Below are 68,236 nucleotides of genomic sequence, written 5' to 3'. Positions count from 1 at the left end.
CACATGTCCGTCTGTCTCCGTTACTGTTTGGATATTTGCTCAAGATGTTTTCAATAGTGAAAGGAAACTTTTGTCTCTCCATCCTGATCAGTCCGTCCATGTCCAAAGAAATTCCAATGAAGCACAAACAATGCTGATCACAGGATATTGACACAGAGCACTTTTCAAGCGCTCGTGGCTCAGCTCCTCTTCTCCTTCTCCTCTCTACAACAGTGTGTCAGACCCTTATAGTGAAATTGGGAGGTGAAAAAAATAGTAAAACTATAATCCCCCCTATGGACCAGACACATAAAACGGTTGAAACTTAATTCCTAGCTAATCTGGCCAGTTTTGTGAAGAGGTTAGGGAGGACGGCAGATTCAGTTAATCTTGCCTCATTCCTTTCTCCAAAAGAAATCAGATTTCACTGCATAAAATGAGAAGTGGAGAGCTCCTAAGATCCTTATTGTTGAGGTTTTAGAGAAAAGGGGATTGCTTGGTATTAGAAACCTGGATTTAAAGATGAACGTTTCTGGTGTGGCCAGAGACTTGTGTATACTGAACTTGGGGATTAGCTCTTAAATTTATTTCATAATGTCACTTTCCTATTTAGCTTTATCGACACATGATCTTGTGCAAGTTTGCAGACATGTTCAGTAAATCACACAAGTTGTGGCTGCACGGACGACAACAACACATACTAATTACACCCAGTAATTAGCGAATTGCAGATGAATGAATGACTCATTTTGCCACTAATAGATTTGTATGTACTACTCCAAACAGATAAGCACACACATCCAGAAAAGGGAATTTAGCCCCGTCCGTGTGGTTTGTATTCACAATCATGCGTCATGTGTATTATCTGTGTGGTGCAGTCTTTTCAGTCTGACTCCTCTGACAATGTGCACATCTGAGGTAAAGCCATTACAGGTTAAATTCATCCCCCCTCAACAAATCCTGTGATTTCATACACGAATTAATGGATTCCCACAATCTGTCTTAAGCTCCTCTTATAAGGGCTTTTGAAAACAGATAACAATAAACACCATCCCATCCTTTTCACCTGGGTTTAATAGCGTCCAGATTGTTGACATGTAGTTTGAGGAGCATGTGAGATCATTATCTGTGGTTATTGTGGCTCTCAAAAGAAGGAATTGTACCACATCCACACTGGTTCAAGCAGTTCAAAATTCATTACTGGGGATTAGAATGATAAAAGTTCATTTTGCTGTTGTAAAAGCAATATTTGGTGCAAGAAGTAAAGTCGAAGAAAGCACCGCTGCCCTGTGGTTGTTATAGTTTCCTCGATTTTTGAGGAGCTGCATGCGCTGCTCTCTTTAATTTAAAGTAGTTTTCACTGAACAATAGTGGTGCACCCGAAATGGTTGTATTGAACAACATCTGGTTTTATGATGCCTAAAAAACAAAAGCTTTGCTGTGATAAAGTCAGGCAAACACCAGCTCAGAGACAAAAGCCTGATCCATGTCAGGCTGAAAAAGAAATTACAGTTGCTTCTGTCTAATTGTGCTGTGTCTCTCTTAGCTCCAGAAAATACAATCTGGTTATCATGCAGAAATGTCCTCTTTCCAGTGTAATTATCATCGACTGCGATGCCTTCTCTAGGTCATGTGTTGATATCAGAAATATTAAACTCAATTAGCAGGTCAGAGAAAGGGTACAATTCAAATCACTGCAATTCAAATGCAGGAATAGAAAATACACAGATGATTTGATTAATGAGCAGAGCACCCTGCACAGCAAAAGCTTGGTGTCTCTGCCTACTGCTGGACCAGAGCCCAAAACCTCCTGGGAAATTGGAAATTGCAGTTGTGTGACCGGGAAATGGAGGAAATCAACCTTCCTCTCTGGGTCTCTCCACACTTAATGCAGGAAAACACAGGAACTATTGAAGCTTCAGAAAACACTTTTCAGATAGCAATACCCTGAGGAGTGGAAATAAATTGAGAAAACAACTTTGTGGTTGCAGAAAGCTGCGTAAACACAAACATTATGTTTTTGTTTTTTTCTCCATGAAAAGGGTGTGACGGATCTTTTGGATCTATCACATTGCAGCCTGAGATGGACTCACTGTGACCATATGTTTTGATATTTGAATAGATTTATGTTACTGAAATCAAGCTGTACTTGGTATCAACACCATATTTACTCAGCCCACTTCCCTGCAAGCTTCTTCAACCTGTTTTTAGTTAAATATAATTAAAGCCATTTAAATCACACCCAAAAAATGCTGGACTGTTTCCATAAGCACATTGTTGTGTTGCTCATGCTGAGTTAAAGGGTTGATTCAGCTGGTTTGGTTTTTTTATTTTTATGTTAATGACAATATCACCATTAATAATGGTAATAAATAACTTTGACATTTATATTACATTTACATAACTGTCATAACTGGGATTTCATAATGACAAGTTCCTATTTGTTTCCAACCACAGTAGAGCAGGACGGTCCTGCGCCCCCTGGTGCCGGCAGGCCGCCACGGCCGCCGCTGCACGGCGGAGCGGCGCAGCGCGGCAGACAGACAACCCGCCACTCGCCACTCGCGATAACTGGCTGCAGCGGAGCAGCAGCTGAGCAGCTGGGCGGAAAAGGCGGGAGAAGACTCTGCCGCTTCCGCGTCCGCGCAGCAGACACAACGGTAGGGCAAAATGGACGATAAGTTAATATTGGCCGTATTTAATTACCCAGAGCTGTACAATGTCACTTTGCCGAATTACCGCTGCACGGAAAGTCGGTCAAACGCCTGGAGAAACATCAGCATCGTACTTGGTCTGCCCTGTGAGTATTTGGTTGTTTATTATTTATTTATTTTTGTTAATCACAACTTTACAGTCAGTTAATATTTGCTGAGCTGAAATCAGCGTGGACGGACAAACAGACATAAATCAGAAAACACACTCGTGTGCAGCAGTAAGCGCGTCTCACTCGTCTCTTGTGAGCAGTTTGTGGTTTGTTTTAAACTGTTTTTAAAGCGCGAGTGTAGCGGCGTGGGGGCTGCAGCCAGCCGCGCGCACCGTGCTAGCGGTAACGTTAGCTGCCGCCGCCGCTGCTCTCGCGCCTAGGCCGCGCTGCACATCACCGCCACAGACAACCACACGGTCCGGCTCCGAGTCCGACCGCTGCTCCTGCTGCTGCGCCGCCGCCAACACGGCACGACGGCAGCGGCGGAGAAGGAGGAAGAGGAGGAAATGTGCTCGTAGCGTCGCGGAATCGCTCGGTTGACCGTCCGAGCCGCGTGCTCTTCGCTCGTTAACGCGGCGAAGAAACGGAAGCTTCTCGAAGTCTCGTGGAAGCGGCGGCGGCGGTGCTGCCCCGGTGCTGCCCCGGTGGGCTGAGTGGGGACAACCATGGGGACAACGTGTCGGCGTGGGGACACGGAGGCCCTCCGCCTGAAATGTGATCAGGTGCACAGACTCAGGTCACTGATGGAGCGACATTAAACACGGACAAACCAAACGTGACCTTCAGCACCGATGCACCGAAAACAACAAAAACACTGAATTAGCTTCAGTCCGTCTTTGTCTTATAATTGAGGCCATTTTTACCTAATTTGCATTCTCCTTTAATACTGAAAATCTGTTTAACAGTTCACTCCCTGGCCATATATACTGTTTGATGCAATCCACCATAACAGATCTGGCACAAATACTGCATTTACAAAGAATTTACTGAATGTAGTGGTCATAGCCTAAAAGTAGATACATAGTAACAGTGACAGGAGAATTTGGTTAATTTGTGGACCTAAATTAATTTGCAGTTTTGTAGAGCAGCAATTCATAATTTTAGTCATCTTCCAGACAAATCCTAAAGCATCGATCTGTTTCAGTGTCTTAGTTGTGTGACATTTTTATGCTTATGTGTGTCTTAATGTAAAGTAAATATAATATATTTGGATGCTGGACCATCAAAAGAAGCTGAAGATGTGAATTTTATGATATTTTATAAAGCAATGCATTAGTCAAGTAATTGAGTAAATAATTTAGTCAGAAAGTAAACTGCATCCATAATAAATACCTCTTTTTCCAGGTCGCTTTGTGTTTTTCCTCATTGCTCTGCAATGCTTATATGATCTGTGTGATTTCTTGCTCCTTAAACTCTGATATTTTACTTTCTAGCTGAGGAGTGCAAACGGAAATGGAAGAACATGAGGGACCGGTACTTGAAGGAAATCCGAATGGAGCTCAAAAGCAAGAAGCAAGGCGAGATTGTACAGAGCAGGTGGAAATACAGACAACTAATGAATTTTATTGCACCCTTCACCGGATCAAGAAGTGGGCTTGCTGACCTCTGCGGGGCCAACGACGAAGACCACGACAACCCTGACAACGAATCTGGCAGTGCAGAGGGAGACACTGCGTCGTCCGAGGCGGTCAAAGCACCGCAGTCCATCATGAAAGGCCCCATCAGTCAGCCGGACCTCAAGTCGCAAGTAACATTTGTAACACAGCTTCCTTCACTGTCTCAAGACACACAGATGGCGCAGCTGGCTGTAATGGCCAAGTTGCCTTCGAGCTCACAGATCACCCCCGCCAGCAAAACTGGCCGGAAACGGCGCCAGATGCAAGAGTCGCTTTCGCCCTCTTCTTCTCAAAGTACAACATCGCCCACAAAATGGCTGGTCAAAGACAATGGCACCTCGTTTCCCACCCGGTCGCGGGATGAGGACGAACTGTTTCTGCTGAGCTTCGTCCCAGCTCTGAAGCGACTCGCTCCACAGAAAAGGTGCGAGACGAAAATAAAGATCCAGCAAATCATGTATGAAGCAGAATTCAACGTTACGCAGTCGGAATCCCAAGACAAACAGACAGAGTCAGAAACACAGGACTAAGCCAAACAGACTGTTTTTTTGTACTTTATTCTCTTTTCTATAAACCTCTTCCATGAAATGGCCAAAATATCTATTTTTCTTTTGTTTTTGTTTTTTTTTACAGCACAAAGTGGTTGAATTTGAAGTACATCCTTTTTTCATGTGAAACAATAATTCAGAATTAAAAACAAAACAGACCTCAGTATTGTGCAAGTCATTTAAAATATTCACCACTTTGATCTGGTGTCTTTATTTGCATATTAATTGGATGGGTAAGGCTTATGCGAGAATCAAGCCCTAATAGATTTACACCTTTTTATAGGGAAAAAAAAACAGATGATCTGTAAGATCTTTATTTACATAGCTTTACTGTCAATAGAATAATTCACATATAGAGAAATGGTTTCATATTAACTAACCAATCCTCATTTTAACTCTGTAATACAGTATTTTACATTTAAGTACAGTGACTTATGGTAAACTAAACAAAATAAAATGTTGAAACTTTGAGAGGAACACTTTTTAATAAATTATTCCTTCAGCTGCTTGGACAGTACGCACCAATACAGTTGATTTAAATCTCATCTAAAGTTAAGAGACAATGACTGACATTGTTTTGATTCCACAAAGCATGTGAATGGTTTTGGTGAATTTTGGTGAGTTGTGAAATTTGTAAGCTCAGACAGAGCTCGATTAAAAACAAAGAAAACATTGTTTAGTACATTAGTGAACAGAGAGACAGCATGCAGGAAACACATGCTCACATTCAGTGTTTGTAACTCAGTAGGAATCTTTTGCAACAGTTTAATAAACCTGTATCATGGGAGACATTTTGACATGTCACCGAGGGAAAAGCACAGGTGTAGATCATAAAATGAACTGTTAATAGAACAGAATTATGATAAATATTTTTTATCCCTGTACTTTTGCTACTAAGATAAGTCAAAATATCTGATGTGGAAAAATGTGAGAATGAAAACCCAGGTTGTTATAAGCTGTTTTTCTTACATTAGCACATGTCTTTATTTCATATTAAACCTACTTCCTTCAAATCTCACATGGCTTGGTGGAAAAAAAAAGAAGAAGAAGAAACCAAAACATGTATTGAGGCATAATCACGTCTCAAACAGATGTGCCTTAGTGTCTCAAATCTTTTGGCTTTCAATACTTTTATGCAATCAGCAGCCAAAACATAATCACCAGAGCGACAAACAGGAAGAGTCGGGACAGAAACTGTTCATCCATGTGTTGTGGCGTCCCGGGGGCTGCTGTTTGGGAAAGAGTTTAACAGGTTATTTAGTACGATATTGATAAAAGATAAAGAGTGGTCGTGGTGAGATGTGTAAAACATCTGTTTAAAACATACCTGGAGGAGGTCTTCCATCGTTGATGTTAAAAGCTGTAGCAAAAATACCAAATGGAAAGGCACCGATTCCAAACGACATTTGGAAACCGCCATCTCCGAAGCCGAATCCCTGAAATCCCTGTGAAACATGAACATTTTTAAATGTTTAACTACGTCTTCACATTATCTGAGGTACAGCTAAATATACAGCAGAGACAGACAAGACGTGACGCAATGTGCGGTGCAATTTGAGGTCATTCTCAAGAGACGTTTCTGCAACTCAGCGCTTAGCATCTAATAGATCCCAGTGGGAAATGTCCTTTTGTTAATGAATAAAGCACAGGGTTGCACCACAGCATCTACATCATCAGGTGTAATGTTTCATCATGAGTGCGTGATGTTACCTAACAGCTGACAATGCAGTTAGAAACTACAGAAGAAACTAAAGCTACAGGATCAGGCAATCATATGCATTTGTTTATTATGGTGTAGGCTACTTACACCACGGTTTTCTGGCTCAGGCCTTTGCCCTTGAGGTCGAGGAGGAGTTCTTTCTCTGCAAAACAATCAGAAAAAGCCAGTTTAACCACAGTTTAAAAATGCAACCAGAAGTTTTGCTTTAAAAAAATGTTGCAATGTAAGATTTACCATAGTAATATTATTTCAAGATTGATACTGAAAACATAATATGTGAAGTTTGGAGTCAGGCCAACTACACACAAGTTACCAACCTGGGGTCCTGTTGACCTGTGCTTCCTCGTCCATATAAGGGAATAACTTTGTCTCGACTGATGCCGGCCTTACACACGGGACACACTTGTCTGTTTGGTCTGGTCTCCAACCACTGTGTCAAGACAAAGACATGTTAAGATGCTAACTAAAGACCTCTTAGAGATAACATGTTATTAGCATTTAAAATTATGTAAAGGGAACAAAAACAAAAAGTAGGTTCAACTTACCTGATGCAAACAAGGCCAGCTGATTGAAAGGAGATGCGAAGGTTGATGAGAGTTGACATGAAGGGACAAAGAGGACATTTGATTAGTGAAACACTAAATACAACATTTACTTTTAGCAATGGCATCAGGAGCAAACAACGAGCATGAATTAAGCTACTAGAGAGGGGAAACCACAAGAAAACTTTCCCTTTGAAAATGAGTAAATAAACTGACACAATGAAATCAGACCTGGAGCTTTTAAAGAAAAAACACATGACCTGAAAAGTTGGATATTTACTTTTGAAGAGCTGCAGGAACTGGAAAATTTCCATGAAACCAAGTTGATAAGATCAAAACATGTTTACTTAAACATGTACTGTGTCACACTTGGTTTTTTTTTACAGACTATTCTACATATATTAACTCTTAAATGCTTTCACATATTAACTATTAACATATTATTGATAACTGACTGGATATATTTATATTATGAATACCGGAGGCCATACTGTGTTATATATTTATTTTTAAATATATGTGTGAATGGAGAACTGCTACATAACAATTTCCCTCAGGGAATTTACAAAGTATTTCCGATTCTGATTAATCATAGCAAGTGTGACCAAGTAGTCCCTGTAATAAAAAGTGGGATTTTGACTCTAGATTACTGCTCATAGTTTATGTATTAGATGTCAATCACATTTTTTATTTTATTTTTCCACCTAGTATGTGATGCACGCATGCATCCCTGTAAAATGTCTCAGGTCAGGCCTTTGAACACAACTGACACGACTGATTAAACTTTACACTGTTACACTCTTACAGATAACACCAACCTCATATCAGCAGCTTGGTCGTGCTGCTGTTTGTGGTGGTCAGCATATAAATCTATACACTTCCTGTTTATTAAGATTATCTTGACTGAAACCAGTCTCATTGAAGCTGAGGATCTGGACTCCTTCTCTAATCGCCTGTGGCCTTGAAGCCCTGACCCAGGTGGGCTATTAATACAAATACAAAACTTAAAGAGAGTCACTGACAGACAGTAACCATAACAACGACATACCAGAAGAGGTGTCCACACAGGCTGATCACTGCATCCTTAGCGGTGTCCAAACATATGTTGCACTCAAAGGTGCTGTCCTGGTTGCCGCTGTCGGCCGCGTTGGAGCTGCTGGACCCGGGGCTGGTGGTGTCCGTGGCCGCGGTGGAGCTGGAGCCGCAGCCGGGGACCGGAGGGGGGGCAGCGGTGGCCATTTACAGATCGATCCGGGAACAAGAAGGCACAGGTGGGGGGAAACTCCGCCGGCACCCAGCGCCTCAAAACACGCTCATGGAGGAGGAGGGAGGCCCAGTGGTCGAGTTGGTGTCTTCACAAGTGTGAAAAGACGAAAAGAGAGAGACAGAGAGAGGGGAGTTGAAGTGAATAATCCTTCACAAGAAGAGAGGAGTCAAACAAACAAACCCCATCGGCCGAGGAGAGCTACGCTACGTTACCGAGCAGCTCACGTTAACCAGCGGAGACGAGTGAAACCGGAAACACAACAGCGAGCAGTAAAAACAAAAGTCGCGCTGTCGTCGTCCAACACTGGATTGACTTGGTGAAATCCTAAAGTTGTTGTGAACCGTCAGGAAAATAAATGTGTAGTAGGTACAGCTGGTTGCATCACACATCCGCAGCAGGGACCGGTAGTAGTTCCCGAGGAGGGGGCAGGGGGCGCGGCTACGGGCGTTGGACGGCTGCCCTCCGCTTGGTCTGTCAGGAGACGTGGGATTTATGCCCTCCGCTTGGTTTGTCAGGAGCAGGCGGAGGGTAGCACCGCCTGCCTCTTGTGTGACACCTTAGTCATGATGAGAAACCTTTATTTATAGGCGTCAGTTTGGACTAAACCAGCTGATAATACTTTGCACTGATAAGGGACAGGATTACTTTCTAAATACTGACAGACTCCAGCTGCTTTCTTGGCTTTCCATACCTTTTTGCGCCTCATTTTCTTCATGTGTTCATTTCACTTTATTACACATTGCTTAATTTATGGATTTCTTTGTATCTGTGCATTACTTGGGTTGTTGCCGACATCTGGTGAAAATTTCATGTCAATAGCTCTATTAGAAATATATTTTCAGAGAAAAATGTTGACACATTCAATAGGCCTACTTGCTGTATAAATATGACCATAGACATGATATGACAATGTGCCAGTTAAGGCTGAGGTAAAAACAAAACTCTGTCCAGAATATCATAATGAAAATTAAATTGATAGGACACATTTACAAAAGACACATAGCAGCACTTTCATTCTTTTGGGCTGGATTGCACCAGCCTATTTCATTTTTTGTCATCGTGGTTTGAGTTGAAATTCTGTTGCATCAAACTAGTGAGAGAGAATATATTTAAATCTCTCTTTAACCTAAGTTTAGTTTTTACTTTAAACTGAGACTGAGTTTGACTGTGACTTAACTTTAAACCACCGGTTAAGAAAGCTGACCTTTTGTAATGGCTGTGTTTTTGAAATGATGAAACATTTCAAATTCCCAGAGAAAACTGAAAGACAGACTCCACCCACTTGAGTTTAGCATTTTGCTATCTAGCAACAACTTGAAACTATTTAGCTGAGTTTTACTGTATGCAAAAACAGTTGCCTCCTGCAACTGAAACAGAGAGGATGATGCAGATCAACCAAATGCTTAAAACCAAAACAATAAACTTAAAACACACCGCACTGATATTGTTTATTAACATTACTGTATATAAAATAACATAAAATACAATGATATACAACAGTAGTTGGGTTACATTTGTAAGTAAAATGTCATTCATATAAATTGTATGCATAGAGCACTTAGTGACAAGATTTAAAATACATGCAGTTACATGAATATTTCACTTCAGGTACATTTGTCTTTAAATGATCACAGCCAAATTATGTGTTGCAAATTAAACCAATTAAACATGTCATTTAATTAAAATCACTTAATTTGTTTCATAGGGTAGGCTAATTAAAAACAAAACTATACATCATCATAAAAGCATTTCATTCACAAGCATAAAAACAATTTCAAAATACATTATGTCTGAATGGGAATTCTGTAAATATGAAAGTTAATGAGAAATGACATCAGTGCCAGTCTACAACTGAGAGAGGTTACGGAGCATTTTCCTGTTTGGGGGACACCATACATATCTCACCAATGTAGTCCAAATGGCCGGGTGTCATGAGTGTGTCATTTAGATTTGGTATGGTTTAAAACTGAGTGAATTTGTGATAAAGAAATACATCTTTAGGGCTACATATAGACTACACTATGTAGGATAAATATGGCAATACATATGATTTCTTGTTTTATCACCACTTTGAAATACTCCATGACGAAGGTTTACAATTGAATCCTAGATGATTTCCATTGACTTGGTCTTTGAGTGACTGAGACCACCTGTGCGAAGGTCCTCGGCCATCGCCGCCTCTATCCTTGATGTCAAAGACCTCTTTAGGGTTTGTTTGAAGTCGTTACCAATGAAGACATAGAGCATTGGGGAAATGAAACTGTTTGCTGCAGCCAGGGTGGCTCCCACCTTCAGCCCGGTGTTAAGTACGTCCAGACTGGAGCTCTCCAAGTCCAACTCTAGAAGAACAAAGGTGTGGTATGGGACCCAGCAGAAGAAAAATGATAAGATGAGTGCCGCCATGACCTTGTAAGGCTTTGTTGACTTCAGAGTCATATTTTGGAGCTTCACACCAAGCACAGAGCAGCACAAAACAATGATGAGGAAAGGAATTAGGAACCCGCAGATGAATCGAGTCAGCGCCACCGCCTTGTGTTGAGACCTGGCCTCATAATCTGTGTAACACTGAGTGACGGAGCCATGAACAGTGGTTTGTCTGAAGATCAGCGAAGGAACCGTCAGCAGTGCGGACAGGAGCCACATCAGAACAACAATCCCAGATGCTTTTCGCACTGTCCTGTGGTTATGTGACCAAACAGGAAATGAAATCATGATGCACCGATCGGCGCTGATCAAGACCAACAGAAACACACTGCTGTACATGTTGAGAAACAGGGCGGAGGAGGTGAGCTTGCACAAGACCAGTCCAAAAGGCCAGTGTGAGGTTATTTTGTAGAATATCTCCAAGGGCAGAAACACACAGAACAAAAAGTCTGAAATGGCCAGACTGACGTACCAGGTGTTGACAACAGTTCTCTTCATTTTCCAGCCACAGATCCAGATCACTAATGAGTTTCCTCCAAGGCCAAGGACAGTTATCAGGATATTGACTGCCACCAGGCTGTTAGTCACAACAGGCTGAGGACTGCTGAAGATCAGTCCTCCAGCTGTGGTGCTGTTGCTCTCAGTGTCGTTGCCCGGAGTGTAATCCTCATCAATATAATCCATGTCGTCCATGCTTGTTACTTTTCCTGAAATATTGTGATAACATATATAAACATAGATGATGGTAACAGTTTACAGTTTTCTCAGGAAATTTTGTTTTAGTTTATGATGTAAAAAACACTAATTTAAGTACTCACGTTTGTCTTGATGTGGAAGTAACTGTTGTCAAGTCCCCGCTTACTGAATGCCAGCTACTGGATGTCACTTCTCACTTTTGTTTCCTTCATGCTGATACTGACGAAAATGACGAAAACAGTCAGAGGATGTCCTTAATGGGACAAGTGAAAGTCTGCGGCCTGTTTTCCACTAAATAAAATGATAAAAAACATATTTTGTGTTTGTTCTGAGACAGCAGTTTATGGGGTTTGGTTTCATTGCAAATGGTAAAATAACATTTTTAATGGGTCTTTTAAAGCAGAAGTAAGCGATCCGGTCGTTTTGGCTAATGCTGCGTTCGAGGCCGGCTTTTGAAACCGTAAATTACAGCTTCAAGTCACAACTTACGACTTTGTAGCGTTCCAGGCAACCCACTCGTGTTTTTCCGACCTGTTTTACCTGTGAAAGTCACTATAACGGCCACTCGTAACTTCTGACCCGTGAACTCGTACCAGATCGAACTGGTACGACTTCACAGGTCGGAAAAACACGAGTTACGAGTTTCCTTGAACGCACCATAACAGTCCTCGTCCCTACGTCGCCACATTCACGACGTCCCTTGGCTGCACACACAGCCCTGCATGCCGTTCTCTCTCCTCATTGGATAAAAACTGTAGGATACGATAAATGTTTTCTCCTCGGCTCAGAGCAGGAACCGGAGCACCGGAGTGAAACCACGCAGGGACTGACAGACCCGTGTTTCGGTCCAAACACTCTATAGAAGTGATTGCTGTCGGAAGATATAACTATTTAAGACTTATATTAACACAAATATATCACTTACTTCTGCTTTAAGTCTTAGAACAGCCCTCTGTTGCAATCCTACACGTGAGATCCTCATGACACAACCACAGAAATAGTCAAAACAGCTCACATGAGCTGGTGGTTCACATTAACCAAAGGTGTAGCTACTGACTATTTTATATAAAAACAAAAGAAAAAAAACATTTCAAAGATGAAAAACGAACAAACGAACAAACAAACACCATAGACTGTTAAAAGACAAACACACACACACAAAAAAAACTCACTGATATCGTAAAACAAGCACACACAAAGAAATCACAGACAAGCCAGCGTTTGTGGTACCTGTATGACCTGACCTGCTTGTTCATTTGTGAAGTAAAATAGTTCTTATCTGTTTATCAGAATTACCCTCGAAAGGATGTTAAAAACGACTAGTCATATATTTACCAGAAGCAGAACTATCTGGCTTGCATAATTTGTGTTGTGACCATTTCCACATTTGAAGAAAATGCCGATGACATTTTTCAAAGAGACTTGTCCTCCCCACAACCACAGGCCCCAACCCATGGAAAGGTTTTTGAGGTTTCCTCAGAAAGGAATATTGCACTCTAGCCTACATGTATCTGTGACCTTACAGAATACATTAACACCAGTACTTTGCAGGTCTGTAGGTATTTAAAAGACATAACGACTTGAACTGAAACAAAAACATGTCTATTATTCAAATTTCATTTGAAACTTCATATATGTTGACTGTAGCCACATCTTTACATTTCTTACATTGTGTAATTCAGATGATGTTGTGTTTTTAACACCGTAGTTGTAGCTTACTGCTTGATTTTTTAAAAAACATATATTTATTGTTTTTTGTTAAAGACATACAAACAGACAGCAGAAGAGAAAAGTACTGCCTTGATGTTTACCCTTTTATTTCCAACCAGCTTCCCTGCCTGATGATCTCCAACTAATCCAGAGCTTTATAACTAATTAATAAGCACAAATTAATTCTGATTCACACCGGGACTCAGTGTAAAGACACTAAAACAGGAGTAAACTGCTCTCCATCCTCAGTTTAGGTTACTGATAGATTTTTGGCAACTGCCCTACAAAAAGATGTTTACATTTCGTTTGTTTATATAAACCGCGCATGCGCAGATGTTGGCCCCGCCCCCGCAGCGGTGACGTAGCGCCCAGCCGGGACAGAGCTAAAAGGCTCGAGCCTCTTCCTCCGCTTTCAAAACTGCGTCATTCCTGCAGTCGCTCAACATGGCCGGCACCGTGGCGAACAAGTGTCTCAGTCCTCTGGCTTTCATCACCAGGAGGGTCTCAGCTCCGGAGTTCATCACCCAGTGCTGCTACCACAAGAAGGTAAAAAAAAACATCCAGTCTGATAATAACTACTGCTCTGACAGACGCTGAGTAGCTGCCGTTATGTTTACAGGTGTCACAGATACCGTTACATAGTGACATCCTGGTGCAGGTGATTGGCTTCACTGTGTTTAACCAATTAACCAAAACTCATGTTTTAGTGACCTAAAATTATTAAATTCAGTCAGGCTTCATAATGGAGTATTAAATCTCATTGATTGTAAATGAATTAAACATTTATCATCTGTCTTTAGTTACTGTAATCCATTATTACTATGAGTATGGGACTTTTCTCTGTGTTTATTGAGTATTTTACTCAGAATTTCCATTTTGCTATTATTTAATTTATTATAAAACTGATATTGTTATTACATATTGCTGGTAAAGAGTGAAAAACCATGTGGAGTTACATCCAATCTGTATTAACCTATACTGGTTTCCCATAATATTTCATCCCTTTATAAACAGATATTTATGTAAGTGTTGTGAATCCTGTAGAAATCCTGTTCAGGCTGCCTCAGTAAAATGTCCCATGTAAGGTTACGTCAGCCTGCTTCCATGTGGGTTACATACCATGTACGTAGATAAAACAGATAAACTGGTCGTATGTTGGATACATCAGCGAGTTAAATACAATTGTTTAACATTATTTGGTTCATCTCATGGCTTGTTAGCAAGTGGAAGACTAGAATAACATCACTAATCTTCCGCCCCAGCTGGCACTGCCACAGCTTTGATACTTGAATCACATCCGATTAATAAGCCTTAAGGGCTGTCAGGAGCACAGCGTGCCACACAGCCTGTACAGTACATGTTCTGTAAACGCACCTGTGAAAGAGTTAGTTTGTATTTCTGGTCGGTCCAACATATTATAGCTATGTAACACAACAATGGCATCCAGACGTTTCGATTTCATTGTGCGACACGAGTGTGTGATGCAACAGGGAGACAGAGGATTCACAAAACCATTCAAGTTGAGTTGGTTTATGCTTGTAAATAGAGATGGTTTGTATTCTCTGGATGTTTAAACATAATATACTATAATATGCTATATAGTAACATAATATGTATGACATTGTACAATATACACAATTTAATATTTACCCAAACAAGTCTTTTATAAACCTAAGACTAAGCAACAATATCTAGTTTTATTAATGCCATAAAACATGTCATAAAAACCTGAAAGATCATAAATATCCAAAAAGCTATGACAGTTTTTAAAGAAATCGAACACACAGACTTGGTGTAATTTAAAAACACATGACATTTTGTGTATATAATGTAGTACTTGTTACTGCGACATGAGCTCAGGCAGTTTGTGTTGGTCTTGGTCAGAGTGACTCAGCAGAAACTAGGGGAAGAGGGGCAGGATGCAGGAGTATGGAGGACAATGAAATCCAGTCCTAATCTGTTTATTTCAGCGTCTCTTACGTAATGGAGGAAACATATAATTGTATAACAGTGATGTACAGAATTTTAGACATTTATTTTCTAATTGTATTGGACTGGAAAAAGCATTCTGGGACGTTGCTGTCATGTGAGCTATAATTCATTTTAGCTCGTCTGAAATACTGTTTCCTGTCTCTGCGGTCTGAAGGTGGTTGATCACTATGAGAACCCAAGAAATGTGGGATCACTGGACAAAAACAACAAGAACGTCGGGACTGGTCTGGTGGGAGCTCCAGCCTGCGGAGATGTGATGAAGCTCCAGGTACGTTTGTCACCAAATATGGATATTATTACAGCCTTTTGTATGCACAGAGAATTATCAGGGCTGAACTGTTACAACACAGTGAGTGTGGACAAACCAAACAAAGAGCACTGATACAGCACATTCCTGTTTCAACAAGTAGATGGCGCTAAATTATTTAGTTTAGCATTGCTCTAAGGCATTTCCTGTGGGTTTTTTTTTGGAAGGAGAGTCATATAAGTCCCTTTTTTTAAATGCGATTCAAAATTCTCCTTTTGACAGATTGAGGTGGACGACATGGGGAAGATTGTGGATGCCAGGTTCAAAACCTTCGGCTGTGGCTCTGCTATAGCCTCCAGCTCTCTGGTCACCGAGTGGGTGAAGGGCAAATCTGTAAGTGAACAGTTCTGTCCTCGCTTAATGGACTGGTAAAGAGATTTATGGGTTAGTGGAGCTACAATGTGTGTGTTTTCTTCTCAGGTGGATGAAGCTCTGACCATCAGAAATACTGACATTGCCAAAGAGCTCAGTCTTCCACCGGTTAAACTCCACTGCTCCAGTAAGTCTTCAGTGAATCCGTCCATTGATTTTCTCCATTTCTAAAGTGTCCTCCTACATATTAATGTATGATAGTGTAAAAAAAATCTAAGGCACTCTCTTTTAAAAGTTGAAAAGCCTTATATTTATGTATATTCAACCTTTTATTCCTTTGTGCTCCCCCCAGTGTTGGCAGAGGATGCCATCAAGGCTGCTCTGGCTGACTATCGCCTCAAGCAAGACGACGGCCAGCAGGAGGCAGCCCGGGCCAGCAATTAATCCGAGCCCACTGCTTGCTTCCCACTGCCCGGAGGAGAAGTAGCACTGCTCCACTTCTTCCTGCAGTATTGATAACGCACACCTAATCCGTTGATGACCAGTACAATCATCAACCCTCTGTAGCAGTGTTGCACCAGGCTTAGTCTGTGGTCCTCTAACCCTGCAAGTGTCGTCTTTTTAGCCTGTCACGTAAACGCACAATATGTGAGCACTGTTTGGGTTGTTGGTACAGAGCAGAGCCTTATTTTTGAGATTGTGATATATTTTCAGATTTGGAGCTTGACGAGTGCAAATTTGAAAAACGGTGTGATGGAGAAGTTGATTAAAGGCTAAAAGCTGTCGGAGTATCCTTCCTGCACCCTAAAGCACTGACCTTTTGATATGCAATGAAGCAAAACTGGCTTGAACCAATGAAAAAAGTCCACTGGTTTTAAGTGTAATTTGTAGCTATTTAGTACTGCTTCCTTCACAGTCTGCAATAAACGTATCCTAAATCAGCTTTGTGTTTGATTCATTTGGGATTGACTGCTTTGAATGTGTAGAATAAAGGATGACATCACCTCATGAATGGAAAAACATGTCAAGATGGTCTCTGATTTAAAAAGGTTTTATAATTCAGGAGGTGAATTAAGAATATATGAATTGTAGTGTGCTTACATAAAACCAAAACTGAGCTGTAACTGGGACCGTCCCACTAAATGTTTACTGGAACTGCCGCTATGCGGGAAAGTTGAGGGATTTTCAAACGACAACAAAAACATCAACCTCATTTAAAAGGAACTCCCATCAGACATGTTTATAAAATGTCATAATGTCCAGGCAGAGGAAAGCTCTTTTTTTACATTTTCCTCTGTGTTTGCAGAAAATGTTCGAGGTTTTTCTGCACAAATGACGGCCTGTGGGATGGAGGAGGAGAGTGAACTCAGGTCACAGTGTTCATAGTTGCTTAGAAGGCAGTTTTCTCCCCTGCGATCAGCTGAAGTGTAGCAGAGTCATTGTGAATATGCAGAGAGGAGGGCCGGAGACTCCGACCAATCAAAGGCTCCTGTGCGTCATCCGTGCCTGGATGAGGCTGCTGTGAATCATCGTCTTCCTGTGGATGAGGCTGCTCTGGAGGAGTGGAGGACGGCTCTGCAGCCGCTCCGCCGTCTGGGAGCTCGCTCGGCTCCTTCTCCTCGGGGAGGCTCGGTAGTGGCAGCTGCTGCTCCAGGACGCTGTCATCTGGTTGAGAGCTGTCCTGTTCACTTCCCTCCACAGCATCCGCAGATTTATTTGGCGTGCGCAGGCTCTTGGCAGCCCTCATGATGTCGGCCTGGAGCTGCTTGTGAGAGTCCACTGGCTGACTCTCCTGCTCGGGAGCTGGCTTTTCTGGCACTTCATTAAAGAGTTTAGCACCTCCGGTTTTGTCCCTGTGGTCCACATACATTTTTGAGGGGAAGGAGGAAGGGTAGTAGGCGTTGACCTTCTGCCTGCGGCTCATGAAGATTGCCCCACAGATGATAAGGCAGAGGAGAAGGAGGAAAGTGGCTGTAACAAGGATGAGGAGCATGTTCTCCTCCAGGAAGTTCACCACCTGACCCAAAAAGTCTGCTTCCACCCGGGCAGGGCTGACAGCAGGTGTGGTTTGGTATTTAGAGAAGGGGTAGCTGGTGGGCAGGGAGGAAGTAAAGCTCTCAATGTCTTCCTCATCTGCACTTCCCTCCAGAGAGTTGAGAAAAGGTATAGGAGTGGCCAGACTGCTGCTGATGCAAAACACCACACACAGGCCGATCTTGCGCAGGGCCATCGGGAGCATCGTTTCCCCTCAGGATCTGTAAATAACAGCAAAACGTCAGTGTCTGAAATGCCAGCCCCTTATGTGAAGATAGTTAAGAGCCGAACATCTGTTTTTCTGGAAAATAAATCAGCTTTGGAAAAAATTTGGTGAGTTGTTCAACAACTTAAACCACTGGTATGAATCCTCAAAGACACTTCTGAACATCTGGATTAAGAAATATTCAGTAAAAAAAAAAGAAAGAAAGGAAAAGAAAGAAGAAAAGTCGCCCATCTTTCAAATTGTGCCACTCTTTCAAGTTTCCAGAAGTAGATGGCGGCCGGAAATGATGAGCCTGTGCTCAATTTGTATGTGAAACATAACTATGAATAGATTTTATTAGATTTTATTGCCCAGAAGAGCCTGTGAGGAAGTAAGTAGTGTTGTTTAAATGCTCTGGCTTTGACAACCACATGTTAATATCTGGATTGACGTAATTCATAAACTACTTTGTACATGAAGATAACAAGACATGAAAATCTATTTGGTGAAAACAACCATGACACCATACACTGGGTTCACTTCCCGCAATAATCATATTACAATTTTGTATAAGGGTGTAATATAGAGGTTACACATATATAGATTCACTGCATTGTACCAAAGCAATAGATAAATTGGTCATTAGTCTTGTTGCTGTTTCACCTCAAAGTAAAACAAGCAGCCTTTACCCCAGTTTAGCCTTAACTTTTATACTTAATTCATGAAATCAGAAGAACCTCTTGAGCATACATACTGTAGCAGAATTCAAAAATGTTGAGTGCGTGGGCAGGCAAAATCAAAACACAATGAGTTGGTTTAGTTCCTCTGTCGTATCAGCTCTCTGCTCAGTCTGTGTCGCCTGGCCGCAGCTCTCACACTATCATCCCCACTCTGCAGCATCTGTGTGCAAGCTGGACCACATGAAGCTATCCGCTCTCATCTGGAGCAGGATTTCCTTTTCTTTTCTTTTTTTTTCAAATTGAATCACCTCCTCACCCCCAGACCAAATATACATGACCACACATGCCTATGCAATCGGATGCATGAACATCTGCACATATGGCAGTCATATGCACGCAGATACACACAAGGAATCACTCTTCAACTCAGCAGATTTTTTTTTTTGTGTCTATCCGAGTCGTCTAAGCATTCACAACTGACTGACTTTAACTTTAAAAAGACAAATCCTTTATCCCTGAGTCTGGACGTTGCTCTGAAGGCATAACACAGTGTCACACGAGCTAATATGAAACTTCAGTTGTTCAATGAAAAAGTTTAATTTACATGGAATCTGGATGAAATGAAAAAATACTTTAACTCACCATTCACTGCAGCAGAAGAAGTGTCTCTAATGGAGTCAACTCTGATGAAGTGAAACAAACCAGTCTGGGGAAAAAAAAGTGAACTGAGACACAGAGACCAGGCACAGCAGAGAGAGCACTGAATACTCGGGGAAGCCACGCCACTTCTGCAGTTTCAGATTTCAGACTGGAGGTTTGTCTGGATAGCACCAAAAAAAAAAAAAAGGAAAAAAAAAAGAAATGTTGTTAACCATGAGGACAAATCCCTCCTTCTGCCTCTCCTCTGTTCTCCTCCCCCTCCAGTCTCCCTCAGAGTGCCTGAGCTCTGCACACAGATTGTTCTTGTTAGGTAGGAGTTTATAATGTGCTGTGGGGGCAGGGTCCTCTCCTGTACTCTCCTGTGTGGCGAACTGGACGTGCCAGACCGAGACAACAAATAATAAATACTTAATGGCTGCGTAAACCAACCCCTCAAACATCATCATCCATCATCCTCAGCAGCTTCTCATCTAAAGTATATCTCCAGGAGTGACTGACTGACAGCTCGGCCTTCCCTTTAACCGTATAGCCTCTGACAGTGATGACTAGCAGCCGACCTCTGTCAGACAGCAGCTCCTATGAGTGACCGGCTAGTGCAGGAAGAGGTTAATGTTTCCTGTGTAACAGCCAGGAGAAGGGGGGAGACTGTCAGAAACAATGTGGTGTTTTTTTTTTTACCCCCTTACACAGGCAAGCAATTAAACTCACACGGCGTGTGTGACCACTTTAGGGAACGAGTGTGACTTTGCGTGAGCGGAGACTGAGAGTGACTGTGTATGCAATGTGAATGCATTTTTGGCAAGTCCTCCATGTTTGTGATCAGTCAGGGCAAGTCATAGCTTTATATGGTCAGCAGGAGCACGAGATGAGGTCCGGCATCCTCCTGGTTTACATTTGTCTCAGCTCTGTTGATAGTCACCGGCATCTGTTTCAGCAGCACATTGCTAGATGTTTTAAAAAAATAGGAAGAAGATGAAGAAGAAGAGAAAAAAACAACATGGCTTCATGTTCCTCAGAAGCATTCAGGGCTCTGTTTTCTTTTCACAGGAAGGGAAGTGAATATGAAATCAAGTCCTGGGTAGAAGAAAAGCCTTTTATAAAGGCCACAGAGCGCTCAGAGACACATCAGGAGTTGGGATAAAAAAGCATACTTCAGTTTATTTTGTATATTTTTGTTATTTAAACTCTGATTTCGGACAATTTTAGCACAAATTTAGAACGCTATTTTCAACAGGAGAACTGCCAAATAATCCCTTCATATTAAAAGTATAACCTCCACTGCTTTTGAATGAATCTTTTCTTGGGTTTAAATGGAGGAAAGAGCTCTAAAAAATAATCAACAACTGCCTTGAAACTCAACACAAGTACCTTTTCAGAAGAGCTGCAAGGAAGTAAAAGGCAGGAAGAAAAAAAAATTACATCACAAAAAGTGAAAAAGACTCTTGTTTAATAAATTATGCCAAGACAGAAACTGCATTTCTACACAAGCACCCGTGCAAGCACAGTCACATAAAGTTTATCATCGCTCAAAATACTCCAATTATACAATTAGGCCTCACAGCTGCTAGAATAGCACTTGTACACTGAACAGTGTCTGTGAGGAACAATAATCTCTTGACGAAACTGGCCTTCCTGTCTCCTGTCGCTAAGTGAAACACCATCAGGGCTCAGCTCAGGATGTTCAAAAAAAAAAAAAAAAATCTTTGATCGTTCTCCTCATCCTGGCTTAAAGAGTCCAGAGGAAGGCAAGTGTAAAATGATGGAAAACAAGTTCATTCTTGCCTAAAATACAGATTTGATGACCTCCACCGGCTCAAATGTCAGATTCGCTTCATGGTTCGTGGAGATGAAACAGTAACTTTGCATGTTTGTGGTTTCAGTGCCTCCCTCTGCACAGACACGAGGTTGTGCATCGAAGCTAAACCAACAACACCAAAGAGGAAGCACTGGTTTATTAAAAACAGCAAACGTTTCCACATCGGGGACATCAATGTGTCCTCAAGGCCCGATACAGAGATGTCACTTAAATATAAAATATACTGTATTATATCTAAAGATAGCGGTCGTTCTCAGGAAGAAAGCTGCTGAGGGTGAGGTTGTCCCCCACGTCCTCATCGCTGTCCCCACCGGTGGGGAACACCCGGACGCCGTTAGAGATGGGATTGCGTTGCCTCGTGTAGGAGGTGTAATCCCTCTCAGGGAGCAGAGCGGAGATGCACATCATCTCAGTCGCCGGCTGAGGTTTCTTGACCTTGTACTTCCTTGTCGACAGCTTGGCGCAAAGGATGACGGTGGTCACCATGAAGACGGCGGCCAGTCCACCCAAGGAGGCGATGGCGATGAGGCAGTGCTTCACCACCCCTCTGCTGGAGCAGGGTTGGACCTCGGTGCTCTGCGGCGGCGTCTGTGTGGCCTCGTGGGTCGTCGTTGGAGGCGCGGGGGTCGATCTGGTCGTTGGGATCGGCAACCTCTTGGGAACACGAGGGATGAGGATTCCCGTCGCGTTGGTAGAGGCGACGGAGGTGGAGGTAGAGGAGTCGTTTAAGGCTGTGGTGGTGGGAGGAGAGGCGACGGAGGTGGAGGTAGAGGAGACAGAGGTGGAGGTGGAGGTAGAGGAGTGGTTTAAGGCTGTGGTGGTGGGAGCCTCGGTGGTGGTCGACCTCGGCCCGGGTGTAGCAGGAAGTTGTGATGAGGAGGTGTGAGTTCCTGAGTGAGAAACGGGCTGAGACGTAGCTGGGAGCTCAGTTGTGACGGGCGAAGAAGACAAAGAGTGAACCGCAGAGGTTGCCTCGGTGCTGGGAGCGACCGTCTCTGCGGTTGTAGCATCTGAGGGGGTTTGATTGAAATGTGAAGCCCCATCGGTGACGTTACCAGCAGCGGTGGTAGTGAAGGGAGATGATGGTGAAGATGCAGACGTAAGGGGCGGTGAAGTCACGGCCGTTGTTGCTGAAGGAGCTGCAGAAGTTGTTGCGGGAGTTGTCATGACAGCAGAAGAGCTGGATGGTTGTTGTTGTGACCCTGTTGTTGTCGTCTGACCCTCCGTTTGTGTAGCTGTGTCTGACATTGTCGTATCAGGGATGGTTTGCGCATCACCTGCAGCTGGAGTCGCTGCTGCAGAGCTGTGACGCCATTGTGGGCCCAAGCTGCCTGTAGTTGCCGTTACCGTGGTGACAAACAGAACAGTTGTGTCGTCACCTTTGGTGTTATCAGCTACCTCCTCCGTTTCCCTTGTGGGTGACATGGCAGTAGCAACAGCAGCTTCTGCAGGCCTGTGAGTCGTTACCGTGGCCACAGACGTCTGCGTTTCTGTTTCACTGTGAGCTACGTCTTCTGCAGTGGCGAGTGAACTGTTCGCCTTGTTTGGTTCAGCTGTTGAGTTCCCGCTGCTGTTGTCAGCTTCTGGGATGGAGGCGCTGTCGGTCTCCATGGAAAACAAAACAGATATTCCCCACAGCAGCGTGACACACGCCTTCGCACCGAGGAGCATCATCGTTGAACCAAAGATCTGAAATGACAGGAGAGATTCAAGTGTATCAGGCTCTAGAGCAGGGGTTCCCAAACTTTTCTGGCTCGTGACCCCATTCTGACATCACTGCGTCAATCAAGATGCACCAGCTCAGCTTTTATATGTTGGATTTTATTTGAACTCGATTTATATTTGAGAAAATGAAAGTATAGAATACAGTTGTTTAAGATTGTCTGTGGTGTTTAATCAAAACTTTAAAAAGAATAATAATTACTTAAAGCAGAAGTAAGTGATATATTTAGTTATATTAGTTATATCTTCCGACAGCAATCACTTACATAGAGTGTTTGGTCTGAAACACGGGTCTGTCAGTCACTCTGCTCTGCTCTGAGCCGAGGAGAAAACATTTATCGTATCCTACAGTTTTTATCCAATGAGGAGAGAGAACGGCATGCAGGGCTGTGTGTGCAGCCAAGGGACGCCGTGAATGTGGCGACGTAGGGACGAGGACTGTTATGGTGCGTTCAAGGAAACTCGTAACTCCTGTTTTTCCGACCTATGAAGTCATACCAGTTCGAACTGGTGCGAGTTCACGGGTCAGAAGTTACGAGTGGCCGTTATAGTGACTTTCACCGGTAAAACAGGTCGGAAAAACACGAGTGGGTTGCCTGAAACGCTACAAAGTCGTAAGTTGTGACTTGAAGCTGTAATTTACGATTTCAAAAGCCGGCCTGGAATGCAGCATTAGCGAAAACTGCTTTAAAAGCAGTTAGTTAATTAGCAATCTTTTTTATTTTATTTTATCAATTACTAGACATTTCAGGCGACCCCATTTGAATTCCAGGCGACCCCACGTGGGGTCCCGACCCCAAGGTTGAAAAACACTGCTCTAGAGCATGGGGTTTGGATGGGAAAACTAGTAAAAAGACACACACACATTGGAAAAAAAATCAATGTGTCATATGCCTGCTAGTGACATCTTATGATGAAACAGTCATGAGTCTTTCCTCACACCCATTTTCACAGAAAGATACAGCGAACCTCCACGTTTATAGAGTTAGCTGCCTGAAAAGGAGTCTATACAAAATAATAATGATTAATAAATGAATTAATGATATAGATTTTTGATCTCAAAAACTGTACAAACAGGTCTTCTGTAACTTACAACCATTCAACTAGCATGTAAGGTGGAAGGTAAACGACACACGTTTCCTCTGGTAACAGAACAAAATATTGTTGGGCAACATTTTTTTAAAAAGTGACTTTATCCGATATTATTATACAAGGTAATCTTTGCCCTAAAGGCCTGAGCTTTTCAACCAGAGTTTTTAAATGGGTCAGGGTCTTACCTCAGTGCCGGAGAAGCAGATGATTGGATATGAGGATAAAAACCAACAATAATTCACTTCAGCTCATTTCAGCCTCTGTGGAGGAACATCCTTGGAGACGAGTCGTGTTGACTGTGACACTGCTTGACAGAAAAAAACAGGAAATGTACACACTCTTTTTAAAAAAAGAAGAAAAAAACCCCACAACGCTCTGTAACATTTTGCAGATAAGTCAGATACAGACACTTCCTTTGAAACACGCAGCTTTTACTATTACCAGTGAGGAAGTAAAATTTCATCAGAGGCTTTTTTTTGTTGCCAAAGACAAATGACGCTCTGAATTTGCTTAACAATCATATTTGAAAAACGTATATCTCTTGATTGGAAGATAAAGTCTTACCTTGCAGGTTTTTCAGAGTCTCTGGAGGTGTTCAGGTGTACAACATGTTTGCTCTGTGTACTAATGTTCTGTTACCACTATACTAAACAGCAGGAAGTACTCACTTCTGTAAACTGCACGTCGACATCTGATCAGGCTTCTGTTAAAGATTTAAAGCTGTTAGTCATGTGGGTGACAGACAATCAACTGCATGAGACTGACACTATAGAATAAGGTGACAAAATGTCTTGTTAACCTGGAAACAACGTGTGACACACTCAAGTTCGGACTCCCTCATTCGTCTTGTGACGAAACAGAAATGTTCTTTTAGTCTGAAACTGTCACTTCCTGTCCTGGTGACTCATTTCGAGCAAAATCTAAAAGGTTAGAAAAAAAAACTCTAAAGGGAAATGTTGTTTTCGATGTTTTGAATGTTGTCATGCTGTAAAATAAATAATACACCCAGACGCTGTTAAAATAACTTTGAAAAGGTGGTTATGCTCTGCCCCACTGAATTTAATATGACAGTTTATTTAATACACCTAATAGGGATGATGCAATGTCAGTGCAAAATGAGAACAGTGAGGTGTTACATTTAAATATAGTCTACTATCATTCAACACCTCATGGACTGCAGCCTTAGCACCACCACCAGGCAGGAAATCTCACAACTAACTCAGAGGTCGGACTCACCAGAGGCCCCATGATACAATATTATCACAACACCGAAGTCAGGATTTGATATTATTGAGATTTAAAAGTTTTGCAATATTCTGAGTATTGTAATAATATATCAGGACTGTGTCTGTGAATTATTACATTTCTGCAAATGTAAATTATGTTGTGATGAAAAAACTTTATCAAGATCTGATTTTATCAGTTCTCTGGTCTTTTCATCTCATGTGTCATTGTGCAACAAGCAGACTGACTGACAAAAAAAATGAATTTTAGTGTTCTAGTGCCAAAAACTTTTTCTATTTCAAGATCAATATTTGGAGTCTGTGTATCAAACATTATTGCCACACATAATATCACCATACTATGCTGTATCCCAACCTCGTTCCTGAAATGACTGGGTTTTTTGTTGGCTTCGGTGGAACTAAGGTTGAGTTTGAGCTTTAGTTGATCAACAGAAAATCAATCAACAATTTTGATTTTGAAAATTGATTCATCTTTTTTGGCATTTTGGAAGCAAAATATTCTGCATATGTCCAATGCTGGTTTTCTTTATCTCCTATCACAGTGAACGAGTGTGTTCTGGTCATGACAAACTATTTGAAGATGTCGTCTAACGCTCTGGCAAACTGGTGAGACTGTTCTCACTGTTTGTACTTCTTTAAATAGACTAAGATAGATTAACAACTTTCTTTTTTGCCCCAACTTCATCTCATTGAATCAAGTCTATAGATCAATCAATAAAAAGTAGGATTTCTACACTTTACCAGTCTGAAATCCAATTCCATATATAATGGCAGAAGATAAATTGAGACAATATTAGGCTCTCACTGATGTGCAGGGTTAAAGTATTGACAGAAGTCCAAGAGATAAAGAGAGAGGTTTTCATGTGTAAAATCTTTATTATGTGCACAGAACTGTTTGTCAGGGGTTCAGTGAAACACAAGCTGGGTGAGTGGTCCCTTCCCAACACCAAATATGCACTGGAGAGGGCGACTTTGAGTTTGACCCTTAACAGTGACGAGAGGCACCACTACATTTGCACAACATTTACACCAGAGAGATGCAACCCCACCCCCCTCCCTCCCTCCCTCCCTCCCTCCCGTTAAAACCCAATGGTAAATTTCAATCCCAGTAAAACAGGAACAAATGTTTCAGAAGGAATTCTCCAACATTCATAAATCAGATGGTTATCAATGAGCAAAGTGGTGGGAGGAGAAAAAAAAAGAGTTCAACAGCTATTGTTTGAAAAAAAAAGAAAAAAAAATCCAGCTTGACTAAGTTAATCTACCAGGTCGTGACTGGAATGTACAACAGGAGAGAAAATAAACGCAAAACAGTGCATGAAACGGCACACAAGTCATATTTGGCAAAACAAAATAGAACAATGGAAATACTGGATGCTACATACAGTTTTTGAGTAGTAAGTACAAACTTCACATGAGAATGTTTTTACCACAGTCAAAAAACAAAACAAAACAAAACAAAAAAAAAGTTAAGACTTTTTCCTTCAACAAAAATGTCTTTTCTTCAAATGTGTACAATGATCCGTAAGAGTTTTTCCTTTTCTCAGTGTGTGTCGGGGCGAAGTGTGAAACCGGAGGCTTGATGAGGAAAAAGAAAAGTTCATCTTGGAATGTGGGCCGGGACTCGTCGCGGGGACGAGGCCGAGCTGAATGGAGCCGAATCTTGATCCGTGGTTGACCCCCAACCCCCCCCTCTCCCACCCCCTCTCCCCACCGTCCATTCGATTCTCCCCAACGCGACCGGCGGTCCCGTGTCTTACATGGCGACCTTGGCGACCTGCTCTTCCAGTCTGGCGATCCGACGGTCTTGGAGGATGACGCGGTCCCTGAGCGACTTGAACTCTCGGAGCACCTCTTCCAGTTTATCCTCCATTTTCTGGTGAAAGATGGAAAGAGAGTTAGCTCCACTAAATACTTGACTTTATTCCCATTTGGCACACACAGAGAGAGCTGCTGGGAGAAGATGTTTGTCTGCGATGGCCCGTTTGTTTTACCTGCTTTAAAACAGGTTTTGTTATTAATCCCGGGAAAATAAACAGGGGCTTCGCAGGCAACGAAGCTCTGGAGCTGTTAACATTTTCCTTTGCTGCTCCACTGAATTGTGACCCAAATACCAAAGTATGTGCTGATCCATAACTTCTGTGAATTATTCCAACCATAATAATTACTCCGACTGGTGGAGTCCAAACCTCAGCAATAACACAGAGCAGTTTTTTTTCTCCCACAATCACAACAGTGTTTTAAGAACCTGGTTATAATGACAGTCACAAGTGACAATAAACAGGAGTTAAAGGAATAATTATCATGAGCAAAAAAACCACAGGAAGTGTGTCATGTTTATAAAGTGCTGGGGCAGGTGTTTTCCATTGTTCAAACACTCACCACTGAGGGCTGAGACGCATGCTGGGAGACATGCTTCTGGACGGTCGAGATGTTCTCGGCTTTTGTGGCCGGCTTGGTCTCCAGGACGTTCGCCTTGACCACCTTCAGGTCCCGGTTCTTCGTGGAGACGTAGCCATCTTTGAGGGAGATGAGGATGGGGCCTCCGTTCTTGCCGGCGAACCACTCCTCTGCCTCCAGGGCGGGGTCGGGGCCGGCCGTGTCGGGGTACAGGTCGTCCTGGAACAGATCCGACTGCGACGGGCGGAGAGAGCAGAGAGGAGGTAGGACATGTCAGAGGGACGATGCTGAAAACTGTGAATGGAGGAAAATGGCACGGTAAATAAGCATCTTCATTACATGATAGAAATGGACTCACCTTACGTGGGACGGTCATGATGATTGGTTCACATTTCCTCTCATGCAATTTGTAAAACCTACAGAAACAACAGGAGGAGTAGTTACATTCATGTTAACTTCATTTTTAATCATTTAGGAACAAAATAGCACCTGAGTCTATAACTTAAAGGACAATTCCAGGCGAATTCAACTCAGGGGTGTATTTTCATATCATTTTAGGTCTAAAAGAAGGAATCTGAAGATTTTCAGTTTAATCGCTCCTGTTTTGCGGTAGCTGCGTCTGTCCCCGCATCGCCACGGTAACAATGAATGGGAGTGGATGTAAGTTCCGCTGTTTAGGCTGTTTCCAGCCCTCAAAGCCGCAATTTTTTTCCACAGACAGTGTCAGATGGGTACTCAAACATGCACCGAGAAGTTTATTTACTTCAAGCAAGCCGACATGTTTGTTAAACTAGATCTAATTCAAAGTCTCCCGGAGTCTCGCGCGAGCCCGAAGTTGCAGTGCTGGTGTATTCAGGCGCAGTAGGAGTTAACGCTTGTGTCATAAACACAGGAATATCAACTCTTGACTTGCTTCTAGTGTACATTTGTTTCCACAGACAGCGTCAGATGGCTACTCAAAGATGCGCCGAGAAGTTTTTTTTACTTGAAGCAAGTAAAGAGCTGATATTCCTGTGTTTATGACACAAACGGTAGCTTTTCCCACTGCACCTGAACACACCGAGCACGGCAACTGGGTCTCGCGCGAGACTCCGGGAGACTTTGAATTAGATCTAGTTTTACAAACATGTCGGCTTGCTTGGAGTAAATAAACTTCTCGGTGCATGTTTGAGTAGCCATCTGACGCTGTCTGTGGAAAAAAATTGCGGCTTTGAGGGCTGGAAACAGCCTAAACAGCGGAACTTACATCCACTCCCATTCATTGCTGCCGTGGCGATGCGGGGACAGACGCAACTACCGCAAAACAGGAGCGATTAAACTGAAAATCTTCAGATTCCTTCTTTTAGACCTAAAAGGATAGGAAAATACACCCCCGAGTTGAATTCGCCTGGAATTGTCCTTTAAAGAGGAACTATGCAAGTACAGTCGCTTTTCTGCTGTTTTGCTAACCCTCCTCTCTGCCATGTGCATTTGTTTACAACGAAGCCGGTGAAAAATCAATACAGGGAGCGGTGGATAATGTTATATAACATATACGATGTTAGGACGTGTATGTTTGTGTAGTCTTAACTGTCATAAATAAAAGATTGCGGGTTGCGGAGTGCATTTGTATTGCAGTGCAGCAGAGACGAGAGCTGGCACACTGGGGCGGCGGCCAAGTACTAACTACACTGAACTACAACTCCAGAGCTTTTTAATTAGGGTAAAACTGTAGCACAGCCACTGGAAAAATCCCGCATAGTTTAATCTATATATTTAATGTACATATTATCAGCACATTATCATTATTCAAAAAGGAGAATTCATCTGTGCATTTAAATGGAAATAAATTGTGTGCAAGTCAGTGTGAAAACTTGACTGAAATTCACTGTGAAGAAAAAGGGAAGTTGTTTACAGTAAACTACAGTCATGTCTAAAGCTGAAACTATTAGGTCATTAATCACTTCCCTCCCTCCCTGATTTGCATAAGCTGTGTTGCCAGGCTGTACGTCTTTAGGTTTTGAACTGCTGGTTGAAAAAAAAAAAAAAAACCCACCGAAACACTACTACTGTAAATACAGTACCTTGCAATTTCACATTTGTTGACATCCAGGCCTCTTTTGGGCATGTATCCCATCCCCCGCTGGGGCTCCTTGGTGGAAAAGGTGTTGAGGTAGTGAACAAACGGTGCCTCATCTGTGATCTCAAAGTACCGGATGCTGCTGTCGCCCTGAGGACACACAGTCACGCCACACAGTCAGTCAGTGTGTGAATCAGACACTCAACTAGAAAAAGGAGGAACCCCATGTCTGTTGATCTGTATTTTGATTTTCTTCATGAGCACTTCATTGGATCAAAGTTTGCGGCTGAGGACGGTTCTCAAAAACTTGTTACTTGACATGAAGAAAAAGGTGGAGCGATACTATACGAACAGTGCAGAACTCAGATACTCTGTTCACACGCCAGGTCTTAAAGAAAAGGGAAATTCATCTGCAAGCTATATTCTGTCGGTCATTAGAGATCACAGCTTTTGATATATTTGCTGTGATTTCCACTTTGAAAACTAAGTTATGTGCATCACTGGATCCGAGAGCACTGTTAATAAATCAGAGGACATGAATTCAACCATGAATAAAGCACATTTCTAGAGCCTTCGTGTTTTCTTCTTTGTAAATTCTGTAACAGGTCATCTTGCATGCTAAGACTTAAATGACACGGGCCAAGCGGTCCGCCTCTGTCAAACAAACACTGAATATGAACTAGTTGGTAAAATTGGGAAACAAAACCCTGCGATGACGCATCTCACCTTTCCACACAGGTAGACGACGCTGGTGTCAGGGTCGTAGAAGGGCAGCAGAACCCCGTTACTGGTGTCCATCTCTTGAACACATATCTGCTCCATGTTGTCCTGGTGACACAAAATACAGCAGTTGAAGTCATGGCACAGGTACCTGTTATCTGTTTGATTTGCTTCTTTGTTCAATGCACGCTACACTCTCCCTTGTAAACATCAATGAATAGGAAGAAATCACCTTCTGACTAGTGTTTAAAATGTCTCTTTGTATTTGTCGCCCCCTGCTGGTGCCGAGGTGTCACAGACGCGACAGTTCAGAGACCGAGGTGAAAAGTGAGAGAGCATGTTTACCACACAGGAGCGACTGGTGATGAAGACAACATTTTCCGTCAGGCGGCCGTAGCTACAGCCTGAGGTTCAACGTGACTTTAACATTTTCCTGGTGTCAGATAAGTGATAGTGTTTCTGCGATGAGTCTGGACCGTTAAATTAGAATCCCTATGGTGACGTACACTTTTCCACAGGCCTAGCTGGCGCTCGCTCATGCGGCTGAATCCAGTGGTGAAAATGTTTCCGTCTGCTAAAAAGATCGCTCTCATTGGTCGAGCTCCCTCGTGGGCCTTGTCCTTCTCCTGAAAACAGACAAAAAAAAAAAAACACCTGTCAGATGGGCCAGTCTGTGGACTTGGGTCTGTGATTCTGGGAAACATTATTCCACACCCCAAGCATCCCATCTCCAAATCCCCCTCAGCGTTTCCACTTACCGCCACTATCTTTTTCTTACGGGGGTCGATGACGCGGACCTTCTTGTCCTTGCAGGCGGTGCAGAGTAGGCTGCCATTGCGGCTCCAGCTGACACTAAAGATAACATCAGGGTGCATGTCCTCCAGGTTGATCATGGCCTCTCCCGTGCCCACATTCCAGATGATGATCTGGTTGTCACACCCTAAAATGGACACACACACAGACACACACACACACCTCTGTGTCCAAGGCTATTTTCGGCACTTTTACAGCACACAAAGCGATGCAACAGAAGGCGGGCCCCCTGAGATAATTGCTCAGATTTGGAGTTCAGCTGTGGCGCATTGGACAAATGGCAGAGAGGTCACACGTTTCAGTCCGAGGGCAGAGGCTTTAGTCAAAGGTTACCTGCGCTGAGGAGAACGTTGCGAGCGGTGGGATGCCAAGACACGATGCCAACCCTCTTGGAGTGGCCCTCTAACACCACCACGGGCTCCGAGAGCGGAGACTCCAGCCCGTTCTCTGGGATCTGCCAGACCTACAAACACAACAACACACACAGAAAATAAGAAACTGCAGAGAAAATGAAATTATTCTTTCACAGTGAAACGGAGACGACGGAAAAACAGTAGATTGACACTAATGTTTGGATTCTGATCAGACCAAACAAGCTACAATTAATAATTTAGGTAATAAACACAGCAGCAATTTGAGATTATTACCACCTAAACTCATAATTTTAATGGCCTTGATGGTTTTGAAATTCAAATGGCACTTTAACATAGTATGGGCCTGGGTTTTGTTACTAAGTGTATGGAAATGTTCCTGACAGTTAATTTTGATGGTCTTGATGGTTTGTATTTGTCTGGGTTTAAAAATGATTTAAACAATATTAAACAGTTATATCTTAATTTAAATATACTTCATTTTTGTTGATGTTACATTAATTGTGATTTTATCTTGATAAAATAAAATGAAAGCAAATTGTGTGATTAGTTAGTTGTTGTTAATTGATCGGCAGCTCTGAATATAATATAATCTAATATAAAATAATAATTCTTATTTCACCTAATGCAGCATGTCATGCCCAAACAATTACAAGTTACAGGGTTAAATGTTCATGTGATGCTTCTGAGATGAACCGTGTCTTTACCATGACCGTGCAGTCCTCCGAGCCGCTGGCAATGACGAGGTCATTATGAGGACACCAGTCGATGTCCAGCACTGGGCCCGTGTGACCGCATACTGTCGGGTAGACCTTGTCTATGCGGCCACTCTGGAAGGAAGACAGAGGACAGCCGTGTTACAAAGAGGTTAAAGACTGTGAGCAGAAGCAGAGCAATAAAGTTTGGTAAGCTGATACCCGTCAGAGAGATATGAAAATGACCAACACACAGGGATGAGGCAGGTGTCCTTTTTATGTGAATTATGTTCAAGCCTGCACGACTACACAACAATTGTTCACTATTTTGGCAAAAACAGGCCCTAAGACGTCATTATTCTGCAAAAAAACTTAATTTTTAAGCTTAAACTTGAATCTACGGGGACAGGAAACATACGTATATTTGGTGCAGTGGCCTCATCCGTCCCCATCGGGTGTGTGGACATCTGTGAATCTACCTGAATGTCCTCAAGCTGTAGCAGCGTCTCCACAGGCAGGACGTGATGTAGTGATAATAAAAACAAATTAACCCAGTAGCCTAAAACAATAACAGAGCACCCGGTCGCTTCTGAAACTATCATGTGCTCAATTTAGCTCCTGTAACTGTATACATAATATCACATGCCTTTACTATCAGGGAGATTTAAACATTGATTATCCATGTTTTTAGTACAAATATGAGCCTGAGGGAACAGCAGGACGGGGCCACAGTCAGCCTATATAGAATTGATTCACCACATGCTCCGAGGGCCATAAAATGACACTGCTGTAACCTCTAGATAAGCTTTAAACCCTCTGTATCCAATTTTGGCCCTTGAGGGACTGTGTCACCCAGAGTCTTATCCATACCTGTTAGTTAAAGCTTCTGTGTGTGGGATTACACAATTTTTGATTTCAGTGTTGAGGTCAACAACATGGCCATCAGAATAATTACCACAAAAAAAAAAAGAAGCTTTAATCGCATAACAGAGTCCTCAGCCAGGTGGAGCATGGAAGACTTTTATGATAATCCCTGTAACATGCCTCTCAAAAACCACAAATGTGAACTTCATGGTGGCGCTGGAGGGAAGGTCAGGTGATCATTTAAGTAATTATGGTTCATCATCGATGTCTGAACCAAAATCTCATAACAAAAGACTCCCAGTCTAGACCAGACGGACCAGACTTCTCAATATGGAAACTGCCAGTGTTAAATTAATAACACAGTAATGTAATTTGCACCGTGACTTAGCACTTCTCTGGTGTTATCCTGTGTTAAGTTCTGTTTGTATTCAGAGGTACACTGATGCCGTACATTCGGCCAAGAACCACATTAAGCAGATCAACCCCGCTGGGCGACCAAACAGTCATTCACACTGCTGCTGTGGCTGGTACACTATGAATTATAGAGAACACATAAATGTCTATTCATGAAGTGAGTGTCTTCATGGAAATTGTTAGTCATCTTTTTCTCTTTTTTTTTTTACCTCTTGGTGTCAACAGGAAGTAGCAGAGATCTCACCTTTTGTAGAGGAAGGACGAGAAAAGCTCCTCCCCCGCTCGCCTCTATGATGATGGCAACAAACTTGGGGTTGACGGCACAGAAGGAGCTGTCCCACGTCACCCTGGAGACACGGATGTCATCGTAGCACTGGTCGTTCCTCACCGCCTGGCCAAAGACGTGGCGGAACTTGCTCTGTCGCACAACTCGCCGCAACATATCTGCAGAGAAAAAATAGGGAAAAAGTGGCCATTTTTACCAAAGAGACGAGACGAAACGAGCATCCTTCTGTCACCACCGAGCACGCCGAGGGTTAAATCTGGCTCAGTGTCAAAAACAGTCTGTCAGATCTGAGGTTTATCTTTATTAGCTCTGACTTAGTTTGTTCCTTCACATGCAAGGGAAATAAAATCAGACCGACCTACTGGAAAAGTGGAAAACATGAGCCTCATATTTCTGCAGTTTACATCATTATCTTGGTGTAATTTCTCACTAAGAAGTTTTGTAAATGGTTGTCGACCAGGCAGACTCAGGTGGGTTTTAGTGAGGTTCGACCTTTTTCCTGAGTGAATGTATGATACTAATCCTGCAATTTTGTGCTTTATCTCCCTGTCTGAACATGGGGCCAGGTTCTGTGGCTGTATATTCATTCAAAGACTCTGGTAAGACTTGGAACAGAAGTCGCTCATCAAGTGCAGACAAATGTTCCCAGAGCAGATTCCAGTTTGGCGTCCTGACATGGTTAGATGATCTGCAGGTGGAAAATGAAAACCAAACACAGTGGAAATTCTGTAGAAACTGCCCATTTTAATCCTAAAAAAAAACTCTTCTTTCTTTGATACCCGAGGGAGCTTTGTCACTATTTTAGTGACAGGCTTCGCAGTGTAATTATGTGGAAAATATAGCGCCTCAGGTCGGTAATTAAGCTGCCAGTCTGAGGCGACGTACTGAGCTTGTTGTACAGGATGCTGCAGGATTTTTTCTCCGGTTATCCACAGGTCTGTCGTCACACCAAACCACCTGCTTCTTCACATTCGATCATGGATTATAAAAATGGAAAAGCTGAATCACAGCCTTCTGTATCTTATATAGAAACATGGATTTTTCCAAAATAGCATTCACCAACAGAAGAACATATTTTAGAGTTTTGCAAAGTACTGAATAAAGCGTGCATCTTTAATTTAAAGCTACCCATTTTTTAAAATAGCCTTGTTGCTCAGACTAGAGTCTATTTTTAATATGGACACATAATTGTATTTTCATATTAAAAGGCAGGTTTTTGAATTGCATTACCAGTTCTCACGCAGCATAGTAGCATCATACATGTAGCTTCAAAACACCTCCATCTGTTACTATTATTATCAGCCGAGTCAGAGATAGGGGGGGAAAAAACTATTTCAAGGTGGATTACTGGGCATGACCCTTTTTATGAATCAAATACTCTTCCTGGAAAGGCTTTGCAGAGCAATGTCCAACAGAGCCATAAACATTGATCATGTTCTCGCAGGGCTGCATAATGCCTGGACAACAGTTTTACACTGACCAGAACAGCGTGTACCTTCAGCTGGTATTAGCGCTCCCTTCAGGAGCGGCTCCCCACACTTTAAATATGCATCTGACACGACGAGCTGCTTCTGCCCCTGCCAGCCAGCCAGCCTGTAGTTGATGCCATACATGACAACATGCAGCCTGCTCTGAGTACACCTCATCACCACCACCCAGCTGCACACAGCAGGGCAGCATTACTGAGCATCATGATGATGATGGTGGTGGCCTGACTCATAGTGCCCCCAATGAAAGGCCTTGTTACACACTAAGATGTTAAGTTGCTATACAATAAGCTGCATGGTGGCTTCTCCTCTCTGATATTAATAAAATGTACTCAGCAGCCCTGCAGGGGGGAGTGTGCCCCCCCCTCTCCTCCTCCTCCCTGTCTGTTATTGCACTGTCTGTCTGGACAATGCGACTAAATGGGTGTGCACAACACACCAACACAGCCACAGATCCAACCACTATCACATGAAGTCCACTCTGAGCTCATCACAATATCATCAGGTTACGTTTATTTTTTGAGTGCATGCATGTGCAGCTGCTGCAGCTGAACACACACACACCGACTGATCTCCAAACAGCTGCACGTAACGCGCGGTGCTGCCGTGAAACAATGGTCGCTGCCTGGCGGCTAGCGTTAGCCGATGTTACCACCACAAAGCTCGGTGTGTCTCCTCCTCCTTCTCCCCAGTGAAACAAGTAGCTACAAACTACAAAACCCAAGAGCTGGTTGGGTCGTGGCACATTTTTTAAACTGTCTTTTTTTTAAAAGTCACGTCACACCCCCAGTTTGTAACACTGAGTGGAGGTTTTGGTTTTAAAAGAAAGATTACTTAGCTATTCAATGCTAACGTAACATCACCGTTAAACCGACACAAGGGGGAGGACCGATATGCAGATTTATATTTTGGTGAGTACGCCCCACAGATGTGACTCTCTCACTTAAAAAAGGCCACAAAGCGTGATGATGTTCAGTGCAAATGTTTTATAATCACAAACACATTTTTTAATGAGTTAAAAGTATAACGTTATAGGAGGCGGGTGGTGGTCCTGGACCTAGACCGTGTTCCGCCGCACTGCCCCGGCCGGCAGCCGGCAGCTGTGCCGGGGCTGGTCCTGTCTCAGCAACCGCCGACACGTAGCAACAGCGCGAACGAGGAGGATGGCTATTTGCTGTTTTCTTTAAAATGAGCATTTTCTTTACAATAGCGCATCTCTGTGTTATCTTCCGTACAGATCTATGCACGCAGTGTTAAAACATTTAATATTTCCCCTCCTCTAGCACCGCCGCTGTGTTTTGCATCCATGCTTCAACCAGACCTAGCCTAGCCTAGCAGCTAACCGCTAGCTGCTAGCCGCGGTGGACCGCTGCCAGCTGACGCAAGTGCAGATATTTCCACCCAAGGTTTCAGAGGCTGCTCCCGTTCTCTAAACCCATCCAGCAGGCTAAATGGATGCTGCGCAGCCCCGACCAGACAGACAGACAGACCACATGGAAAAATGCACAGTGTTAAAGAGACTTTTGTAGGGTTTCTTACCTCCTAAATCTATGCAAGATTTTCGTAAGCACGGGGGTAATCAATCACAACACATGAATCTGGTAGTTTAGGCGCGCCCTTATCCTGCAGGACGTTGCTCTAGTATCCCTTGTCTTCAAACACACACACTCACACACACACACAAAAAGAAAGAAGAAGAAAAAAAAAAACAGAAAGCCCAGCCGCTTGGCTCTTATTCCCCCTCCTGTCTGCAAATGTGTGGCCCGGAGTCAGTCAGTGTTTTAAATCTACTGGTATTTCAGGATGCCGGTTGACGAATAGAGCATCCCCCAGTCCGCTCCTCACCTGCGGAAGACTAGCAATCGTCTATTCTCATCGTTATTAAATTCAATAGGACGACCGGCTACGGCACATGCGCAAACCAAAAAGCCAGATTTTTATTTCCCAAGGCTGTGGTTGGGGATGGGGCTGCAAGAAAACTGTGTTTCTCCCCCATGTCATCCTTGTGTCCTTTGCTGTTTAGACCAACTGGATCAGTTCATTTTGATGACCCAAAAAAATAAGAATTCATATTCTTAAGCAGCAGCATCTTTTGTTTTCAGGGTCCCAACCCCTCCCCCCTGTCCCATCCCATCTCACTCCAGCTTGTCCTGCCCAAACACAATAAAGACGACCCCCCCAGCCCCTCCTCCATACAAATTTTCACGAGAATCAGCCAGCCTGCCATTTCCTCTGTTGGCCTTTTCTGCTGTCTTAAAACACATTTCCACTCCTTGGCTGATTGTGACTACAGCTCTTCACACAAACTTAAGTCCAAGCTGGCCTGTCAGGTCAGAACGGGACAGTGTAAAATGTCATAACAACAGATGCCCAATTCATAGTTCACTCATTCTCTTAATTTCATTGTACATTCACATCCAATTAAATCTGAGCACATCTTCTCATACTCGGCATAAATACTGTATGTTTTTAAGAAATAAACTTAATTTCAATGCTAAGTACATTTCCCTGTCTCCAGCAACTGACACTGTGACTATAAATTAAACAAAGAAAACAATAAGGTTAGTCAGGAAGTTGGTGTTTCATGATGAATGTCTGCAAAATAAGATTTCTGACCTTAAGTGTGCAGCAAGACAAACTGAACTCAAAGTCTATTCCAACACTTTGAAGTTTGAGCCATATAGAGTCCTCATCAAGGTCAAGAATGAGCTTTATTATATATTTTTTTGTCAACCCTTGTAATAAGCTGTTTTCTATGTCTTTCTATGTTTATGTTTTTCCCCACTTGTCGTGTGACTGTAGCACCTAATTAAAAAAACAAAGAAAAAACAAGAATGAGCTTTCACATAAAACTCTCAAATTGTGACTGAGCTCAACAATCTGTATAGTGACAGCTGAGAAGAAATTTTGATGTGGTTATAGAAACACTTAACTTCAAATCCTTGTAAGTTGATTTGCACCTAGACGATGTTGAATTTTAACAGTTTCTGAGTATTAAGAATTGTAGTCTAATCTAATTTGATATAATCTTTAACCATTTGAGGAGAATATTGTTTGTTTGAATTGTAAATGTGTGGATTGGAGGTGTAGAAGAAAGTAAGAGTATTATTTTGCTTATCCATAACCTATTAGTTTTTTCTAAGGAGTTATTGAGGTAGGTGAACACTCAGTTTTACAGCTAGTGGTAGTCTATAGTTTACCCTGAACTGGAGTGTGGGAGAAATCTGATGTGGAAAGGGATTGAGATTAAAAAGAGACAGTCTTTGGTGACAGGATTAACTTGGTTGACTGATTGACTAAATGATGGGAAAATGAAACATGGATTTTTCTTATTGTCCTCAACTAAATGTTACAAAGTCCCAGTTCTCCAGCATGAAAAGTTGTCTGGGGAAACCCTGCTTTGTTTTATATTAAATCAGTCTCCCAGCCGGACATGAAAAAGAAGAAGACTCATAATAGAATTAGGTTTAAAAGTTTAAATGTCACACATTACATAACTGTTTTACCATTACTGGTAGAGTTGTTGATGTTTTTTTCGCTGAGCACAAAAGAATCAGCTGCTTTTAATTGTAATATAATGAAAACAAAGAACAGAACACTATTGCTGTGTTATCAAAGAGCTACCTAATTACACATCCATCTGATTCAGAGAATTACCATTCATTTAGAATCATGTGAAGTCCAATGTTCATTCTCTGTTTTTAACTCCTGAGGGAAATGTCCGGCTCTTTAAAGGCTAAATGCTCCAACATGTTCACCAGCTAGTTGATAATATTGTCTCTCTGTTGTTCAGTGCCGGGCAGGTAAAAAAAGGGCCAAAATCCTTCTCGGAGCTCAGAGGAAGTGCTATGTGAAAATGTGGCTGTGTTACAGTGAGCACCACCTTTCATATCTACTCGTATCCAGCGTGATACCATAAGTAAATCTGATAATTTAAACCAGATTTTTTTAGTATGCTTTTATGTCAATAACTGCCAGTCAGTCCGTTTCAGAAGGTGCCAAAACATCAACTTTGTATCTTCAGAATATCAACATTTTTAGACTTCAAGTAATTGATTTCGTACACCGATGGAGAACTGATTTAATCTTTCAAGTTAAAGTCAGGAGTTTTCACGTGACACTACAGTATACTGTCTGGAAAACACACTCTAATTCTAATATTGATGAACCAAAAAGTCTTTACCTTTCTTTGGAGGTGGTTGGACTTCTGGTGGTCTCTCTTTGGATTTCTTTGGGACATCGAAGGCATTCTTCATTTGGGATACTTTCAGACTTGGACTCTGCTCGGCCACTCGAATCTGAGCTTTGGGTCCCTCAGGTTTGACCCGACCCGGATTTCTCTGCATTTTATTTGCTTCTCTTACAATTTCTGCCACAGGTTTGTAGGAACCCACCTCACTACCATTTCCTGCATCCCTATCGCTACTGTGATCAGTCACATCCTTATGGAAGCCATAGCCAGCACGGTCATTGCTGACCTGTGTGCTGACTCGCTCAGACAGGAGCTCAGGGTAGATTTCTCTCTTCCCTGAATAAGCAGGTTCTGGTCTTTGGATTTCTATGTCCGACACGCCCTCTGGCATGTGCAAGGTCTCTGAGGAAGGATAACGATCTTGGGGCTTTCTCGCAACAGGTGGAGGCGAGCTTTTGTATCTGGATCGCCTCTCTAGGAATACCCGTCTCTGCGTCATGTCCAGATTTGGCGGCTCTTCATCATCTGGAGAGAGCTTTGCGATGCGCGTACAGTAGTCATAGTCGATCATATCTCCGTACCGTTCGTCCATTTCTGCGAGTGAAAGGTGTTGCCAAGGGCCGAGGTCAACTGACAGCCGTCGTATGTTTGCTGGCACGGTGTAGGTGCCTCTTTCATCCCACAGTAGGCACATATCCTGATTAGTTTGAGGGATGCATGGAAGATCTTTGTTAAAATGAAAAGTGTGTCTCCTTTTGACCTTTTCCTCAGATCGCAGATGATCTTTCTTTCTCCTTTGCACCCTTGCATCTACTGCATCAGTAGACATTAATTGTGCAGTTTTGAGCTTTATAAATGGGTTTTTGGGTTTTTTGGGGACAGGTGGAGGTGGACCTTTAACTTTGGGCTTTTCGTTTGGGACGGACTCAACTTTAGAATCGCATGAGGTGGACATGGCGTCTGGCTCTGTCAGTTGTAGACTTCCGCTGGTTGTGTTTTTCTCATGTAACAGATGAGTCAAAGGTGTAGGAGTGATGATGGCAGAAAAGCAAACAAGCTCACTCTCTCTCTTTAAGCTTGCTACCTGCATCTTCCCATCACAGCCTTCATTCCCCGGCAGAGGAACAGGAGGGATCACATCGCATTGTTCCAAAGGAAATGGGAAATTGTCTTGCAGTTGTGGTGTCTCAGAGCTAGGGGGCTTAGCCTTTGTGGGATGAGAGTCTGCTGCTGCTGCTGTTGCTTTACCGAGTGCTTGGCTGTCCTCTTTCTTGGTGCGTGAACTAAGAGTGCTTGCTTTAGCTCTTTTAGAAACTACGCCAGCAAACCTGCTCAGATATGACTGTTGTTCAACTTTTGTTTTTTGTGCTGTTAATTTTGAATTTTGGCTTTCCTTATCTTGACTTTGTGAGTCTCTCAAAGAAAGATCGACTTTTTCCACATGGCCTGTATCGGCAGCTCTCTCCCCACCTGCCTCTTGCTGTGAAATCAAAGAACCATCGTCATTGTTCGTGTTTTCCAAATCATTACTGCCGTTGTTTTGCCTTGACAGACTTTGCTCCTTTTTAATGTGTGTAGAAACTTGCCCCTTGCTGTGGCCATTCAAGTTTTGCTCCCTCTCGGCTTTTCCTCTCCCAGTTGTCTCAGTGCGGGCAGCTCCAACATGACTGACTCCTTTTAGCTGACACCTGCTGCCTTCAGCCAAATGTTGACCCATTTCGCTCTCAAAACAGGCAGCGGGTGAACTCCTAGCATGTGCTTCCACACTGTCTGTGGTGACTGAAAGTGTGTCGGATGGTCGTCTGCTTTTGTTCTCATACCCTTTTTCTTGTGGGGTATTCCTGGGAGATTTTGGACGGTTATTATCACCGTGAGTAGCAGAAGAGTCTACCTCAACTTTTCTTTTAACACATGACTGGCGATTATCTGTTTTTATCCTGTTGCCAATAGGATTACTCTCTCCATCAGAAGACGTCCAAGTTTCATCCCTCTCAAGCACCACAAAGTCCTCCTCATTAGTGGGATCACATGAGGCAGTTTGAGCCACGGTTTGAGCGTCTGGACCAAACTTGCTACAGCCAGTTTTAGATTTCTTCTTATTTTCCTGCTCCTCCATAGCTGTGGTCCAAATAAAGGCCACAGCCTTAGTCCCAGAGCCTTGCTTTTTGTTTAAAGTTTGTCTGGTCTCCGTTGGGCTTAGGACAGTCTTTGACTCGTCTACAGTTTGACTGATACTCTGGCTCTCCCTGTCTCCTCCCACCAACTCTCTCCTGGAGTTGAGAGGCTGACATAGAGGTCTGATTGGCTGCCCAGTTTGGGGGTCTGTACGTGCAGAAGTGGCTGTGTGCTCCCCTTCATGCCCAGTCACCGGGCCACTGACACTGATCCCACTAATCCCACCAATATTCGGAGAGGTCACAAAACTGCCATCGTCCTGATCTCGGTTCTCAAATTGTTCTGATGTCTCCGACTGTTGTGTCTCTCCAGTTTGTTCAGACCAGTCTGAATTGTCAAGTGACTCTTCGTCTTTTTCCGACAGCTTCTCCAGCTTCTGGCCCATGGCTGTTGTTCTGTCTTGGCATTAGGAAAAGAGATAGACAAATGTCAAGACACAGCAGCGGATTTATAAGCAAGTCACACAGTGGTGTAATGAGGATGGCCTGCCTCCCCATCCCAGTGAAATGAAATCACGCAACAGGCGCTGCCGTCTATCTTGGACTATCATGAATCTTTCTCTATTTTTGTATATTCTTCTATACAGCTCACATTTGCCCTCCCAAGGCCTCTCTGTCTATCTCTCCCTATTCTGTTGGAAAGGAATGCTGTGGTGGCTATAATTAAAGTTGGTCCGACTGCAGCCAGTGAGTCAGAAGGCCAAAAAGGAAACAGACAAGTGAGATAAGAGGTCAGCTGCCAGGTGCCAAGGTCAAATAAAATGTCCGGCGAAAATGTGATCCATTAAATTCTACAAGATACATGATCTATAAATCTTTTCAATTACATCAAAACCTTGTCTTGTGTGATTTTTAGGTTTTATAACTCATTTTCTCCCAAACATGTTCCTTGAGAACCAGCACAGTATGAGACATCATGCACAGTCAATTACTGGTTTGGAGACAAGGCGTGTTTGTGCTGTGTTTGCCTCGCTTCCAACTATCTGAATGTTTATGATTGTTTTGGTTACAGGGTCTATAGAAAGGTCACCTGGAATACGTGATGCGAGTCACAAGTGCTTTGACTTCTGAACTGAATTGTTTGTCTGGAGCTTGATGAGAGTTTAACCACCAACTTGATGGATGGTGGACTAGAGATTATTACAAAGGGGAAACAGCTCAACAGGCTTCGAGGTGGCATGTGCAATCTGAGTATTTTTAGGTAGCAAATAAACAGCTAAAATACAGTACACGAGTTGACTGTTGTTACATTAAGGTATTTTACATAAACACACACTAAAGTTTATCCATAAACATTTTTCATCCTAAATATTCTTTGATTTCGTCAGCTGAGAGGTGAGTGAGAAAAGAGAGGTGACTGAACCTCTTCACCCTTGATCTGCAATCATGCGCTCTGCTGCTTGAGCTATTTCAAGCCTCAGAGGTGCTGAGTGACACTTCATTTTTTTTTTCAAGCCTGTCTATTTAACGAACATGCTTGTCCAATGGCATGTAAATAAATCTGTTCCCCCTGAGGCTTTTTGGCTCCCTTTTTTCTACAATGTTTCTTTATTCTCTGCAGCAGAGTGGATGGTTAGCTAAAAACGATGAATAAATAAAATGAATACTAGTTCAAATTGTTAAATGAAAATGATGGATAAATGGTTATACATAGCTAGCAGTGTATAAATACTTTGAATAGTCTTGGATAAACAGGTAAAGTAGGTAGTTAAAATGAAAGAAATGGTTAAAATACATTTACGTAACTGGTAAAATGTTCAATAGTTTGTTAAAAGTTACGGATAAATAAAGTTGAATAATTGAAATCAACAGCTTTGTCAATACCTGATACATAGAATCTACAGAAGATGTTTTCTAATAAATCTCAATTGGTGCGGAGCTTAAGTTTGATGTCCTTAAAGACCTTTAAGTGTACCTTTGTCCTGACTAAATCAGCCTGATCATCTGTATTGTTTGGTTTGTCTCGGCTCATACTCTTCTTCCAAACCTGGTTCCAATACTTGTAATAGAGCTTTAATCCTTTAACCAGCTCACATCGTTGAACCACAGCTCTGGTTTTCTGGTATGATGTAGCCCAGAATAATTCAGTGCTCGACAGATGCATGCACTTGCAGCTTTAGTGTATCAAAAGTGTTATTCTGGGATGGATGCATTACAATGGCAGCAGTGGGAGGCAGTGGTTTGTGTCACCCCCTCCCTCATTCTCCCTCTGTCTGTTTCCATTTCCCATCATTGTGTATCTCATGATTCCAATACTAAGCACACAGTTTATAAGAGACTTGTGACTCAGAGTACACAAATTATTAACTGGTCTTCAGTTAGACTTTATTTTTTCCCAACAAAAATACTTCACTGCCAAGCCTTTAGAGCAGTAACTGTGTGACATAATATAGCTCAAATTCAAATGGCCAGCACAACAGGATGATATTCAGACAGATAATCTAATCTCACAGTAACATTTTCATAACATTCTCTAAGGCAGGACAGAGTCATAAAAAAGACAAAGATAGTGTGCTTGTTTAAATATGGCTCAATGGATTTATATAATGTAGTAAGCCATAATAAGACATTTCTGTGGCTTTTATAATGTTGTTAGAATGACATAACCACAGATGTAAACAGTACGACCATGTACAATACAGGTATATAGTGTTTAAAAGTTCATCTGTATTTGACGTGAAACAAATGTTAACTTTTCACTCATCTTTAACATTTCTTCTTCAAGTCTCCTGACCTGCTGATACTGTGCATTTACTATGCCAATCAACACTATTACTATTGATAAATCCCTTTAAAAACTCAATTGTTTACAGTTTTAGAAGTTACCTAATAAACAGTATAGTCGCAGTAACATAGCGGTAGTACAGTAGAAATGGTAGGTACTTACTGTAGTTGAAGTTTTAAAATGATGCTCCCTCTGCCTGTCGTCCTGTCAGACTTTGGTCTTTCTGGGAGAGCTTCTCCTCCAGCCGTCACCTGCCCCATGATGTCAGACAGACTTCATTTGACTAACTCAATAAGATCGCTCTCTGCCCTGTCCATTTAATTAAAGAGCAAGTCAGAGGCTAGAGGCTGGCGGAGGCGTTTCAAGTCATCACAGATGTACGGGACTACAGATACAGGGCTTCTCTCATGACATGCTTTGTCTCTCGTGTCATCACACATCAATCATGTTTGATCTGTACATGTAAATCCACTGATTACACAGAGTATGCAGAGGAAATGGTTTATTTCCATGATAAACATTAGACTGGACATCATTTTAACAAAATGTAAAAAAAAAAGTGCATTACACATGAACATTGGCAATGTACAGTACAGTACACAAAAGTTAACAAAAAACAGTCAACGTAACAAAATCTTACTCCCAGGTAAGTTTATCATGTTCTGTATTTTTCACTCATCATACTCTCATGCTTTGGGGCAGACTTGTGCTCTATGAATACACTCTATAAGTGCCTGCCCCTCCCCCTTGAAATAACAATATGTCTTAATGTCCTCCATCACAAAGTCCTCATCCGGCCCTTAAGTAGGATTGTCAGTTTGATGTCTGCTGCCTGGGAATAATGCAATAAAAAATAAACAATCATTGCCATTTTTAATAGAGCCTGAAGACATCTGCCTAAATTAGAGATGGCCCAAAATACTTTCTCTTTTTTTTTTTTCGCTGTGGTTTCAAACACGAGAACTTAATTATAAGTATTTCTCAATACACAGTAGCATTATCAGTGCTTTTCTTAATATTGACCACATCTGCAAGCTAATGTACTCAATAGCAAATTGTAGAGAAAACTATTTACAGACTGGTAAATTTCAGAGACTTAAATCCTTCTTATCTAATGTTTTAATGTAAATGATAGTTCTCATTCCAGCAAGTAAGGTTCTTCAGCCAGCTATTGAACCAATACAGTGTACCACAAGTTTCAACAATATCAAACAAATACAATATTATTATAGGCTATTAATAAATGGAAGTCCATCAAGTATGTGTGTTTTGAGGGAGAGGAGGCTGCTGTGCATGAGCTTATGTGTGTTTGCATACATTATATTATGTGCCAAGTTATACATTGCAAGGAACATGGTTATTATTGGGAGTGAGGGTAAGTAATGTACAAAAAAACCAGACCATCAACACACTCACAGAAACTTTGCAAAGCATGTGATGCTTTATGACAGAGCTAAGGCCAAGGTTAAGGCACTTAAATGCAAAAACAAATTCAAAACATGAAGCAAACAACCCAACATAGTGCTGTGGTCTGGGAAAACGCAAACACAAGGATTTAGTATGCATTACGTCACATGAATGTCAAACGCCCTTGTCAGGCCCACCTGTCAAGAGCGTCAACATACTGAGAACAACTGGCTTAGGTTGGAATCATGTTGAGAATACATTAAAGGAATTATTTGAGATTTTTGGGAAGCAAGTTTGTTTTCTTGGCAAAAGCTGGATGAAAAGATCAATATCGACCCCCTTTGCCTGTATGGTAAATATGAAGCTGCCAGTGGCCATTTGGCTTACTAGCTACAGTAGCTTGCATCTGTCCAGAGGCAAAACAAATCTGCCAAATAGCACTTGTAAAAGAAAAACTAGATGTTCTTTTTTTACACTTTGGTTAATGTGTAAATTAAACACGAGTTACAATGTGTTTTTTATCACACTTTAGTTGTGCTAGTCACTGTCAAACAGAGCCATGCTGGCAGTTAGCACATTTTTTCTCTTTATGTTAAGCTAACCAGCAGCTAACTTCATATTTACCTTTACAAACAAGACAGCCGTATCAAATCTTGTCATTTATCTTTTAGCAAGAAAACAAGTATAAACGCCAAACTATTCCTTTAATCTGTCTTTGACAGCCTTTAGCAAGCTCTCCACTTTGTAACATTTCTTTTAGCCAAAATATTCATGAGCTACCTTTTGGAAACTATTTTCTCCTCAGTTTCAAATGGATCTATTTTAGATGTGTGCGGCATCAGATGCCAACAACTTTGTGTAAGTGCTTTATGTTACATCATGCTCAAATGGCCACGTGATGAGGGAAAGAACAGGTTAAAGGCAAAACCTAATTACTTAAATCTAACTAGCGGAGCAAACCTGCAGCTCCCTGGGATCCAGTTAAGGAACAGAGGATGCATTATTGTTGTTTGTCTAAGTTTCTACTGATCTAATTAAAGAAAAGCAAAATCTACAAAAAAATACAATATAACCCCATGATTAAAGATGATTAAATAATTTGCATTCATTCTTTTGCACAGTTTTCATTTCTTCTGAAGCACCCAGATATTCAAACACAGTCATAACACTTGCATGTGCTTTTCCTGCAAACAGACAGGCATCATTCAGTACCATTCTAGCACACCCAGCGTGCCAAAAACAGTAAGAACACAACATCAACCAAACAGAGGATTTAGCAGAGTAACACCCTGTGGCACAGCAACTTTGGACTGAACTTCAACAAAACAGTTTAAAAAATATGCCTCAAGCTTTCTGAGCATGTACAAAAATGTTTAAAGTTGAACTAACAAATGAGGAAAAGACGAATTAACTGACTTCAGGGATAGAAGAGTTGAGATGTGGAAACCTGTGAAGCTTTTTTCTGCAGTTTTCTTCATAGGTTACTCCTTCTGTATTTAAGATAAAGGAAAAATAGTCTTGCCAATTTATAAATGAATACTTTTTTCTAAGTTTCACAGTGTATATGGAATAAAACTAACAACTGAATTTTGATTTTATTTCCCACAGGCAATACATTTCTTGAATATTCTTAAAGTGATGGCAGATTTCTCATTCATGATTTCTCTATGTCTGCTCCTGTGTTCTTAAATGATTTGGATTGAATGTGGCTGTGTACTGTGTGAATGGTTGCTAAAGTTGTGCTCAAGTGCTTAATCTACACACGATCAATGTGCCTTTGAAAATATTTGTAGGTTTAGAGAAAGGTAGTGGAAGGTTTTTCAGTATAGTACCAAAAAGGTAACTCCTCGTTAAATGACTACCCACATTCAGACTGGGTACGGAGGTGAGACGAACATGTTGGTCAAATGATGAAAACTGGACCTGGCAACATGATATGGCTTTGGTTACATCATAAATCATGTGACATCAAAAATTATGAATTATCTCTTGAAGCATGAATGCTGTAATGTCCCCCAACAAAAATGTAAAGTGTGTCTTCTGTCCTTCTTTTCGACATAAGAAAATCTAACCCAACTTTCATGTGTTTTCTGCCTAAGCATGTTGAGGATATGTTTGTTCAGTATTTTGTGATACTGCAGAGTCATGTGTGGCTAAACTGAGCACTTTAAGGACATGATTACATTAACTTTAATGGAGGGAAGTCAGGGCGAACCAACCACTGAGCAGAGACAAAAAGTTTTGACCAAAACAGTCTGAGATGCTTGTGGTCCGAGGTACGACGCTTTTCAAAGAGGCATTAAAAAGGCTCACATATGCTCACATCCTTCTTTGATGATTATGCTTTCACATGAAATGCCCTCTAGTGATGCAAAAGCAGCTGCAGCGGGGAAAATATAAGTGAAGGATTCAGTTATCAGTGGTAACACGAGGGATGCAATCAAACAGGCTCAACGGCAAACATTCATTGAGTTCCTTTTGATACTATTGATGAGTTGGATTGAAAACCATACAGTACACTGACAGAAGCATGTCGCTCCACGTATTTTTCTTTCCATCAACATCAAAGTGTTAACTCAGGAGTCAGACAGGGACAACAATTAGATCTTATGAACCTCCATCGTCTCCTGTTTTGAGAATACACCAAACCTGTCTGTTGAGAGTAAAATGGCAGCATAATGCTCATCTCCACCTAGGAAGATATGGGGAAGTGTGAAGATCATTTATGAGTGGGTGGGGCAGATTCGGAAGAGACCAGACCGGTCTTATGGAAAAGTGAAGGACACAAGAAAGTCCTTAGTCCCAATTCAGCCAGAAGCATTTAAGCTTTTAGCATAAAGCAACCAGCCTCATCTGGATCTCTGTTGCAGCTTGTTACAGTGGAGCTTGAGGCCAGGACATGACAGTACAGGTCAAAGCAGAGCTTTGTTTCTGGTGCGACACCACAGCGACAGTCTTCTAAAGGCCCACGGCCATCATAGTGTACCTGTTGGAGGCTGTGCTAAGCCCCCTCCTCCTCTTCCTCCTCCTCTTCCATCTCTTCCACTAAGGCAGGGCCCCCACTGGGAGCTGGCCCTCCATGGCAGAGCTTGGCGGCTTTTCAAGCCGCTCCGCCCTTTGGCGCGTCAATTCCAGACCAAATTCCCCAGTCCCGGCATCTGCAGCTGGGCCAGAGCCTGCTGCTGGAGCTCCACTGCTCCACCAGGCTCTAACTTTAAACCTTCAGCAGTGGTCGCGCCGATGGCCCCTGTACCTTCCGTTGATATTTGTACTTCCACGTTGTCACCGTTCGGTTCATCCATGTCCTCCGGCTCCACTGAGCTGCGTTCAGGAGGCGTCTCCTCGCAGCTCATGGGCGAGACCAGCTTCTGGCGGTTGGCTAGCGGGACACCCGGGGCGCAGGTGGCACAGCGGTAGAGGTGAGCACAGGGCTGGGCCAAGCTAGAGGGGACGACTGCAGGGGATGGCAAAGACTGCAGAAGTGGGGTGGAAGCAAAATGTGTCCCCGGCGGATCTATGCATATGGAAGGGACAGTGCAGTGGCGGGAAGGGTTAAGGCGGTGGGAACGACCTCCTGCTGGACGGTCACAGCGCCGACCTTGCGGCAGACGCAAGCAGTCTTTACAGGACTGATAGGAGGGCTTCACTTTTAAAGGGTTTCCTGTGCTAGCACTGTCCTAAATGGAGCAAAGAGTGCAAGAAAATACAATATATGGTCAGTGGCATGCAGAATTTAAAATGCGTTTTATGTTTTTAACATGAATGCCATTTAAAAACATATAAATAAACACAACATGAAATCTCTCATATAATAAACTTAAAATCTATATTTTTTTCGACTCACGTCAAAAGCTGCAGGGCAGCTGCGCTTCGCAGCCAGGCGGTTGCTGTTGTTAGTGTTGAGGTTGGCGAGGCCCAACCTGCTCTCCTCCGTCCTCTCAGCCTCCTCTCCTGCTCTCTTCCCATCAGAATTTCCGGGCGTTTGAGCCAAAGCCGCCATCTCTGCTTCCTCTTTCTTCGCCTCTTCCTCATCCTCTTCTTCCAAAGTACTGAACTCGAGTCTCAGTCTCATGTCCTCCAGGGGGTCGAGGCGTCCGCAGGTCTGGGCTGCGGTGCCCTCGCCGGGCAGGGCTAAATGGGCCATGGGGAAACCCTCGTCCTCCAGGAGGGCGTCTCTCTCCACGTCCTCGATCTCAATGAAGACTCTCTCCATCCCCAGCAGAGGGGGTCCTCGCACCGGGGTGGAGGGCTCACTGTCTAGTGCAGAGTCTGACAAACGCCTGAAGTAGTAATTATAGTTAAGAGAGTCAAGGGGCTCCATCTCCGGACCCATGCCCCTGCAGGGAGACGCCCCGCAGCCTCCCCAGGCCTCTTCCCCTCTGAGCCCTGGGGTCTCCTCCCCACCAGTACTGTGGCCGGAGGCTTGCAAATCATCGGACCCCTCCTCGTCTGTTTCAGGCCTCCATAGCTTGTTGTGACGCTGTTTGCTGTGCAGGCGCAATACACTTTTGTTAACACGTCACATAACGCACATACACATAGAGCACGTCACAGAGAAGCTTTACAGTTTTGTGCGTAATATCGAACTTCTTACCTAGCGTCCAGGATTCCCTCGTACTCCGCCAGCTGCCTCATGAAGCCGGCGTTTGGCTGAGCTATACTCCGCTTCTGCTTGACAAAGTTGTAGGCTTTCTCCAGAGACCAGCCGTACTCCTTCATTGCATAGGCAATAACTGTCGAGGCGGACCGACTCACCCCCATCTTACAGTGCACCAGGCACTTGGAGTTGTTCTTCCTGATGGACGGAGAGAAATTCATCACAATCTCATCTGATGATCTAGCTGCTGATCAGATTAGTAAACTAAATGTGATGATTTTCATGTAGCATGTTTTAACTTTAGATCCTCCATTTTTATTTGTATAAACATCCTTTTTTACTCCGGGTTAGCATGGTTAGACAGTTGCATAGCAACCACAGGGACTGCACCATTTCAGCTCTGTCTCTGTCTCTGTTACTGACACAACCCACAGCTGTGTCCTGCATTTGGGCAGGATAGAAATGTGTCTTGTGTGATCACGGCCTCAATACTCGTGAAGAACGCCTGGTGTGAGACGAGTTAAATTATGACGACTTCAACGTGATGACTAACAACTCCATCTATAAACACCGAGGTGCAGTGGGAGCGTAGTTATGATGCACAGTCTCTGATCAGACACTCCTTATAATATATAACAACCTGTTTATAATCTGTATCATTTCTCCCACATATCTGTCAAATGCACTTAAAGAGGCACTGGTTGTATTTTTCACTCACTTGGCTTTGACGATGAAGTTGTAGGTGTCGTTCCAGTGGGCCAGCAGGTCGGTGGCGTCCTCGTCGTACACGCGGACGTTGTGGTATGAGAACATCCCTGGGAAGAAGTTGTCGATCTCTCTGGTGACATTCAGGATGTAACCCACTCTGAAACCAAAGAAACAATGCATCAGTTTTTCTTCTGCTTTAACTGAGAAGAGATGAATCACTGCTGCAGCAATTCAATTACTGACGGAAAGACATGCAGCGACACAGAAGTTTACCTTGAAAAAAGCAGAATCCAGTCTAAAATTTAGCAAACACTGTCTTTAAGACATGGCACACAAAGTCAAAACTTTGGCTTGGATTTGTCTCTTCTTTCATAGTGTATAGGTCTTAGATATTAATATACATGCATAGCATTTATTTAGTCTTATACGAGATTTCAGCTTTTAGCTTTAAATCTGAAAAATGTGAGAGCGTGCATCAGCTCACCCACAGTCACGTAGTTCCTCTAGGTTTGAAGCATTCCACTCTGAGCCCTACACAGGTAAAGACACAGAAACACTTGTTAGAATAATTGCTCAGATTTACTATTGAAAACTCAGTAAACTATATAGAGGAGGGAATAAACCATAGTGTGACACTTACTGAGTAAGGGCATGTAATGAGGAAAATGACGTACTCACCAAGTACACATGGTCAAAGATAAGTGTGGCCTTGTCCATCTGACCCAGGATCAGAAGCATCTCGTTGTCTATAAACTCCTTGTACTCTTTGAGGTTACAGCTCATATGCTGCTCCAGCTCGTTACGGATCTAAGCATCAAAAACAACCCCCCCCCCCCCAAAAAGAAAAATTTGTGAAACTTTCCCCACACTGAAAGAAACACTAATACTTTTGTTTTGTTCGCATCAGTGCACAATTCCATTGTAAATTTTTGGCAAGTCGGTACTTGTGTGTCAAGCTGTTTGGAAACCACTCTTACACAAACAGTGATATTGATATTCACCAGAATGTATCAGTTTCCAGTGCAGAGAACAGTATTACAGGCAGATCTTCATCATTGTTGATGTGTTACTTTGGCACATACCTCCTTGGACGTGATGTTCTCCAGGTCCTGAAACGTCATGATGTTGCGTAGCTTGGCTTTGATGAGACACTCTGTTCTCTCTCGTTCCGTCGGCCTGCACATAATCATAATCGCCCGGGAGTCAATACATCAGTGGTTTCTTCTGAATGAAAATTAGCATAACAGTGTAAAATGTTTCCACAAAGAAAAACAAAGAGCACAAAGAGAGAACAAAAAAGACAACAGTACGTGTCAAAAGGTTTGCTAATCTATTCCATGACTATGGTCGTACTCATGCCAGGACCTGTGGGTCCATTCACAACAAAACTTTGTCTCTGTCTCTTCCAGCACAAGAGATAATTGAATCAGATGTGGGTGTATTGTACTGTAGGTGAGTGCCTGACAACACAACACTACATCCTGGTGCTACTACATGTTGTTGTTGTTGTTACACTTGCAGCTCTCTGGGGTCTCACCGGTCAACAAACATGGTGGGCGAATCGGACCGCGTGGTCTCCAGATCGGTCATAGCGTTCCACTCATTGACGCAGCTCTGCTCCGAGGTGATGCAGCTCTCGTAGAAGGCCATCCATGTGAGAGCAATGCCCCCTGGGAAGTAGTTGAACCGGCGTGACACCTCGCATGCTTTGTGGAGGACCTGCAAGGCAGACCTATGGAAAAGGGGGGGGGGTTTGACCACCAGAAATAATCAGCAGCAAGAACAAGCAACTTACTTAGTTGTAATTCTGATAAGTGACCAGCAGGTGGCGTGGAGCTCCCACAGAGAGGATGTTTTTGCTTTGAACAAATGGTGGTGACAGTCGTGAACAATGGGGCCAATAGTTACACTGCACCAGCAACGTCATCACAGTGAGGAACATAGTAAATTAAAGGAGGAATGTCACCAAACCAAGAATATCATTATTGTAAATATTCAAACTATATTTAAATGAGATGGATGGTTGAGTCCGAACGCTCCTACTCACTTTAAAGGACAGTTCAACGCTCAGTGACAATATTTTCCTTGTGCTTTCACTCTGCCTGTTAAGTCGACTTGATTTCCATTGACCACATCCACTGTTAGATATTCATAAAGTCACTTACTTTACTTTTGTTAAAATCTGCTTATGTCCATACACATCTACCCATAGGGACAATACGATACTGTGTACAACATGCCATTGTGCCCAATGTGTATTTTGATACAGATCGAGTTGGCATCACAAATAATTAGTTTTGTTCTGAAAAGTGTTCACACCAGGTTAACAAACACAACGCCTTGACGTCTACACAGTAATTTCTCAGCCGTTTCGTGGAGCTGCTACTTGATCCCATAATTGAGCTAAATTTGGATAATCTCAGTGTTTAACTGTTCCTTCACCCTGCACACAGGCTTAAAATGGATCTGCATGTCGCCATCTAATTAAAAAAAATGTACAAATTGTGATTTAGTTTAACGCTAACTGTGGCACCTTACAGGAAAGAACATGTAGAAAAAGACTAGAGAAGTGTGAACCATGTCCTAAGGTACACATGCTCTTGATATGTGTAATTTAAGAGTCTTAAAAAAAACAACAACATTCCTCCAGTGTGGACAATGTATAAACCTCCCTGTGCTGAAACGATCTCACACACCACAAACACACAGCAGTAATCCCAGGTGAACATGAAGAATTTCCTCACCACATGGCCTGCACAGATACAGGCTTGAAGACATGTGACCGCCCCGCTGTGTTCACGCTGAAGCCTCTGGTGAGGAAGAAGAGAAGGAGAAGAGGAAGAGGAGCAGGAGGAGCAGGAGGAGGAGGAGAAGAGGAGAACGTGGATCAGTTTTGAGTCTGGAGGGAGATGGAGAGTGATGAGGGGCGATGTAAACACAGACTGGACGAGGCTGGTTCACTGGGACTATTCAGGCCACAAACCAGTGGAACATTCCTCCAGCGTACACGCACAGAGACAATGTTAACAGGTCAGCAAGAACGGCTCTCACAGGGGGAGAGAAAAAAAAATTGTGTAATTCACTCCTCTGCCACTAGTGGGCAGTAAAACCTACAGGGAAGAAAAACAACAACAACCAAAACCTTCATCATATCTGATTTGTTTTACCAGCTGATTGACTGAACCTTACCCATCTCCGTCTAAATGGATGTTGGTGTCGCTCCACAGCGGCAGCACCATCCCAATGGAGCAGTTTTTACTGAGGGTGAGAAACATGAAAGGATTTAATGAGTCACATTCAGATTAAAAAGAAAAACTGAATGTGAGGCGGTATAGGGAGAATAATCACCTGTCCTTGTCTGTGAAGTCCATTCCCAGGACGATATTTTCCTCTGTATCTTGATGGCCATTAGTGTAGATAACAACCATGTAGCGCACCCGGTCCGACCATCCACTCTCTAACCGTACCGCCTGTGCAACAAAAACCAGACACTGTAGGAAACTTGTACTTCTGACTATCAGGGAATCACTCCTTTGAAATATAGTTTCAACTTGAAAATTATGAATTTTCTGTGAATTATATATAATTAAATGAATGACTTATTATTTAATGAAGTGTCAGTATTATACAAACCAGTTTGATGCGATCTTCAGACCGGAGGATCTTAAACATGACCTGCAGGTGTTGAGGTAAATCACCTGAAAGGAAACCGTTAAGAAACTAGTTGAGTCATTACTAGTTCAGTGTCTCTTTTTCTGACATGTGCTTTAATCAGACAAACCACTTTGAGATTACTGTCACAGCCTGGATGTGAAGACAATTGATTCCCACTGACCAGTGCACAGTAACTAAAACTTCCATTTCCAGATCCGATTTCACTATTGAAAAAATAACACTCCCCAGTTTTTTTATGAATAAAAAACAAAACATAACGAAGGTCGCCTACAAACCAGTCATCTTTCACTGTGCATTCCTTGGATTTTTTTTCTTTTTCCAAAGGGATGTTAACACTGTTGCTCACAAAGTTGGAATAAAAAAAATAAAAAAAATCTTATTCATAAAGTGACAATGTGATTTATTCTTGATAGACAAAGTGTACATCCTCTCAAAACTTTATCGATCAATCTCTTCCAAACATATCACAGTAAAAATTAAACCATAATTAACCTTTATAATAGGATTAAAAAGAGGAGGGTTAGTGTCTGAAAACAAAATTATTCCAACTTCATGAGCAACAGTGTATTTGGAGATTTATCTTAATGAAGACAAATCTAAACCCTGCAACCTGCCAGTGTTGTAAAGCTACAGAATTAGAGAGTTACAGCTCAGTAAAGATTTTGTCTTGGATTTGTCCTCAGACAACTTCAGACTCAACAGAGATGTCAGATACTTTACAAACAGCGAGGATCTAAAAGAAATAAACCTGATGGACTGTACTGAGCAATGTAGTTTATTTTTAGATTGTTCAGGACTTTGTCAGACGCTAACGTCACTTTGATGTGCGGACATGAAGCGGCAGTGTGATTGTGTAATATCACTTGGCTAAATCTGTTGGAGCTGATATAAAAATTAAAAAACAACTAAGGTCTGGATGACACAGCACAAATATGCAGTAATTTAGACAATACAGGCGTCTGAGCTGGATGACGACATCAGCACTGTCCTAATTTGGAAATCTATTGAGATATATAAAATCAGACATTATTTTTGAATGCATTTTAGTCAAAACAGTCTATATATTCATTTGAAATCGCTTGAAGCAAACTATTCCTGGTTTGAAACTGTGGGTGTCTCTGGGTCAGTTCAGGTCAGACCCAGTGAGGTAACAGTTGAGAATAAACACAGACAAGCCCACAGAGGGGAAAACGCCACCTCAGCTGACACAATTTTCCTTTTGTCTGGAGCTCATTTGTGCAGAGAACATGGGCAAAAAAAAGAAAAAAAGAAAAGAAAAAAGACACAAAGCTTCTTGTCTCTGTGTGGTTGCGCTGTGTTCCTACCTGCATGTTTGTGGTGGGTCGGGGTCTTTGGTCCTTGTGCGCTGCCGCCCTGCTGGAGGAAGAGGGCAGCTCCTTTGACCATGAAGAAGCTCTCGCTGAGGCTGGAGGAGGGAAAAAAGGAGAAAGGAAGAAAAAAGAACAGACTGAAGTCTTGAAAAGATCAAACTCTGACAACTTCCTGACAGGTTACGGCCAGATTGAAGTCATAAACTGACAGGGAAACAGGGAAGAGGGCAAGAAATTGCAACCCCACATTATCAGTTCTCCTGAAGATCACACAGATACCGGCTTTTCATTTGTACATACATGCTTCTTCTATATCGCCCTCTTTTTTCTTATGACATCAGAGGATGAACGTTCAATGCGTAAACTGAAAGAAATTCAAAATGTTGAATGTGGATAGTTCAACATTTTGGCAAATTGGCCCATTGCCATAATCCCTATAGCCATAGCAGTAGGTTCATTACCTTTATTTGCCGGTGCAAGCTATTTTTAGAACGGCCGAGCTGAGCCGCGAGCTGGTCAGAGCTGGCATTACGAGAGTGTTTTGAAGTTGCTGGATTGTGTATTTGATGAGGTTGATGAGGGAAACCAAGAAATTCCATGAGCCTCCATAGCGTAGCTCTGAGCAGCTCGCGGCTCTGCTCCACCGTTCTAAAAACAGCTTGCACCGACAAATAAAGGTAACGAACCTACTGCTAAAACTATAGGGATTATGGGCCAATTTGCCAAAATGTTGAACTATCCCTTTAACCAATCTCTTGAACTAAAAAACTGCCCAGGTGCCGTTCTCCAAAGGCAACACACGCCTCATTTCCTCTTTTTTAGAAACAGATCCTCAACCCCTCATTTAAAACCTTACAACCTGAAATTAGAAGACAGAATCCTAAAAACATGAACAAAAGATGTACAGAGAGTTGGTAGATGAGATTATCTAGATCAAGCTGCAACTGAATCATTGCTGTCTGTGTAAATAAACTGCTAAATAAAAATAGTTTTTCATCTACAGTCTTCAAAACAATAAGTCTGCAATTGATAATTCATCTTAATGTGACTTTCTTGATCGACTGACTCATTGTTCGGCCTGATCCAGCGACTTTTACTGCTTTGTGTTTTCACAGCGTGATGAACACAACTCCACCCGGGCTGGTTTGCTGACGGTTGATAAACTGTTCTTATGCCTCCATACTCTAAAATCTGCACTCTGCTGTCCTGCCTGCTGTCCCGCTGGATGCAGCAGCTCTGGGTCGTGACCTTGCAGCGAGCAGGAGGAGAGCCTTTAGTGTCTTTTCCTCACACGGGACAGGGTGCAGCTTTGTTTAACCACAGTCTCATTCTCCTCTCGACCAACACACACACCCTCGCTCACTCAAACACACACACACATAGAGACAAAGCCTGGTATGACTGAGTGGGACCATCACAAGGCCTTTTGTTCCAGCTCCTCTGCTACGTGCCATCATTGTTTCTTTTCAAAAATTGACGCAAGACGACTGACGATTTTAAATTAGCTACAAAGCTGGATGTGCAGTGGAAACATGAAAGTGGCAAAAAATAACTTTCCCCGAACAAACTGGGGCTACGCTTGAGAAAAGGCATGAATATGATACAGAGAAACATTTCTAATCTCTTCTTTCACGCTGTTATATTAAACTAATCACCGGTCCAAGACGTCCCATATACTGTCACTAAGTATTGATTTGCTCTCAAAATAAAAATCGACCACTATATACTTTTTAATATCTGTGTGGAAACTTACATGCGACAGATCTCCCTCCGAGTCAGAGCGGCTTTATCCACGAAGTGAGGCAGCACCGTTAACATGGCTTTATGAGAAGGTTTCATGACCAGATGCATCCTGCTGGTTTCCTCTACGTACTATTCACACTGTCCTCAGAAAAAAAACCTTCTCATCTTCCCTTCATCCTCTACACCTGCAGCCTCCTCTAGCAGCAGATCCTTGTTTAACATCTCCTGTCATGCTCTCTTGTCTTGGCATGTCCTTCCTCTCCTCCTCCCACAGCTCTCTCTCTCTCTCTCTCTCTCTCTCTATCTTTCCGACCCGGTCCTCAAATTCTCCTCGTCTGCGTTCGTTTCTGCTCTTCTTCAGCAACCGGCACCACCCCCACCACCACTCCCCCCACCTTCTCCTGCAACGCTCCTCCTAGCTACAATGCCATCATTCATGCGAGTGCTGGGAGGCGGTGGAAGCGCTTACTTGGCGTCGGCCTCAAGTTTGACATGCAGAATCCTAAATTAAGACTCCACACTGATGATGAATCACCGAGCCACAGAAACATGTTACTCATTGAGTCGGACAAAGCATGACATGACTGTTTCAACTGCAAGTGACCCACCCACACACACACACACACACACACACACACACACACACACAGTGAACACAATGACAGAGCCTGTGCCAGAGCTCTGCTGACACAAATCATAGCCACTGTGACGTCTCGTTGATGAAAGAAACGCTATGTGAATGAGCAGGATCAGGTGTTGATGTGCTCTTTGTTATGTAACCGAGGAGAGGAAGCATTTCAAAAAAAAAAGAAAAAAAAAGAAAAAAGAAAGAAAGTCTGTCACATTAATCAGCAGCTTTTTCTCCTTGACAACAGTGAGAAACTAAGGGCCATTAGAGACAATAGACTGATGCTGTACGGCCCCTTGGAGAGCCTGATTCGCTGACATCACTGAATCTTCAGGACCGACGAGGACGAGACGAGCAGCTCATCACGGGCCAAAAGAGTTTTTAATCATCGAGGCGGCGCGGTCCTTTGACGGTGAAATAAGACTACATACGTTTCAGAGCCACCGTGAATGCACCAAAAAGGTCAACGCAGAGGCAGCGTTGAATCAGTCCTCAGTAAGTTGTGCACTGTTAAAACCTTGTTCCCACTAGAGAGCCAATTAAATGCAACTGTGCTGCAGAAACACCAACAAATAATACACAATATATCAGCAGCAGCCGCTAAGATGAAACTATTGAAATATTTGTAAGCATTGTACAGGATGCCATCCTTGCATTAGCTACGAGGATGTTTATCTGCACTGTTTAAGCCCATTGATCATTGGAACATAACTTAATTGATACATTATTTAGTTACAAGCTGATAAATCCAGCTTCCTCACACTCTCAGTAAAAATAACTCAACATTTTTTCTGCTGTATTTCTGTTGTTGGACATGAAACTATATTTTTCACAACCACGAACTGCTCCTAAATACTATTAACCATATTTTTTTACCCATTTGTGTCTTGTATTCTAGTTTCCCAGGTGACTTAACGTTATGTAAATTAATGTGTTAATGTAAATGAACACAGAACCAAAAGGGCACCAAGCATGTGGAGTTTAAGAGTTTTGAATAAATCAACCTGGAGGGTTAATTTCAGCCTTAACCTGCACTAAAATCTAATTTTGTTTTATACTTTTTCACTTTTTCACTTTTTCACATGAAGTGCGAAAAGCTGGATTAACAAAAATACAGAAATAACATGGAAACATACAGAAAACTGTGTTGTTAAGGTAATATTCTCACCCAAGCTGGTTCCAGTCATGCTACCTTCACACATAATACCTGTGGGGATTTCTCACAGTTGCTACTACAAATTCATCCAGGGTTAGCGGGACAATCGGGACCGCTGACCACACAGAGTACAATGAATTAGTGTATTTACTCATCTTCGTCTCTACAGAACAGTGAGATTTCTTACCTCTGATTATTTTTCCGGTCATCGTCGCTTCCAAAGTCCTGAAAGACAAAAACAAAGCGATTTTAAACGACTGACACATAATGTGTGAGGACACCGTGTTAAGATATTTTACATTTTCTGTGAGCACTTTGAACACCTTTCTCTCTTGTAGCTGAATTATTCTGTTGCTTTGTACATTTCAAACTGATGTTCAAGCCTTAGGGACAGTACTGTAGCACCAAGACTGAGTCAAATGGAAACAAAGTAGTCCGACGCCATCTGCTGGCCCTCTGCATCTCTGCCAGTGTTGTGATCTCTGCTCTGAACATCCCATAAATCCGTCAGCTGAATCATTAGGACACCTTCAAACAGCACGAGTTCGCCAAAACAACACATCCAGACATCACACCCATCCACTTGTTTTTTCTTCCTGCAGCTCTGGCCGACTCTCGCAGAACAGTGAGAAGAAAAGTGATATTAAAAACCCACTTATCATCAAAGGAGGAATGTCACTGCTTATTTTTGTGCCTGGGCTCAGCCGGGCCTACTTATGAAGCACATAATCCACTTTCCTATAACTAGAAACTGGAGCACTAACCCTGATGTTATGATTTCACTGGGATGTCAAATCTGGCACTGCTCCATATTCGAATGTTGACTTTGTGGCTGCTAAGATGTGGTTTCTCAGATGTGGTTCTGTTTTCGTTGTCAAGAGCATGAACACGACTCCGGTTTGTGTTACAACTTATTACTGTTTGTCTAATGATGTCAAAACATATGCAGATGATCAACGTTTATACATTCAATTGCTTCCTGTTTCGCTGCAGATACAAATAGCTAGGCTTTAACTTCTGGATGAACACGTGAGGTGACACACCTCTGCATCTCATCCGTGCACCTCAGTGGCATCACTCATTCTGCAAAGTTTTTCGATGAACATTTGACCTTCTTGTCCTGGGGTGCATTGTTCATTATGGAAAAAAAAAAAAAAATTGGTAGCATTTCCCTTTAAAGTCTCCTTCCCAACCTTCAGGCTGCATTAGAGCCAATAAAAGCTCCAGTAACAAGGAGGGAGGACAACCTGAGAGCAACGCTGCAAATGTTTGTGCAGCAGCAAAATGAGCACTTTGTTCTGACAGCTAAACCCCTCCACCACAACCACCTCCTCCTCCTCCTCCTCCTCCTCCTCCTCCTCCCCCACTGCCTCCCACCTCCTCATCCACCGACCCCCCGCTGCAGGATTTTGTTTACAAATCCGCTGCCACAGTGCGACCACAAACAAGTCCCCTGCTGGAAACAGTGCGACAATAGGTGAAGTTTTTTTTTATTTTTTTTTTTATAAATGCACGCAAGCGGCGGCGGAAGTAGGGTTAACAACCCTTCCCCGCAGGATATCCAAACACCACCCAGGTTGTAGTTAGTGATAACAGGCTCACGCCAGGCGCGTTTCTCGGCGTTTCCTCCTCACACACACACACACACACACTCACACAAAGACCGAGCCCCGGCTTTTCCACTCACCTCCCCCGCACTGCTGTTGGTCGTGCTGGCCGAGGATGCTGCACTAGGTGTGGGAGAGCGCTGCAGAGTCACCAGGGCCATGGTCGCGGTTGGGGCAGCAGCAGCAGCAGCAGGAGGAGGAGGAGGAGGAGGAGGAGGAGGAGGAGAAGGGAGGAGGAGGAGGAGGAGGAGGATGTGAGAAGATGCGCCGCTGAGATTGTCTCTGTCACCGGGGAGAAAATGCCTAGTCAGACTCTCATCCAGCAGCAGCAGCAGCAGCAGCACCTGACTCCTCCTGAGCAGCAGCCCCGGCGGCGGTGCTCCCGGTCCCTTCCCTTCCCTGTCGGTCCGCCGGCGGCTCCGTGCGTCCTCTGCGCCCGGTCGCCGGAGTCCTCATGAGCGGGAAGTCGTGAGCGGTGGTGTTTTCCTCCGTTTGTAGCGAGCCAGCAGCGACGACGGAGCCCGAGATTTCATCGCCGGTGCGCAGACAAGACAGACAAACAACAAAACACGGTGCAGGTTGCAAAGCGGGGCAGAAATGACATGCAGCTCCGTCGGCGGCCGCTGATTGGCTGGCCTAGTTCGCGTGTGCGCTGTCATTGGGCCAATGTTGTCAAGGTGACTGGCCAGACTAAGAACTCCCAAATACAAATGTGGATCAAATATTCTGCTCGTGTTATGAAACCTAACAATTACCATCGATTTTCCTCTATCGAGCAACCTGCTGATTATTCTTATGGGTTAACTGTTTGGTCTCCAAAACCTGACACCAAGAAAATTATATATATATATATAAAAAATAACGTCATAATTTCCCACAGTCCAAGATGATGTCATGTTTTGTTCAAATGTTCAGACCCCTTCACATAGGCCTAACGAAAACAAGGCTGCTATATAAACCTTAATGAATAACAGTCAATTAACTTCATGCCAATCTAATGCTGTGGCTATTGGTTATTTTAATTATTGATTAATCTTCAGATTAATAATTAATAATCAACTCACATTTAAAAACCAAAATATGTTAAGTTTAGTGTCATTTAGATCAATAGGCTACAAATAATCAAGTGCTCACATTTGATGTGGTGAAGAAACACATTTTGTGATTTTATTATTTGTGATGAATCGCATAATGATTATTTGATTTACTTTTTGTAGATAAATTAATCAACTAGCCTAATGATTGTAAGTTTACCCTAGATTGATCAAGAGCCACAACAACAGACTCGTCTCTCTTCCTGAGTCAGTGACAATACAGAGATACACTGACAAAATAAAATAAAGCCTAAAGCAGATTAAATTATTTTATTGGACAAAAGGTGCATGGCTGCATACAATAAATAAATAAAATAGTAAATAAAATAAAAAAAAGTCATATGTAAACTTAATGAAATAAAATCCTCAGTCTCTTACAGGTGGTTTAAAAATGTGTAGCTCTGAGCAGAGTCTGGCCTGTGCATCATCATTTTCCAAAATGTCCCAGTGTTGGTTCTCATGGCCTGAATGGAAGAGAGGATAAACAAACCAGCCCAGGCACAAGTGTGCTTCCGCTCTCATTAGACATGGGCAGTAGGCCTACCCTCAATTATCACTCCCTGCCTGTAATGAGATTGTCCCCTGCTGCTCTTCACCCATCATCGCTCAGATGATTCAGTCCATAGTTAAAGAGACAACTGCGGCATCTGCAGCATCCTGGGAGGCGAACGAATATTCAGCCTTTTCAGTCTTTTTCTTTCTCTGTCATTCCTGCTGGTCGATCTAACCGTAGTCAGGGCAGGGTGCTGAAGTGTTTGCCTGGCTGGTTGTGGTGGTTGCTTCCCCTCCTCCGGCCTCCTGGTCAAACGTGGACTCCTGCAGACTCCTGCCTAACGTCTCAATGGGCAGCAACATTGATGCAACGGCGGCCAGGAGACTAATAACCAAGTAGACGGACAGGGTCACATCCACTGATGCTCTGAGCAGCACCTACAACCCAAACACAGACATGAGGAACCTGACACAAAAAGAGAGTCTCACACAGGCAGCAGTACAGGTAGTATTGCTAAAATGCTAGAATCTACACTTACAGATTAAGAAGCAAAATGTAAAACATGAACATAAACTAGCTACATATAATCTATAATTTCACACCATTTCAGGTTAAAATGCCATCTTCTCATTACATATTACCTTTAAAGGCCAAGGTAAGATTTGTACAAAATTTGCAGTGAATCTTTTGTGGTTTGTGAATCATGTTTTTTTTTTTAGTCTTCTGACCATTGTCTCAACATCAGAAAATCAAACTTGGAAATATAAAATAGTGTGTTCACATCGAATTGGATAAAACAGAATAGGTAAAAACTGAAAATATTAGAAAATCTTTTGAAGAAAGGTACTTCCAATTTATATAAGCTTCTCCTCCGGCTGACACATATACATATATACATATACACATATGTTTTAGGTTTAGGTGTTTTTTTTCCAGATTTGAGAAAGTTTCTATGCAAAGCACCAACAGACATGGCCGCTCCTCCTTACCTGTGCAACAAACGGGGTGATCAGGGCACCCACCCTGCTCATCGCACTGGACGCCCCCATTGCTGAGGCCCGGTTTTCTGTGGGATACACCTGATGACAAAAAAGGAAAAGGATTTATATACATATGTGAGCAAACATGTTGATGCGAAAAGTGCTGAAAAGGTGTGGAGACCGACCTCTGGGGTGTAGACAAAAACAACTTGGAACCCTCCAGAGATGAAAGCTCTGGCGATGAAGATGAAGACCATGAGAGTTGTCCTGCGAACAAAGAGAGAAACACGGAGATTGATTTAACGAGCTGCTTTTGGTCCAATAGGACAAAATAAAAACATGCAGAGTCAAACCTACCTGCCAACACAAGCGTATGCAGGCACAATGGACAGAGAAAACACAAAGAAACACAACGCCATGCTCTTCTTCCTGCCAATATACTCAACTCCCAGAAGCACAATTAAAATACCTGAAACAAATATGGAAAACAAACAGTAAACATACACAGAGGATAAACACTCCTTAAAACAACATATATATGTGTGTCTGCCTCTCCTTAGGCTACATGCTGCAGGCCCGGATGGTGATGTAACACATCAACATGGCTGAAACACTTTAAGTCTTTTCTTCATGACATGTCTGAATATAAGACTTAAGCAGGTCTTGAGTTTCTATGTTGCAACAGTATGATTTGAGGATAATGAAGAAATGAGGAAGCACCCTGTGTGGAGGGGCTTAACACCGTTCTTGGCCTCACCATCATTAAATGACATTATATTTCTAATTTACACCCCACAGCTTCCAGGAGATGCTAATAGGCGGCATTTCACCTGGGAATTCAGCCAAGGTCGTCCATAAAAGGTCTTTGTAGTCAGCTGACGTCAGATATTTGCATTCCAGACTACAGCTTGGCTCAATCTTGGCGCCTTGGGTCGCTATGAGGAAGGAGGGCAGTTTTATTTCAGCGTTTGCTCAGATTACAACAGAGGGTTAAAAGAGGATCAACCTGGATCAGCTGTTTCTCACCCCCACATGAATCTTGGCTCTGCAACATCTCCGTTGTCAGCAGCACCACCCCGTAGTACGCAAAGGCATTCGCAAACCTTCAGATAAAATAATAGATAATGAATACATCACTTAAGAAACAAAGTAAGGAGAAATTAAAGCATTAAATACATGGCTGACTTTACAAAGTCATCTCTCGATTATCTTGTTTGGTGCTCTACAAAACTAGCCATTCATTTCATAATACTCGCTGGGCTTTACTGTGTGTTAAATTAATTCAAACTAAGTTTTATTCAAGGACGTGTACAACTGAAGCACACAAGTCTTAAGATGCAAAATGATAACAATGACTACCTCTGATAATAAAGGACAAAGAGTGTTGTGTCACTTGAACTCACCATATAAACCACAGAAGAACAGTTGTCTTCCAGTATTGAGCAGCAAAGAGATCTTTGATCCGTCCTTGGACTTTCTGTAAAATATAAAAAATACAATCATCATCACCAATGAAGCATTGGATCTGATCTCTCTGTGCTCTGTAAAACATCTTCAAAATCACCTGTTGATAAGCAATCAATACTCCTTGAGGCACACTTTTGCCATTGTCTTTGGCGATGCGTTGTAAAGTCCTCATGGCCTTTTCTCTTCTTCCCATCAGTACGTCAAAACGAGGACTTTCAGGCAGCCACTGTGTGACACAGGGAGTTCAGCTGAGAGTTTGAATCCACCTGGTTTTATTTTAGGGATCTCTATTAAACCATATACGTACAAAGCAGAAGCAGATAAAGATCGCCATCGGTAGAGTGGACAGGCCGAGCAGCCACCTCCAGCCCAGAGTGGGCATTACCCACAGGGCCAGGAGAACCTCGAACACAGAGCCGATCGCCCAGAAAGCCTGACGCACATGAACACATCAGTCAGGTTAAAAGATTAAATGCTGCAGTACAGTCGAGGAGTCGCACTTTAATAACAAAATTACCACAGTACCGATATCAGCATGACGCAGATGCCTCTCGCCTTCACTGGGAGGAATTCAGAGTACAGAGTCACCCTAAACAGAGACAGAGTATTTGTCGTTGCTACAAGTCATTAAGGAGTCATTAGACATCGCTTCATGTAAGAAGAAAGCAGAACTTACGACTGAGGAGCTCCTCCGATGCCGAAGCCTACGAGGCCCCGCAGGACCAAGAGCCAGCCGTACACCGGAGCAAAGGCACTCAACAGGCCGTAGTACAGAGTCCAGAACATACAAATGGTCAGGCCCTGTTTACCACAAAAACACACAAGTTAAAAATGAAATACTGTGTCTAAAATATATACAGTATATATGAAAAATCTGGATATTTAATTAAAAAACCTCACAATTCTTCTGCCATACTTGTCGGACACATTCCCCCACACAGGTGAGCTGATCCCCATCCCGATGAACACCACCTGAGGCAAAAACAGGCAAAGGCAGCTGAGAACAAACGTTTACACACACACACAAACTAAACCAACAAGCTTTAAGCTGTAGATTAAGACCAAACAGGACTTTACCGATGTTATGAGAGCCACCTGGTAGCCGGGCAGCCTCCACTCACAGTGCAGCTGAGGGCCTAAGATGCTGAGGATCATCATCTCCATGGCGTCTGCGACCTGCACGTTCAGAGAGACGAGACGAGGAGGCAGCGCGTCAGAGAGCACAGCTACTTGTGATAAGAGAGAGAAGACGTGTCCATGTGCTTTAAGAGTCTCACCCATGACAGTCCTGTGAGGAGAGACATCTTCCACTGGAACTTTCCAAAACCCATGGCCTCCAGAGCCTCCTCCACTGTAAAGGTTTCTGTAACACGAAGACAGACAGCGTAAGGTCACGCTCACCTGTAAAGTATACAGGATCTGTTGAAAAGCAAAACAACTACAGGCCTATGCAACAATATTTGGCACCATACAAGATTAGCAGATCTCAAAAAGTAACAGTGCTAGGAGCTGATGTGTGACTCCAGCTGTCAAGACAACTTAAGTTGACTCAGTAGCCTACATTTGGGGTGTATGGACTTCAGTATTTTCCATATTATACTATTTATACTTTAATAAAGATATTTTGCAAATTTTATTCTACTGCTCTTTCCATTTTCTTTATCTTCTCAAAAAAAAAAGGTCTATATAGACAGTACTATATACACATACAGTATAGGCCTATATACATGTATTGTTTTAGAGCACTGCTCCCATGTTGATTCATCACCAACAATGACAACAGCATGAACTGATTTTATTTTCCATTCACTTTAAATGAAATAAAAACTGTATTACGTAGGCTACAACTGATGGTGTTGTACAAACCTTCCCCCCTGGAGTTAGATCCATCTCCTGTGGATGTGGACTGGGTCCCTGAGGGGACTCTCGTTGAGGATATAGTGCAGATCTCATTGTCTGTGGCCTGAGACTCATCGCTGGGACTAACCAAATCTGTCCTGCTGCTGCTAAATGTCAGCACACAGGAAGGAGACATCAAGGTGTTATTATTCAGCAGGAGAAATAAGTCACCGTTTTTCTCACCATAATTTTGCCTTAGAGGGAATCATACTCCGTCTGACAACAGTCTAGTTAGTATGCAAAAACAGTAGGATTGGAGTTACTACAACAACAGAGGGAATACGGAATAAAAACGCGAGTTTGTTTGTTTTACCTTAGGTCCCGGTTCTTAAATCGCCTGTAGATGATCTGAGATGGTTTCCTCCAAAAGTCCATGTCAGCCGTTCAGTGTTGCAGAGAAAACTGGGAGGCTCGTCTCACTACACACTGCCGCCGAGCTGTTGTCAAACCTGTTGCAACAACTCGGCTTAACCCCGCCCCGAGAGCATACCTGAGGGAGACACCCAATCACAGAACAATACCTGCAGACGGGAGGAGGGAGGGGCCACAGGTGGACACAAGGCTGGGCTATTTCAGGCGTGAATGACTGGGAAGTGCTTTTGTTTTTAGGTTAGGTTACAAAGGTCATTCACACCTAATTCTCATGGGTGGAGTCGGTGCAGTCTTGATAGAGAGTTAAGTTGACATATTTCAGTCTTACATATCCACACCCATAATCATTTTTTTAAAGGTAGATTTACAATATGTTTTCTTTATTATGAATAATTAAATTATAAATAAATAAAAGCAGCCATAAAGCTGACTGTAATAATCTAGTCCCATTGTCTATAGCTACATTTCTGGCAGATGTTCATATCTATTTACTATTTCGAGGAACCACAAATAATGTGTGTGTTTCTGTAACCACATGGAGATTGTATAGGATCAAATCACGTGAGCTAAAGAGAATGAAACACTGCTCACAGCTACATTGTTTAGCCC

General features: G+C 42.7%; 10 protein-coding genes across 14 annotated transcripts in view; 2 read left to right on the top strand and 8 right to left on the bottom strand.

Annotated features, from left to right (window-relative positions):
• LOC146977337 (homeobox protein goosecoid-2) overlaps positions 1–169 on the bottom strand; it is a 1,557-nt gene extending 1,388 nt beyond the window's left edge. The window contains exon 1 of the mRNA XM_085793486.1: positions 1–169. This exon is cut by the window's left edge and continues 461 nt beyond it. Within this exon, the coding sequence (XP_085649612.1) occupies positions 1–100 (100 nt within the window). The 5' untranslated portion in view covers positions 101–169.
• A 2,267-nt stretch (positions 170–2,436) lies between these two features.
• Positions 2,437–4,898, top strand: LOC146977336 (uncharacterized). Its single transcript, XM_085793482.1, has 2 exons — positions 2,437–2,779; positions 4,117–4,898. Exons 1-2 carry the CDS (start codon positions 2,650–2,652, stop codon positions 4,827–4,829), a joined length of 843 nt encoding a protein of 280 aa, XP_085649608.1. The 5' UTR covers positions 2,437–2,649; the 3' UTR covers positions 4,830–4,898.
• Positions 4,838–8,788, bottom strand: rnf185 (ring finger protein 185). Of its 3 annotated transcripts, XM_085793484.1 has the most exons (7): positions 8,589–8,784; positions 8,158–8,461; positions 7,113–7,131; positions 6,885–6,997; positions 6,655–6,709; positions 6,175–6,292; positions 4,838–6,076 (listed from the first exon to the last, which is right to left on the bottom strand). In XM_085793484.1, the coding sequence occupies exons 2-7, from the start codon at positions 8,346–8,348 to the stop codon at positions 5,979–5,981; spliced, it is 594 nt and encodes a 197-aa protein (XP_085649610.1). In that variant the 5' UTR covers positions 8,349–8,461; positions 8,589–8,784; the 3' UTR covers positions 4,838–5,978. The 3 variants fall into 3 exon arrangements, with proteins under 3 accessions (XP_085649610.1, XP_085649611.1, XP_085649609.1); XM_085793485.1 differs by having other exon boundaries at positions 4,838–6,073; positions 8,158–8,788; XM_085793483.1 differs by having other exon boundaries at positions 8,158–8,782.
• A 1,150-nt stretch (positions 8,789–9,938) lies between these two features.
• LOC146977334 (chemerin-like receptor 1) lies at positions 9,939–11,752 on the bottom strand. Its single transcript, XM_085793481.1, has 2 exons — positions 11,619–11,752; positions 9,939–11,507 (listed from the first exon to the last, which is right to left on the bottom strand). The coding sequence occupies exon 2, from the start codon at positions 11,491–11,493 to the stop codon at positions 10,483–10,485; it is 1,011 nt and encodes a 336-aa protein (XP_085649607.1). The 5' UTR covers positions 11,494–11,507; positions 11,619–11,752; the 3' UTR covers positions 9,939–10,482.
• A 1,876-nt stretch (positions 11,753–13,628) lies between these two features.
• Positions 13,629–16,759, top strand: iscub (iron-sulfur cluster assembly enzyme b). The gene is made up of 5 exons (XM_085793480.1): positions 13,629–13,752; positions 15,353–15,466; positions 15,728–15,838; positions 15,926–16,004; positions 16,170–16,759. Exons 1-5 carry the CDS (start codon positions 13,651–13,653, stop codon positions 16,259–16,261), a joined length of 498 nt encoding a protein of 165 aa, XP_085649606.1. The 5' UTR covers positions 13,629–13,650; the 3' UTR covers positions 16,262–16,759.
• tmem119b (transmembrane protein 119b) lies at positions 16,753–19,957 on the bottom strand. Its single transcript, XM_085793479.1, has 2 exons — positions 19,379–19,957; positions 16,753–18,072 (listed from the first exon to the last, which is right to left on the bottom strand). The coding sequence occupies exon 2, from the start codon at positions 18,054–18,056 to the stop codon at positions 17,208–17,210; it is 849 nt and encodes a 282-aa protein (XP_085649605.1). The 5' UTR covers positions 18,057–18,072; positions 19,379–19,957; the 3' UTR covers positions 16,753–17,207.
• An 850-nt stretch (positions 19,958–20,807) lies between these two features.
• selplg (selectin P ligand) lies at positions 20,808–24,573 on the bottom strand. The gene is made up of 2 exons (XM_085793478.1): positions 24,212–24,573; positions 20,808–22,901 (listed from the first exon to the last, which is right to left on the bottom strand). The coding sequence occupies exon 2, from the start codon at positions 22,884–22,886 to the stop codon at positions 21,447–21,449; it is 1,440 nt and encodes a 479-aa protein (XP_085649604.1). The 5' UTR covers positions 22,887–22,901; positions 24,212–24,573; the 3' UTR covers positions 20,808–21,446.
• A 1,553-nt stretch (positions 24,574–26,126) lies between these two features.
• LOC146977330 (coronin-1C-A-like) lies at positions 26,127–42,381 on the bottom strand. 3 transcript variants are annotated; one of them, XM_085793475.1, is made up of 11 exons: positions 39,563–42,381; positions 33,851–34,050; positions 32,341–32,463; positions 31,596–31,725; positions 31,208–31,389; positions 30,956–31,075; positions 30,456–30,557; positions 29,734–29,879; positions 28,029–28,086; positions 27,653–27,904; positions 26,127–27,146 (listed from the first exon to the last, which is right to left on the bottom strand). In XM_085793475.1, exons 1-11 carry the CDS (start codon positions 42,129–42,131, stop codon positions 27,027–27,029), a joined length of 4,002 nt encoding a protein of 1,333 aa, XP_085649601.1. In that variant the 5' UTR covers positions 42,132–42,381; the 3' UTR covers positions 26,127–27,026. The 3 variants fall into 3 exon arrangements, with proteins under 3 accessions (XP_085649601.1, XP_085649603.1, XP_085649602.1); XM_085793477.1 differs by lacking the exon at positions 39,563–42,381 and adding an exon at positions 37,225–37,246; XM_085793476.1 differs by lacking the exon at positions 39,563–42,381 and adding an exon at positions 36,919–37,059.
• A 6,317-nt stretch (positions 42,382–48,698) lies between these two features.
• ssh1b (slingshot protein phosphatase 1b) lies at positions 48,699–61,644 on the bottom strand. The gene is given in 16 exon segments (XM_085793474.1): positions 48,699–49,020; positions 49,023–49,554; positions 49,722–50,364; positions 50,472–50,672; positions 51,193–51,339; positions 51,667–51,713; positions 51,861–51,989; positions 52,265–52,358; positions 52,720–52,914; positions 53,927–53,992; positions 54,372–54,440; positions 54,531–54,652; positions 54,816–54,880; positions 56,183–56,283; positions 59,903–59,940; positions 61,403–61,644. Coding segments are annotated over 16 exon segments (2,628 nt in total). The 5' UTR covers positions 61,484–61,644; the 3' UTR covers positions 48,699–48,922.
• Positions 61,645–62,323: 679 nt separating this feature from the next.
• Positions 62,324–67,776, bottom strand: svopb (SV2 related protein b). Its single transcript, XM_085792416.1, has 16 exons — positions 67,569–67,776; positions 67,223–67,359; positions 66,634–66,719; positions 66,434–66,532; positions 66,257–66,328; positions 66,033–66,157; positions 65,882–65,945; positions 65,664–65,789; positions 65,454–65,582; positions 65,293–65,366; positions 64,916–64,992; positions 64,720–64,824; positions 64,247–64,358; positions 64,075–64,156; positions 63,899–63,988; positions 62,324–63,346 (listed from the first exon to the last, which is right to left on the bottom strand). Exons 1-16 carry the CDS (start codon positions 67,628–67,630, stop codon positions 63,140–63,142), a joined length of 1,647 nt encoding a protein of 548 aa, XP_085648542.1. The 5' UTR covers positions 67,631–67,776; the 3' UTR covers positions 62,324–63,139.
• Positions 67,777–68,236: the final 460 nt, after the last annotated feature.

This window comes from Trachurus japonicus, chromosome 12 (assembly GCF_045865225.1).
Source record: "Trachurus japonicus isolate A0001 chromosome 12, Traja_1.0".
Lineage (NCBI taxonomy): Eukaryota > Metazoa > Chordata > Actinopteri > Carangiformes > Carangidae > Trachurus > Trachurus japonicus.
This window is presented reverse-complemented; position numbering and strand designations above follow the sequence as displayed.

Excerpts from the sequence above, each read along its gene's own strand:
- tmem119b (XM_085793479.1), bottom strand. The coding sequence starts at position 18,056 with ATGCTCCCGATGGCCCTGCGCAAGATCGGCCTGTGTGTGGTGTTTTGC.
- LOC146977330 (XM_085793475.1), bottom strand. The coding sequence starts at position 42,131 with ATGGGCCAGAAGCTGGAGAAGCTGTCGGAAAAAGACGAAGAGTCACTT. Across the intron at positions 31,726-32,340 it reads CGGAGGACTGCACGGTCATG|GTCTGGCAGATCCCAGAGAA; the intron begins GTAAAGACACGG and ends TTGTGTTTGTAG. Across the intron at positions 31,390-31,595 it reads CAACGTTCTCCTCAGCGCAG|GGTGTGACAACCAGATCATC; the intron begins GTAACCTTTGAC and ends TGTCCATTTTAG.
- rnf185 (XM_085793484.1), bottom strand. The coding sequence starts at position 8,348 with ATGGCCACCGCTGCCCCCCCTCCGGTCCCCGGCTGCGGCTCCAGCTCC. Across the intron at positions 6,293-6,654 it reads CTGAGCCAGAAAACCGTGGT|GGATTTCAGGGATTCGGCTT; the intron begins GTAAGTAGCCTA and ends CATGTTTCACAG. Across the intron at positions 6,077-6,174 it reads CGATGGAAGACCTCCTCCAG|CAGCCCCCGGGACGCCACAA; the intron begins GTATGTTTTAAA and ends TTTCCCAAACAG.
- iscub (XM_085793480.1), top strand. The coding sequence starts at position 13,651 with ATGGCCGGCACCGTGGCGAACAAGTGTCTCAGTCCTCTGGCTTTCATC. Across the intron at positions 15,467-15,727 it reads GAGATGTGATGAAGCTCCAG|ATTGAGGTGGACGACATGGG; the intron begins GTACGTTTGTCA and ends TCCTTTTGACAG. Across the intron at positions 16,005-16,169 it reads GGTTAAACTCCACTGCTCCA|TGTTGGCAGAGGATGCCATC; the intron begins GTAAGTCTTCAG and ends TGCTCCCCCCAG.
- LOC146977336 (XM_085793482.1), top strand. The coding sequence starts at position 2,650 with ATGGACGATAAGTTAATATTGGCCGTATTTAATTACCCAGAGCTGTAC. Across the intron at positions 2,780-4,116 it reads CATCGTACTTGGTCTGCCCT|CTGAGGAGTGCAAACGGAAA; the intron begins GTGAGTATTTGG and ends TTTACTTTCTAG.
- svopb (XM_085792416.1), bottom strand. The coding sequence starts at position 67,630 with ATGGACTTTTGGAGGAAACCATCTCAGATCATCTACAGGCGATTTAAG. Across the intron at positions 66,720-67,222 it reads ATCTAACTCCAGGGGGGAAG|AAACCTTTACAGTGGAGGAG; the intron begins GTTTGTACAACA and ends TTCGTGTTACAG. Across the intron at positions 65,790-65,881 it reads TCTGCGTCATGCTGATATCG|GCTTTCTGGGCGATCGGCTC; the intron begins GTACTGTGGTAA and ends CATGTGCGTCAG.
- LOC146977334 (XM_085793481.1), bottom strand. The coding sequence starts at position 11,493 with ATGGACGACATGGATTATATTGATGAGGATTACACTCCGGGCAACGAC.
- selplg (XM_085793478.1), bottom strand. The coding sequence starts at position 22,886 with ATGATGCTCCTCGGTGCGAAGGCGTGTGTCACGCTGCTGTGGGGAATA.